Genomic DNA, 72,089 nt, shown 5'->3' on the forward strand with positions numbered 1-72,089 from the left:
AACCCCCAGATTGTTTGCTGGGGTCCATAGTTTCTCATGGTTCATCTCCCTCTCTGATTTCTCCCCCTTCGGATTTCATTTATTTAAGGAATCTCTACTCCCAACATGGGGCTTGAACTCATGACCATGAGATCAAGAGTTGCATGCTTTTCAACTGAGCCAGCCAGTTGTGCCAAATAGAAACATTTATTAAAGAAATATTCTCTGGTCTATTCAGGCCTTGGGTGGCCAGAATTGCACTTGCAAATAGATGCATGCATAGCACATATCAGAGTCATCAACTTCATTCATAATTGGTTTTCCCCTGACATTTGACTTTCAATGTCTTCTAATTCTCAATAGTCAGATAGACATATTTTTGCTTCTTTCTAGTTTATTCTACTATCCTATCCATAGGATAATACTCAGAGTTCTTTGATAAGTTGCTCTAAGCTGGTTAAATCAAATTAGACAGAAAATGGCATAATCTAATTTTATATATAATAATCTACCATTTCAAAACTAAAAATACATTTTTCTTTGAGACATCCTCAAGATGTAGAAAAACACATCGCATCATTTCATTTTGTGTTTAAGCAGTTCCTCAGTAGAACAGTTTAATTGCTCATGTATCTTTTCCCACTGGGATTTGCATATCAGACTGTGTGTTCCTGGGATCCTAAGTGAGATCTGAAAGCTAACCTCAAAAGACTCGAGGCAAAACATAAAAGGTCTTGTGTTCTCCTAAGAAACCACTACCTTCCTAAGGGAGGCACAGATTTCTTCTATGAACACAAAAGGCCTGCCCGGATAGAGTATGGAAAATGCTGCAATGGGTCGATTTTTTAAATAATTAACTATCAGCACTGAGTTTTTCCAGTGAAAAATGAACTAACTTTGACAACAGGGTGGTAAGAAGATAAGTGAAAGATAGTGTTCTGGTAAGTGCTCTTCACATAATCCTGGGATATCAGAGTTGGACAGGATTTTAAGTGCTCGTCTTATACTCACTTATTTTACATGCAGGAAACTGATGTTCTGAGAAGACATATGCCTAGCATAACACAGGTTTTAATTCGCAAGGCATTTCCAACAAACACCACCACCAACAAAAAAGCACATTTAATGGATGATACTCTTATGACAATCTTCAGTATAATTGGACTCTGATTAGAAATCTAACTCTAAATACAGAGCTCATTGCCTATTAATTATTTTTTCAAAGTTGGACAGACTGAGATATAAATTAAAGCTCACACAATTTGTATATCATATTATTTATTCTATCCTGTGGTTATGTGTTGATAAGGAGTGTTGATAAGAACAGTTATCAACACACAGATAACAGGACTGGGGTAGGGTTAGGCGAGTGGCTTTGAGGGAACAGAAAAATGGTTTAGAAAGGTAGAGACCAGGGCTCACTATAGAGAACTGACAGGAATAGGTAATTTTGTTGAATTCTTTTAGAGTTCATTTTCATTCTCACCTGCCAATTGCATAGAAGAACAGATAATTGGCTCCTCTTTGCACTCTTCTTAACCTTTTGTCTTGTATTCCCTTCCCCTTCTATTGTTCCATTGACTTTCATATTTCATTTTTCAATCCTGAAAGTCTTTTTTGGTCTTAAAGCAGATATCATCCTTGAAATATTAATACAAGTAAATATTCTCTGTATAAATGGATGTCTTCAGTACCTCTACTTCTGTGATTAGAAAGAAAGGATTTGGTAGAAAGAAGTGGTTGTTCTCCATGGCTCAGACCCCAAGCTTATTTAAACATTGTCCCTAAAGAGGAGCCTCTTTTTTTCATGCCTACTTTTTGATAGTCGTTTTTCATAACTCCCAAAAAAGTGAATGGCACAGCAAAGAAGGATTTTCATCCACCCTACCTTCTAGCCACTGGCTATAATTTTCTTTTGTCTTCATAACAGTGGCTATTGTTCCACTTTTAGGTCGATTGACAATCTTGCCTCTCATATTCCTAGACAGGCACAGATGGGCTGTCACGTAACGAGAGCTGGTATTTTCTAAGGAGGATGCCATATGTATTTTAGGAAAGGAGAGTTCCAAAGAGTTGACTAGTAGATCTGAGATGCTTCTTTCTCCAATTAACACTTTTTTTTAAAGCAAAGTGTTTGGAGTGAAATGGAGTATAGGAGATAAAAATGGGAATATATGTGAAAACTGAGTGTATTTAAATGCTGAGCTTGTAGGAAATGGAATAATTTGAGGTTTAAGAAGAAGGCAACACAATACAAAATCTATTTTATGTATATAATTCTTACAGTGGTTTATGGATACATTTTGGATCATGTTTGGAAGTAAGATGGGTATTGACTGAAGTGAATGAGGCCAATTAAGAGGTCAAATTGAGGAAAACAAGGGATGACATTAAATAATGGAATGTCAGTGATGACAAGAAGGAGATACCAGATATTTGCCACATTTCACAGATTGAATCAATGGTTCTTGTTCAGTTCTAAGCTAGAAGAGGATTCTCATTTGGACTAGCAGTGGAGGTGGTAGAGATGTATACCAAGATAGGGGTCATAGAATAGGCATAAGTTATAGGAATTGATAGTAATTAAATTTTGCTTTAAGCATGTTGAAATATGCACATGCCTTTTATTAAAGATTTTATTTATTTGACAGGTAGAGAGGGAACAATTTTATTTAATCATATATACAAATGTATATGTCTAACTTAAAATTTTATTCAATCATATCTTGATTATGATTTTATTCAATTATATATACACAAATATATATGTCTAACTATTATACAAATATAAGATGGAACCATGTCAGTGATTTTACTTCATTTATTCATTCATTCAACTGTTCCAACTAGTATAAAAGACAATGCGAAGAATTATAGATCAAGAATTCACAAGTAAATAAACAAATATATACGAAACTGGCTTTTTCCACAGGAGGGAGGGAAATCGATTGTCTCTGCACTGGACAAAATGTGCGTGTCTGTAGACAAGTACCACATATGTTGCTATGGGTTGTCCAACAGTTTTGTAAACTAGAGCAAGGGTGATGAAAGGCAGGAAGGTAGAGAAATAGTAGACGAGGATTTTTCAACATCTTTTACAATTTTTCACTGTGGAAGGCATGGGAACATTCCTGGATATCACCCTCCCATTGCCTGGATTGAATTTAACACATTTGTGGGCATGAGGATTTCTCTGGTTTTATTCCATAGCTTGAATTCCAGAAAGATAAAGCAGATGTCTGGATTGACTCAGAATTGCTATGCTGCCAGCTTCAGAACCACAAAGGAACAAGATGTGAGGAGATTGAATCTGTAGAAGGACATTCATTGAACACGTACAATTTGATGGGAAAGGTACTGTCACTCTCTTAGATGATGGACTGAAACTCGGTGCTTCATTGGCCGGACCAAGGTCTCACAACTTCTGAGCGACAGAGCTGGGATTCAGTGATTTTTATAACTAATGCAGAACCTTTCTTCTTTCTATTTTATCAGTGGATTTCAAACAACTCTTAGGAGTTCTTTTGTTCTTTAGAGGTGAAGCCACATCTCAAGGTGAGAAACATAGAACTTCTGCTCCTCTGCCTATACAGGGCTCCACTTGGAACAGCAATGCTGTCTGTTGTGAAAATAAAAACAACACAAATGGGGACAGAGGCTAGTTATTCAGTTTCCTGTGTAATCATGTACTTAACCACTATTACTTGACATTGGTGGAAGATGAGGAAGGGGAAGAAAGTGGAGTTCAACAACTGAGTTGATGGTGGTGCCCCTAAATATGGAAAACAATAGCTTTAAGCAGTGGAAGTGATACCTCGTCAACTTAATAAAAGTTTGAAAATCTGGGGCGCCTGGGTGGATCAGTCAGTTGAGCATCTGCCTTTGGCTCAGGTCATAATCCCCAGGGTCCTAGAATTGAGCCCCACATTGGGATCCCTGCTCACTGGGGAGTCTGCTTTCCCCTCTCCCTCTGCCTCTTCCTGTTGCTCATGCTTTCTCTCTCTCTCTCTCTTTCTCAAATAATTAAAATCTTTAAAAAAATTGAAAATCTGAAAACTTGAAATGCATCATACTGCACTCGCTGTAGATGTGCTTAGGTGTTACCAGGATGCCGAAGTGGATTTAGAATTACTCTTGTATTTATTTTGACTGTTTCATTTCTTATTTTTTAGTGAATGCTGAGGTTTTTACTAATATTGCCATCATTACTGTGCCACAACCTCGGAAGTCCAGGGTCGCTGAAGAGAATGGAGTTCGAAAACCATACTGTGAAGACGGAGTTCTTTCTCTTGGGATTTAGTGACCATCCAGAGCTTTGGAGGATTCTTTTTGCTGTGTTTCTTTTTATCTACTCTGTTACCCTCATGGGGAACCTTGGGATGATGTTATTAATCACAACCAGTTCCCACTTGCACACCCCGATGTACTTTTTCCTCTGTATGTTGTCATTCGTAGATGTATGCTACTCTTCTGTCATTGCCCCCAAATTACTTGTGGACTTGGTTTCCGATAAAAAGACCATTTCTTACAGGGGCTGTGCTGCACAATTATATTTTTTCTGCTCTTTGGTTGACACAGAATCTTTCCTCTTGGCTGCCATGGCTTATGACCGGTACATAGCAATCTGCAACCCACTGCTTTATACGGTTATTATGTCCAAAAGGGTTTGCTGCCAGCTTGCCATTGGAGCATTTTTGGGAGGTACCATGAGCTCAATTATTCACACTACTAATACCTTTCATCTGTCTTTCTGCTCCAAAGAAATCAACCATTTCTTCTGTGATATCTCCCCGCTCTTCTCTCTGTCCTGCACTGATACTTACATGCATGACATTATTCTGGTAGTCTTTGCTGGTTTGGTAGAAGCTATCTGTCTTCTAGCAGTCCTTCTCTCTTATGTCTGCATCATAGCAGCTATTCTTAAAACAGGTTCTGCTGAAGGAAGAAGAAAAGGGTTTTCCACTTGTGCCTCCCATCTGACTGTAGTCACGATCTACCATGGTACCCTCATTTTTATTTATTTGCGCCCCAGCACTGGTCATTCCCTGGATATTGACAAAGTGACCTCTGTGTTCTACACATTGATTATACCTATGTTGAATCCCCTAATTTACAGTCTAAGGAACAAAGATGTCAAAAATGCCTTTAGGAAAATGATCAGCCAGAAATTGGTTTCTTAAGGAAGAATGAAACTGAGCCTGACAAATTTTCAACAATGGCTGTTCTTTGACCATTGGTTCTAATTGTTGAGAAAGTTAGTTTAATATGGATGTTCCCCAAATCTGTGGGTAATGAGGTCTCAACTACAGAATAGGGCCCAAACATAACATCAGAACCAGGTCCTGTCACATTACTTGTATTATGTCTATCTCTTTATTATTTTAAAGTTGACATTTTTTTTAAAGATTTTATTTATTTATGTGACAGAGAGACAGCCAGCGAGAAAGGGAACACAGCAGGGGAGAGGGAGAGGAAGAAGCAGGCTCCCAGCCGAGGAGCCCGATGTGGGACTTGATCCCAGAACACCAGGATCACGCCTTGAGCAGAAGGCAGACGCTTAACGACTGCGCTACCCAGGCGCCCCTTAAAGTTGACATTTTTAATATATATTCCAGGAGTAGATTTACCCTTTGCATAATGTCCTATATTACATATTTTTACCCCTTTTCTCTTCCATCCTAAATTTATTGCAATTATTCTCAATATTGGATAAGCCATTAAAATATCACAACCTTTTTTTGTGTGGAAGAAAATAAATGCAATTTATTGAGACCATTTTTCAATAATTTTTTTTATTTCCATGTAAATATGTGTGCATTGTAGCTTAGCTGTCTAACTATACTCTCTCTAAAAAAATCTTCCTCAAATTTTAACTCCTACGTGATTTTTTAGATCAGTTCAATTATAGATGGTAGGTCACATCCAAAACCTCACTATAATATTAAAACTCTTAGAATTTTCTATCTAATCTTGTAGTTGTTTGTGTCTGTGTTTTATCCCTCTACTAGGCTTATCGTTAATTATTGTCCCTTATTTGATACATTGCCTCTTTATTACAGTATTTTTTCCAGTGCAGATATTGAGTAAATTTTTATGAAATAAACATGAATATATTTGCTATTTATTGTTTTTAATTGAGATTATATATCTATCATTATTTCTCTTGCAGTTTTTTTGTTTGTTTGTTTCCTTCTCTGGAAGGGTACTGTATACACATGTGACTATTGCAAAATATTGTCAAATATGGTGACTTATTAAAAAACAATTTGAAAGTATCACCAAAATTAAAGTCTGGCTCATAAACTATTTCCTCAAGAATAGGTTCAGTCTGAAGTCTCTTGATTGGTAAGAAAACAGCTGAACTTTCTGAGGGAGGCTATCCTCTGACAGCAAGAGTTGGGATCAGAAACTAACAGACGGTGGGCTCACAGTTAGGTGGGCTGCTGGGACATGACCCTTAGACAAGGTGTGGCAGAAAGTCTAAAGAGAGTGCTGAAGCAAAGGTGAGGTTGAAGAGTGGGAAAGGGTAAATTAGAAAAGCCATCTGACAGTGAAGATGCAGACTGAGTTACAAACCAAAATCACAATTCTATTCACTGCAGTGGAAACTCTTTAAAAGTAGGTTTTTGTCTGTACATCTCAGTGGTGAGGTAGGGCTCTGGTCAATGTGGGCTATCAATATGGAAGAGTGGAATGCAGCTTGATGCCTATGAGAATCAAGTGTTTCATTTTAAATACTGCGCAGAAAATGTTCACCAAAGTGTATGGGTTTATCACAACAGATGAATATTTGTTCTTTTGTTGTTAAGTGTATATTGGTTCATAAACCTCCCCCTCTCATCCCACAGAGGGTAGGGAGAGATGGAAGAAAGAGGAAGACCACTCCAGATTGGTAGGTGGCAGGTGTAATGAACTTACATATGAAGCTTATATTGGGCAGCCATAACATGAGCAGACCTCTACTTCTGCCCTCCAGAATCTTAAAAGTTTATATAGAGGCCTTCACTGGGTTCAGTCATGTGTACCATCCAGGTGGTCTCAACACCACATCGATCTCTCAAGGCTATGTCCTCAGAACAGTTCAAACTGTGGGATCGGTGGGCAGAATGCACATTCCAAGGACAGGGGAAGGGTGAGGATCCTTTTGATTCCTTGGGTCCAGCTCACAGGTCAATCAGTGGTCACATCCTCTCCATGACCTCCTCCAGCCACATCCTATTTCAGCTGTGGCCCTTGGGATAGGGCCACACAGGATAACAGAAAGTGTGGTACTCTGGGATTAATTATCTAAACTCATTTCTTGGCAATGTGGGGTCTGAGACTGAGATCAGAAGTACAGTTTCAGGCGTCTGGCCTAGACATGGGAAGAAATCTTTGCTCAGCTCCAACCAGGAGTAAAGGAAACATCAAGAAAAACTAGTCCCAAGGTGGCTGGGCAGAGAGCTCCAAAGAGCACCTGAGGCTACGAGGTACAACTAGAATCTGAATAACTGGGTGAGGAGGCTCTAAAGTGGATAAAGATGGATCCTGGAGACACAATTTCATGACAGGACGCCATGAATGATGCCATGTTTTCTTGCCACTTGAGTTTAGTTTCTTGAGTTTAGTTCCTGAGAGGGAGTTAGTTGGCTCTGAATGATCTTAGAAACTCCATTATCATCCTCAGATAAATAGATATATACCTGATTATAAAAATATCTATGTCTTTATAATATATATAGTAAAGCCAGGTTAAAGAGATGAGGACACTGTTAACAGGATTAGTAATCTACAGTCACACAGCTAACAAGTAAATGATAGTATGTGGATGTGAACCAGGTCTGTCTCCCTCCAAATTTCTGTTCTTACCCTAAACCCTCAACCCTCTCTCATCTTTACCGTGTTTTCAAATGAAAACAAAGCACAAACAAAAACAAAAACAAAATCCTGGTTTCCTGATTGTATGTAAAGGCTATCAAATTTAAATCTTAAAAAAAAAAAGATAAAGAAGAAAAAATAAATATCTGTTATTCTTACACATATATGAAAGCTGGCCAGTGAATCCAATTTTGTGTAACGTGAATGGGTTTAATCCTTACAGATAGGAATATATTTGATACAATTTCAATAAAGTACATTGTGATGGGAAGGGATTTGGACAGTGATGGAGAGGTCCTGATAAATGATATGTTCTATGAACGACAAATAAATAACTTGAGATTGTAAAGTAAAATACTCAATACATAATAAAATACTTTGATTTGTCTTAAAACTGTTCAATCAGTAATGGAAGACTAATAACTTGCTGAAAATTGCATCTTTTAAATTGCATCTTTTAAATTTAATTCTTATGGTATTTTGAAGTACACTTAGCCTATTTCATACACTAAAGGAATACATAAAAATAGGGAAGAAAATTTAAATGAAAAACCTTGTACCACCATTGCTGCCTCCTCCTGGGACCAGGAAAAAAAAAAACACCTTTCTGTTCCCTTCTTGACAATTAGCTAAAATAAAAAGAGTACTCTTGAGAACCTCTTGTTATGTTTTTCATAAATGGATTAATTCTTAATTGATGCCTGTGTAAACAACACATACAATTACTTAAATTTATGGAAAAGATACAAGATTACTTAACATCCAGGTACTCAGCAAAGACCATTATTAAAATCGTGTTTATTTCACAGATGCACAGAGATCCAATTATTACAATTAGAATTTTTTGTAAATATTATTTTGTTCTTTGTTTTTTTCATTGACCATATTATTAAGTTAATAAATCTTCCTTTCACTTAAACTGTATCAATTAAGCTTTTTTAAAAATTTTATTAGTGAAATGCTATGAACACATCAAGGGAGACTGAGCCATCTTTCCAGTGGCCTTTGGACAAGGTGAGGGTCCTTTAGCCCCAACTTTCCTCTGTGCAGCTTCTATGCAGTTGTCAACAGCATCATATCTGTTCTCCAGAGTGGGGGCAGGAAGGGAAATCCACAGGCCATGTGCACTGTGAGGTGGAGTGTGAATCTAGAGCAATTGATCCTGGGGATGTCTGCTGATGTAACTGGGCCAGAATGATGAGGAATACGTGGTCCCAAAAAAGATTTACTGCAAATGATCCCTGTCCCTGATGGTTACTTCAGCCTAGGCCAAAAGAAAAGATGAACATACTAGAATAATATTTAAAAAGCAAGTTTGTGCATGTGTGTGTTTGTGTGAGTGTATGAGTGTGTGTGTGTGTGAATTTGCAAAGCCTCCTTTGCATCAGTTTTTCAGGGGACACTCATGCATTTATTTAATAAGTGTTTTAAATAACATTTGGACCTGAGCTTTGTAAATAATAAAGTAGAAATATTAGTGAACAATACTGGAAAGGGCATTGCACTCATGGAACTTGGAACAGAGAAGGCAAGTGTAAAAAGATCCTTTTTGCAGACCAGCAATTGAACCTGGTATTACTCTTTCTTAGTTTGAACAGAAGATCAAGATCAATAATGACTCTTCCACACTCCATTTAGGTATCATGATAAATAAGAGGAAACATCTAGAAGGTTGTGTTGGTGAGACTATAGGAATGTATGTCAAAAGACCTCGGCTTCGGTTCACAAAATCTTTAAATAAATACCATTGGGTGAAAAATACAACCTCACCCAGACCATAATTTAGTGCGGATTGCTTTTCTCAGGGCACCTTTCACATCCTTATTCCTCAAGCTGTAGATGAGTGGGTTTAACATAGGAATGACCACCGTGTAGAAGACAGAGGACATTTTGTCCGTGTCCATGGAGTAGCTGGAGCTGGGCCGGAAATACATGAACAGGAGTGTGCCGTGAAATATGGCCACCGCGGTCAGGTGGGAGGCGCATGTGGAGAAGGCTTTGCGTCTCCCCTCGGCTGAGTTCATCCTGAGGATGGTGGTGATGACGTAGCTATAGGAGAGGAGGATGGTGATGATGCTGCAGCCTACCACACAACCGATGAACATGAACATCACTATCTCATTGATGGACGTGTCTGAAGAGGAGAGGGCCAGCAAGGGTGGGATGTCGCAGAAAAAGTGATTGATGATATTGGAATTGCAGAATGACAGTCGAAACGTGCAGCAGGTGTGGATTGCTGAATCCACTAAGCCCACAAAGTAGGCAAGGGACACGAGCTGGAGGCAGATTTTCCCGGACATGGCGACTGTATAGAGAAGTGGATTACAAATGGCTACATACCGGTCGTACGCCATGACAGCCAACATGAGACATTCCACATCTGCAAAGACCCCGAAAAAATACATCTGAATTGCACATAAATTATACGGAATCCTCTTTTGCTCAGATAAGAAGTCAGCCAGCATCTTGGGAGAGACAGTGGAGGAGTAACAGACATCGCAGAAAGACAGATTGCTCAGGAAATAATACATGGGCGTGTGGAGCCTGGAGTCCAGCTTGATCAGCAAGATCATCCCTAGGTTGGCAATGACGGTTATGCCATAAGCCAGCAGGAAGAGCACAAGGAGCCCCTGCTGCACATCCTTTCTGCCAGACAGTCCTAGGAGTGTGAAGTCAGTAATCACAGTGCAGTTCTCAACAGCCATCACTCAGATCTGGGAACGCCTGGTTGTGAGAGAAGGAAATGGACCCGGGATTAACATCACTTTACTGTAGTAGATAAACTGCTGGTCCTTTCTATTTCTCTGTATTTAGGAAGAGAGACAAGCAATGTCAGGACTGTTTAGGTGAAGCAGACTGTCCCGGAAATATATCTAAATCAATAGAAACGATTTGATAATGATATTCCCTGTATTTGTACAACACTGTACAGAATTTGTAGCACACTTTCATCCAAATTAAATGGTATTTGCGTGCCAACATATGTTGTCTTTATGATAAGTTTTGCTAAATGTTATTCTATAAGGAAATTAATGTTCTCATTGTTTGAGGCAATAGTTCTTATAATTATTTGGCCAGATAACCCTGTGTTCAGCAAGGCATTTTTTTTACATCTAATAGAAATATTGTTATAGTCTGTAATAGAGAAACATAGCTGAGAAGCACACATAATGAATGTATTCCTTTGTTTTCCCCCCAAAAGCCAAAATAGTGAGCCATATGAAAAATTCTTTCATACAACATGCTTCCACTTCCCCACTCACCCCATGTCCTATCCAGTCTCCATAAACAAGGGATAGAGCCGGTCTGAGATTCAGGACCCACTGGAGCAGGGAGGGTATGGTTGCAGAAGAACAGGGTGGAGGGTGTCCATGAGCAATCTCCAAAGTGGACAGACAGGAACATGCCAGGGCTAACCATGCTCCCTTCTGACAGCTGCTATTGCTCAGGGGACATTATGAACAACATTGGGCTCAAATCATAGAGATTCTCATAGCAGGTGACAGATCAGCAAATGAAGGAATGTGCTTTACTGTGTGAGTCTCCCTGCCCCAATGTACTAGAACCTTCATTGTCTAGTTATCAACAGTTCAGATCTGTAAGACACGTGAAAAATACTCACGTGCACAGTCCCACACCCCAGAGAGATTCAAGTCTCAACTGTACCCGTTCCAACTTCCCTAGACTTTTTAATATTGTTTTATTTTATCCCTTTTACCTTTAAATGTCTCTGAAATCTGCTTCCCTTTACTTTAAAAAAATGGTGGTTGAGAGGTCAATTGAATTATATGTTCTGCTGTTTTATTTTAACCAAAACTAATGATATCGTATGTAATATCATACAAGTCCTCCTCTGTTTGTGAGAAGTTAGGAAAAGTGAAGATGAAGTTAGATGAAGAAGAGATAAAAAATATCTGAATAACGATCGAGTGATCAATGTGCAAGTCTCCAAACCCTTGGCTTAAACTCATTTAAATATCGGTCCCTGTAGACACGTATTTAAAAAAATGCTTCCTTAAAAAATTTAAAAATATAGTTTTTTAAGAATATATAAAAATACAAGTAAGACATTAAAAACAATAAAACATAGGTGACATCTGTGCAATCCATACTTGTTTTTTTCCCCTGCTTTCTACGTGCATATTTATTTTAAATAAGCAGATCAATAAAAGTAATTGAAATAAAAGTTTGTATAACATATCATACATTTCTTTGGTTTTATATCATGTTTTCAGTTAAAAAAGGACAAAAAAACAAAAATTTAGAGTATAAATCAGAGAAACAGCAAAAAATGTTAGTACCAGCCCCAGAATTTCTGACCTCTCTTCCTCACAGTTCTGTCTGCAGGAGGCTTCAGCGTTGTCTCCTGACTAACCTGGATTATATAATCATCTCTGCGTCTGGTCCCTGGGTGCTCAACACTTGGTCTCTCAGGAATAAGCAAGGTACCTCATACCGTGGTGGTGTATTTTCTGATATTTCATAGGGTTAAGGTGATCAAACAAGAAATACAGACCATTAAAAAAAATTATGTCCCTCTCTACCTTACCACCTAAAATTATACCTATTTTAAGAATAGCAGAATGACCCCATTCAACAAGCATTCCTTATTTCTAATTCCCCAATCCCTCTTCTCTCCTAGAATTGATTTTTGTGATAATTTCATAATTTACAAAACAAATACACACCCATTCATGCCCAGGTACTTACACAGATACACAAACTCTTTCCCAGTAAAGACATTTACAAGGTAAAGATTTTTTTAGAAACAGCAAAAAACCACTGGACAATATCACATTGCCTATTGATAACATTTTGTTGTCAATATTATGGAATTTTAAATTTTCAAATAAGTGATGTCACGATATAAACATTCTTTATATACATAAATAAGTATGATGAATGCAATGTATTCCATTGTATTTATGTACATTAATTTATTCTATCTATCCTCTGCTAAGTGACCACTTGATTTATATACAATTCTACATATCATAAAAACTTTGATGCGAGTAAAATTATATAAATATTTATCATATCCATATATTTTTATTTTTTATTTTTATTTTTTTAAAGATTTTATTTATTTATTTAAGAGAGAGAGCAAGAGAGCACACGAGCAGTGGGGAGGGGCAGAGGGAGAGGGAGAAGGAGGTTCCAGCTGAACAGGGAAGCTGACTTGGGGCTCGATCCCAGGACCCTGGGATCATGACCTGAGCCAAAGGCAGGTGCTTAACCGACTGAGCCACCCGGACACCACCATATCCATACATTTTTAAAAATAAATTCTATAAATGATTTTTAGGAGCATAGAAATTGACCTTAAATAAAGGCAATGTTGGCCTTTTTACCATAGCCAAATACTTTATGTTATCTAATTATAGGCACAAATTATGATGTATTTCATATGTATCACATGTCCTGGCTTGTCTCTAACCACTTCATATCATGGTACAGAAATTGAAACTGAGAGTTTGAATCTACAGAAGTTATTCACAATCGATTGCCAAACATAGTGGAGTAAAACAAATTTTGTCTTAAAAAACTAGCACTCTAAATCCTCTGATAGAATGTGATAGTATGTATGTGTTAAAGTGACATTTGAAAATTCACAAATCCCCCAAAGACTCCCCAGATTTCCAATGGAACTGAGAGGCCATTCAGTCCCAGTTCTCCACCAAAGTTAGGATCCCAATGACTACGGAAGGCAGAAGTGTTGTCACATGGGAGGTAATCCAATTTAATTATATTAGCTGGGTACTTGAATATTATTAATGTTGGTGTGAAGAAAAAGTGATTTGAAAGCACCCTGCATTGCACAATTCCATGAATCAAACAGAAAAGAAAGAAATTTTATTTCCTTAAGCTTGTGAAACCTGGCAGTTCAGAGGAAAGATCTCTATATTGTCAGTTATCTGAGTCATAGTTTATCCTGTGTGTGAACCATTGCTATGCACCTGCAAGCACAGGTTGTTATGTATTCTTTAAATGTGAACTCTTGACTAATGTTACAAAAAATGTAAAAACATCACATATATTAGATTTTGAGGCAGGTCATTTAATCGCCACAAACGTGTAAATGCAAAATTTGTGTAAACAAGCAAAAAAAAGTAGGATGCACGAGGCGTCTACCAGCTTATGCATCCCAGCGCTTCAGGTATTTTCGTATTTCTCCGGAAACCTCACCTGGAGTCAATAGAAACATAGGTTTTGCACTTTTTTTTTCCACTTGTTTGTCTTTGTTATAGAATTTCCCCTTATTATCTATAAAACTAGATTACCCTTCAAGCAAAGTCAATGAAATGAATATATTTTCAATTTTTGGGAAAGTGATTGTCATGACAATTGTTAATGCATTTTCCTAAATGTATTGTTATTCTTTGTGTGATGATCACAGTACCAAATATCAAATGTATTTCCTCTGGGAAATATTGTTGAGACAACTCTCAAAGCTTCTAAACAATTGCCAATACCTTGCCATTAGATGAACTCAAGAAAACGGTGTATTTGCGTTAGCTCAGCGCTTTCCTACTGTTCCCTATGTCTCTTACGTATGTTTGGAGGAGATGGAGTCATCCTCAGTCACCTTCTTCTGATTCTTTTCCATACTCATTTTTCCCATAGGTGTTTCTCTGTCTGCAGGGAGGTCACATCTCCTCGGGCTGCACTCTGGTCATAGGGGAGCCAGACTTGAACTTCATAAACATGGTCGCCCCTCCAGACTAGGTAGTCTAATCCTAGTCGCCATTAGATCTGGAGCGTGTGTGGCAATACATTGCACAAAATTGGGTAATCTAAATTAATTCCCAAAGGAATTTGTTTGTGAATAGAAAATAGCTTTCTTTAATTATGAGGGGAAAGGCTAAAGGTAAAATTTAAGAAGTCAGAGACAGAGAAGTGGGAAAAAATCTTTAAAGAACTCCCTTGGTGCCACTGGTGCCCCTAAACATGGCACCACATAGGAACTGTCTACTGTCAACTCCTTCCTTCAGGGGCATGTGGGTGGCTCAGTCGGTTGCACTTCTGACGCTTAATTTTGGCTCAGGTGCTGATCTTGGGGTCATGAGATCAAGCCCCACTTAGAGCACTGGGCTGGGCATGGAGCCTGCTTAAAATTCTCCTGCCCTCTCTCTCTCTCCCCCACCTCCCTCATGTGCTCTCTCTCAAAAAGAAAACAAAAACAAAACAGAAAACAAACAAACAAACAAAAGCCTTCCTTCAGACAGTAGTTTTCTGGCCCCGAGTCATGGGCTGTTTTGAGTAAGTTCTGTGCATGATACTGGTACCGAGCTCACTCAGTCTTCCTATTACAGGAAACGGGAATCAGGAGTTGTGGATTGCTAACGTCTCTATTCTATAAGCAAGCAACCCATTTTAGTAACATACAGGACAATTATTGAATGAAATACTTTCTCAAAGTTGCATGCTTTTTAACTTTACAGCAATACCTTGAAAACATTGTATAAAATAAACTGCTAGAGACTTTAAAAATTAATACGAAATTCTGCAGTTGTCTAAAATCTGATAGTAAATATCTTTAATTTTAGAATTAATCTTGAAGTTGCATGTGTGTGTGTGTTATTTAAAAAACAGCTAGTGACTTTTCAGAAATAAAAACATCCCGGCACACATAGCCTAAACACGAACCAAAACACGAATGTCACAGCATTTCAGAGACCATGAGCCCTAACGCAAATTGATGTCCAATATGATAATTTAGTATTTTTTTAATCTATTGAAGTGAAATCATTTGGTTTGTAACCTTGTATGTCTTACGCTCTTTTTCATGTATGTGATTCCCTTATGCTGTTGCACGTGGTGACAGTTTATTCTCTCTCTTCGCTGTGTGGTATCCCAATGAACAATCCTACCCTATGTTATTGTCAATTTCTGAATAATGGAACAATCATTTTTGTACAAGCTTTGGGTGTCCATAGTTGCTCATATGTATTGGATATAGAAGTAGGGATAGAATTTGGGGACCAGCTATAGTAGCTCCTGCCACAGTTTTCCAAGGTTGTGCGTCAGTTCTGATCTCTGCTGTCAACCTGTGAGAGCTCTAATTGTCCCACATCCACACAAGTACTTGATGTCAATATCGTGAATCATTTTCATTTTGGCCATTCTTTAGGTGGGTCAAGGTATAGCACTGACGTTTTAATTTTTAGCTACCTGAATACTAATAATGCTGTATCACCATTTCTGTGACGTGTCTGTTAGATCCTGAATGCAGAAAAGAAGCTGTGTTTACAAGGACTCAGCCTTTGCCCGCTCCCACTTTCTAGCGGATATCATTGCCATTCAGGTCAACTCAGCCTCGAGACACAATGCCATTCTTTTGTATGAAGAGGAAGCCACTTGTTGGTTTGTTTACTTACCTTTTTTAATATTTCCAATAGTGGGAATAGGTTTACACAACAATAGAATCACCAGTATAGGGAGATGGACCATGGCAAGTGGAAAGGGCCTTAGAGATAATCTAGTGAGAGATCCTCTTTTACAGAGGGGGGTGAGGTCTAGTGCGGAAAAGTGAGTGGTTGAACACCATAGTGATTTTGAGTTGTATTTGGTACCAGGTTCATAGCATATTTCTGGAAAAGAATGTTCAAAGAGGATTAAAGTTGCTGCCTCTGGTTTCACATAGGAGCAGCCACGCACTGGGTTATTGAGCTTTACCTCTGTTGTATTCTAACACATGGCGCTAGACACCACTAGCATGCATCTGTCTGCTCACTGGGTGGTACAAATGCCCAAATCTACCATCACTATGTCATTTTGATCCTTAGGGATTGCAGTACAAGGCTGAAGGAAAGGAATCCAGGTACAGAAGCATGCCTATTATATCAATAGTCATAAGTAATGTAATACTGGATAATAATTCTCTCATCAGGCCCTGGTGGCTGTGTAAGAACCCTGTGATGTAGTCACACAAAGAGTGGAAGGGAACTGGTGAGGAAGGAAGTAAATGAGCCAGAATAGACCAAAGTCTTTTAATGTTTTTCCTATTTCTGTAAAATCCCATATGGAAGGGTTAGTTCAGGCCATCTGGCCCAAGTTCCTATTTAAGTCATGAGTCTACTAGTCAACATTCCCAGTGAGTGATTTTTTTACTCTCTAATTATATAATTCAGGGAGATGAAGCCTACAATTAATTAAATTGGTTTCTTCCATTTTTAGACATACATTCCTTGAGCTTAAGATATCTCATGTAATTGGTTTATGATTTCCTTCTCGTCAGTTCAGACTCATTAGATGTGATTGAAGAGGCTGATATGCAGATCAAATCAGTCTTTACATGATATTACTGTCATATGTCATGTGGAAGGATGATGGCATATTTCCCATTTCTGAATTAGAAGCTTCTGATCCACTGAAACTCTGCTTGGTTTGGACTTTAATAAATTTAAAAAAAAAAAAGGCTTTTGCTATGTTGCTTCCCATAAGAAAGATTAATAAAAGAGTAATGATAAATTGGGAAAATATGGTACAAGTGGGAGCTCTTAAAACTTTTTTTCCCCAAAGAAACCTTCCCCATAGATTTTTTTTCCACCACCATATTTTCCCCGCAATCTGTCATAGTTTCCCACAAATGCCACCTTTAAAGCAGAGAGCCTTTCGAAGTTTGCTTCTGAAATTCTTTCTGAAATCCTTTCACGAAGGACAATTATAATTACTTAAGGGGTACAATCTAATAGATACTAAAGAGTGTCGTTGAGTCTTTCATGGTCCTGCAAATACACAGCCATATCCATGTTTTCTCAGCAAGCTGCTTCTGGTGGTTGACATCAGAAAACTTGAGCAGAGCCAAATAAAGAAGAGCACATCCAGAAAGTACACAGATGATTTTTTCTTTTTACTTCCCATGTAATTAATATAAGTAACTTTATAAGTTTATCACTTGAGTATCTGCAACCATTTTTATGCATTTTCTTAAAAGCTATTAAATACATATATATAAGGCACACATTATAACCTCAATTGTATTTCGACAAATATCTAATGAACATTCAAAAATGTTATCAAATGTGTGGTTTTATTATTTATTTATTTTTCCATTTTGTGTCCCAGACATGATAAAGGAACTGGATTGATAAGAATGGTACTCAACCTGCAGCCAATGTTCATGGTCTAATGTTGGAGACAATGGTCAAATCAACTGAGCCATAGGTACAGTGATGCCTTGAGGAGAGTATTATTTATAAGCCACAAAGAGGAGCATTTAACCAGGATCGAAAAGGCAGAAGAAGGAAAGAAGAGCCAAGTGGAAGTGACTGAGTTGAATTTCAGCACAAGGATGTACTTTAACAAGACCTTCCACTTTGGACTTTTATCCTTCTCTTGATGGACTTTGAAGGGGAGCAAAATACGCCACACGGAAATATACCACTTTGGCTATTGATTATTTTATTTATTTTTTAAGATTTATTTATTTATTTATTTGTTTATTTATTTATTTATGAGAGAGTGTGTGCATACACAAAAGGAGTGGGGGGTGTATGGGCAGAGGGAGAGGGAAAGAAGCAGACTCCCTGCTGAACATGGAGCTGTCTTGGGGTTTGATCCCACAACCTGAGATTATGACCTGAGTGGAAACCAGGAGTTGGATGCTTAACAAACTGACCCACCCAGGTGCCCCGGCCATTGATTATTTAAAATCAAAGTTATTAAGGAACAGCAGGTGCAAGAAGGACACTCTGAGCTTCCTTTGTCTTTCTGAAAGCAGGAAATAAATTTCCTATGTGAAAGGTACTCTCCCTGCACCAGGAGAAAGAGAGAACTCTTCATCACCAAAGAGGGAATTGAAGGCTGAGAAGCCTGTATAAACAAACTCTGTTACTTCTTTACTTATTTACTACCCCGAGACCAAACTTCTCTGTCAAGTCAATTCTTCACAAATGTATTGTTTCAAAACAAAACACAAAACAAAACAAACAAACAGAAAAAAAAAAAAGAATGTATTGTTTCTTTGTCCAAAAAATATAACAGATACCTTATTTGGCCACTTCTTTGAGTCTCATATTTTTATGAGATCCTATACATATGAAGTTGAATTTGTTTTTCTCCTGTTAATCTATCTTATATCAATTTAATTATTAGATCAGCCAAATAACCAGGAAGGAAAGAAAGGGAAAGTTTTGCTCCCTTACAACTACATCACTTCTAAGAAGACATTGTCCTATCCACCTCAGGATCTGTAATTCCAGCCTCTCCATCTGGATTCTTTTTTTCTCCCCATCCCCATTGTATCCCTCTTCACCATTTAGATCTGAAACAGGATTTCAGGGAATCTCTTCTTCTCTGCACTCTACAGGTGGACATTTTGCTTGAACTTAGAGTTTCTTGCCTTTTCACTTCAGGGAGATTTAGAGTTTATCAAGAATATCTGTAAGATTATTTAACTAATGTTACTTACTTGTATTACATTATTGAATTCATTGGAATATAAACTACTGGACTCACCATGAAACGCAAGACACCTATAGTGCAAAAAGGTGTATGCTAAACACTTGTAGTTCTTAGAATAATTAAATTAATGCGTAAAATAAACAACTAATGCAAAATTAGCACACTAAGATGAAGACTGGGAAGTTTTCCAAATATTAAACGTGACTTATTTAAAATGGAGACATACAATAAAATATAGCATATTTAGGAAACTCCATATATTGGCATAGTAAAACACTGTATTAATTAAGGTATTTAAGACAACTTAATAGTACAGTCTAATATAGTGGTATAACAGAAGATCTGAAAACAGAAGAGTATGTTTGTGTGTATATGCATATAAATATATATTTATTTATACTATATGATGATTTACTTAAAATCAAATTTTATTTTTCAGTTTTTCCATCATCTCCTTCACATTCTTGTTCCATCGGCTATAAATCAGAGAATTTAACATGGGAGTCACATGAGTATAAAACAAAGAGTTCACTTTGTCTTAATCTAGGGAGGAGGAATAATTTGGTCAGGAATATATGAAAAGCATAGTTCTCCAGAAGATTGCAACAGCTCCTAAGTGGGAAGTGCAGGTGGACAAAGCTCTGAACCTCCTCTCAGCAGAGTGTATCTTCAAGATTGACAGGATAGTAAGAGTCAAGAACTCCTAAAATGGTGCTCAGTTCAATGAAGACAAAAACATTAAAAATAATGAAATCATTGACCTGCGTATCTAAGCAAGGCAGCAATAGGAGAGGAGAGATATCACAGAAGAAATGATGAATCACATGACATATAGAAACATAAGTGACATGCTAATGTCAGGGTATCAAAGCATCTGACATTACCACCATGTAAATCCTGGCCATGAGCAGAGAGAACAGGGGTGGCCCATGAATTTGTACCAATCAAAGACCATCACACAACAGTAGACACTCAGAATCTGCAGGTACAGAAGATTAAGAATTGCAGAGCACAGCCAGTGACGGAAATTGACTTAATGTTGGCAAATAGATCCAGCAGCATCTTGGGTCCAATTGGTGTGCAGTAGCAGAGGTCACAGAAGGAGAGGTGGCTGAGGAAAAAGTACTGGGGTGTGAAGCTGGGAATCCATCCTAATTATAAAGAGCATTCCAAGATCTGCCAGGAAATTTATGTGTCTAGAGACATGGTACATGGGTTCCCTTTGGGGTCCAGTTATTTGTAATTCCCAGGAGAAATATTTCCCTGTCCATCTTCTTTATTCTTGTTGTAAGCTCTTACAAAAATAATCAAGAAGATGATAGTTCAGAATTAGACTCTTCTGGATATATCCAAAAAGTATTATCTCTAAGATAGAACATGATTTGTTTCTGTGAACTGTCTTTTTTAACCTCAGAAAATTGCCCGTGTTGCTTTTATTTATTTTTTTAATTTACTCTAAATTTCTGTTATTTAAAAGATTTTTTCAAAAATGCTATTTTTTACTACTTATTAATTTTATAATAATGTGGATCAAGGCCTTGGATAAAGTTTTTTTCTTTAAAAAACGTATTTCCTTATATGTAGTAGAAATTAACACTTTAAAATTAAAGAGGAGAAGTATCATTTACTTATGAGAACCCTTTTCAATAACTCTCCATATTTGGAAGATGCTCTATAAATCATTTATTTATTTATTTTTATTATATTCAATTAGCCAACATATAGTTTTACCTTAGCTGGATACTTCTTTATTATTGTTGTTCAATGGGTTGGTATATTACACAAATCCAGGGAGCACATAGAAAATAAGTAATGTAACAATCTGTTTGTTCTCTGTATTTATAGGTCTGATTCTGCTTTTTGTTTGTTTGCTTTTTTAGATTCCACATTTAACTGATGGCTGCCAGAGGAGAGGAGGGCAAACTCTATGAAGAGGAGTGAGAAATGCAGACTTCCAATTATGTAATAAGTCATGGGGAAGTACAGCATAGGGAACAGAGTCCATGGTACTGCAATAGCATCCTATGGTGGCAGATGGTAGCTACACTTATGGTGAGCATAGCATTAAAGTATGGACCTGTCGAATCACCATGTTGTACACTTGAAACTAATGTAATAGTGTGTGTCAACTATATTCAAAAAATATAAGAAATGTAGTGGCCCTAAAGTTGTGCAATGTGGCAATGTTGGGGGGGACTCACTGTAGTAGCCGTATTCTGTGTGATACTTTACAATATGTGAATCATTGCAGGACGCTAATGCGGGGGCCGTGTCAGGCCACCCAAAATGTGCCACTTTGGCATATTGATTAGTTATTTAAGAGACAGCCTGTGCAAGGAGGACACTCTGACTCTCCTCTGTCCCCCTGAAAACAGGAAGGAAATCTCCCATGCGAATGGTATCCTCCCTGTACCAGGAGGTGGAGACACATCCTTATCATCAGATACAGGAAATTCAGAGCCTAGAAGGCTGTATAAACAACCTTTTTACATCTTACTAATTTACTACCACAGACCAAGTTCTGTTTAGCATATCTTACTTAATTGAAGCTTGCAAAGTTCAGTTTTCTTTGTCCTGCCAATTTCTTGCAGATTTATTGTCCCCTTGTAAAAATAATACAAAAACTGCCTGCCTTGGTCATTTCTTTAGATCTCAATTTCATTATCAGGCCACCATGAGCCTATAATAAAAATTCGTGGGTTTTTTTGTTTTTGTTTTTGTATTTGTTTTTGTTTTTTACTCCTATAAATCTGTCTCATGTCAATTTCATTCCTAATTCATCTGGAAGACCTTAAAGAGTAGAAAGAAATTCCTTTCCTTCACTAATAACCACAAGTGTATATGTGTCACTAAAGTCCGTTGACTGCAGTGTACAGTAATGTATTCCTGCTCTATGTGTTGCCCCACTGCAGGTAATTGATTTCCTTCAAATGAATCAAGTAAATGTCAGATCTGTATATTCAAAAAATAATTTATGAAGTTACAAGCATAACCAGTGTATGGGCACAAATTTTCCAGGTGATTTTCTCACGTGAGTCCTCACTGGGGACTAGACAGGGGTATAGTCTTTTTTTCATGGTTCCTGTAAATCTAGACCACATCATAGGTTAAAATCATTAAAATATTCTTGATGTGGGAAAAATGGCTTTTAGTGATACGTTTCAACAGCCTTTTCATTTATGACTATACAAACATGCTGAATCTGCTACCTTAGGAGATATTATTGAGGCCAAGCTCGAACTAATTGTAATGATGTGCCACCCATTCAACTGCAGACACCAATGCATTTGTGGTACCCTAGAACTTTACTACCATTATTTACTTCTCCGGTTCATATTAAAGGAATGGGATTTATCCTTAGTCACTTAATATGATTCTTTTCCAAACTCATTTTCACATCAAGTGTTTCTCTGTCTCTAGGGGTGACAATTCTCTTCAGGTTATGCTCTGTTTAGATAGAACCTAAATTTACCTCCCTAAACTTGACGGCCCCATACACCATTTAGTCTAACTTCCCTTTAAGCTTTTCCATTCAAATCTGAGCCTTAGTGACTATATTATTATTAAAAATTGCATAATTAACATCTCAAAGGATTTGTATTTAATTGAAGATGACTTTCTTAAATAATGAAAGAAAATGACTTAGTTGCAAGGTAAGATACCAGAGACAAAAAAGTGAGAAAAGGAAGTGTATCTATGATTCATTATTTGTGTATAATGAGTCATGGAACACTACATCAAAAACTACGGATGTACTGTATGGTGACTAGGATAACATAATAAAAAAATATTATTAAAAATAATAATAAATAAATAAATAAATACAATAAAAAATAAATAAAATATAAAAACAGTGTATCTTTTTTTTTAAAGATTTTATATATTCATTTGACAGAGAGAGAGACAGCCAGCAAGAGAGGGAACACAAGCAGGAGGAGTGGGAGAGGAAGAAGCAGGCTCCCAGCTGAAGAGCCTGACGTGGGGCTCGATCCCAGAACTCCAGGATCACTCCCTGAGCCAAAGGCAGATGCTTAACAACTGAGCCACACAGGCACCCCTAAAAAAAGTGTATCTAAATGTCTTCCCTGGTGCTACTGTAATCAATATAGGCAACTATCTACTTATAAAATCCCTCCCTCAGAAAGTAGTTGTGCAGCTGAGTCATGAGACTTTGAGAATATGCTCAGTGCATGACAATGACACCAAGGAAAACGCAGTTTCCTAAGTCTCCTTGTTGTTGAAAACAATATTAGAAAGGCTTACAGGTTAAATAAGACATATCTGCCTTAGTAAAAAGACAGCAATTTTCAATAAGAAAAGTCATAGTTGTTCATTGAAATAGTCTATTCTATTCATTGTTGTTCATTGAAAAGTCATAGTTGTTCATTGAAAAAGAAAGAGCTACATAGTTGTTCATTGAAATAGCCATATATTTTACAAAATATATATTGAACTTTATTGTCTATGTGGCCTTGCTGGAGATAAAAGTTTATAATAATAAAATTCTAAAGTTTCCTACAATCTAAGGGTGAATGGACTCTGCTTTTGGAAAACTGCTTGATATTTAAAACATGTATAGAAAATAGTTAAATGATAAGTATACTCCTGGATAAATGAAAACAAAAGAAAAAACCTGTAGCCAGGACACTGACCAAGAAACAAAACATGACCAGAATGATCAAAGCCTTCCCCTTGCTACTGCCTAAGTTACTAGTCTCTTATGCCCAAGCAGTATTTACTTGCTTACCTTTTCTTTCCTTTTTTTTTTTCTTAAAGATTTTATTTATTTATTTATTTGACAGAGAGACCGCCAGCGAGAGAGGGAACACAGGCAGGGGGAGTGGGAGAGGAAGAAGCAGGCTCCCAGCGGAGGAGCCTGATGTGGGGCTCGATCCCAGGATTCTGGGATTACACCCTGAGCCAAAGGCAGAGGCTTAAGGACTGAGCCACCCAGGCGCCCCGCTTTCTTACCTTTTATCATAAACAGATTAGTTTCATATTTTTTGAGCCACACATAAGTAGATGCCCGCTTCATATACTGTTATTCAACAACATGCTTGTATAACCCAATACATTCATTCTCACTGTTGTGCAGTATTCCTTTATACAGATATAGCATCCACTGATTTTTCTACTTTCATGTGGATAGGCAGTTGAGTTATTTTCCCTTTTTCTATTCCCAATAACATCGATGTGACCGTTCTTGCATATGTCTTCTAGCAGAGATATACATTTGTTTATATTGGGTATAAAACCAGGAATAGGAAATGTGTGTGTGTATTTGTGTGTGTGTAAAATTTAGATTTACTTACTTTTAGAATACGATTTTCCAAAGCAGTATGCCAATCTCTACTTCCATTATCCCATTATCAATGAGTGAATCCTGTGTGTGTTTCAAGTAATATTGTCTGCCATTTTAATTTTAGCTATTCTGTAAAGTACATGATTTCCCTGATGATGAATAAAGTTGGATATTCACTTTTAAGAGATGTCTCTTAAAGTCAAAATGAAGAATAGAAAGTCAGTTGAATGGACCCATCTTCACAGTATGGGGGCTTTTGCAATCAGTGCTCTCTGTCTGTCATCATTGCCAATTCCATTTCAGGTCATATTGGCCTGGGATTATAATGTAGCCCCACCCATCTGTTATATCTCAAATCTCCCCAAAGGTAGAAGTGGCGTTATGCCTTATCCATTTATAGAGTCATATCAGTATGGGTACTGAATGTGCCATCTGGAATGCACAATAAGGATTATTCAGTTTAAAACCCTTTATCGATAGAATGGGAACTGGGGCCCAAAGAAGAAAATGATTTATTGAAGGTCACAATTACTGTGACTTATAGTAGAGATTCAGACCCAATTTTGCTGTCATTGCTTTTCCAGTACACAGCATGTTTGCAGAGTTTAAGCAAAAGTTGCTTCCTCTTAAGAAAGAGCTACACAATTACCAATTTGTGAGAATTATTGCTGTTTTGATTTAACAAATTTTCCTAACCAGCTTTTCTCCATATGGAGCTGATTGTACCATGGTACATATTTCCTAATCTTTTATCATCGTAACATTAGTGTTTAGGGATGCAATTCCTGGCCAGAATAAGAAACTCTTAAGAAGAAACAGACCTATAATATTGACTCATTACATACAGACATTGATAATGTCTTACTTGAACTATAATTGCCACCATTGAAAGTGGGTATACTATGAGAAGCATATGAGTTATGGATAAAGAGAGTCTAGGAAAGGGTTAAGATTGAATAGGTAATATGAATTAAAGTATTTTGATACTAGCATTTCCTGACTTTCAATGGAAAATAAAGATATAAATCTCTTGCAGGTCATTATCCCAAGTCCCTACTTCAATCATTAATTCCCTGAAGTTCATGCTAAGTGGTTACTTTTCCTCTTCTATTACAAATTCAGGCATAGGGGTTCATACATTTTACAAATCAGTCAAATCCCTTTTTACACACTCTTCTATTGAACTTAAAATATGTTATTTAATAGATTTAAACTTTCTTTCTCTAATTCACACGGTAGACTTAGATTTGCTTATAGGAACAAGAATGCAGATCAAATCCATTACAGTTATCTATGGGAAGAGCAGTGTGCTAGTAGATGGTGTCTTTATGGTCCTGAGATCGACACCTGTCTGTGCTTGGCTTTAGTTTGATTCAAATGAAATTCTGCCATGCTCCCCTTCAAGACAATTCTTAATCCATGGATAATATTTCAGGGAAAAAAAAACAAAAACTAAAACTAAAACTAAAACAAAAAACCCAACACATGGGATAACTGAGAAGAGATTGTAACTAAAAGAAGCATCCCCTGTTCCTTTTGTTTGTTGGTTTGTTTTACCTTTTTACCTCCCCTTACCATGTCCCAGAATCCCAGAAAAAAAAAAATTATCCTGGACAACCGAAGAAGTCTCTTTGTCCTATGTGGGCTTTATTGGCAATCTGAAAGGTTTTCACCAAAGCCTTTTACAATGGCACCTAGGTAGCCTTAGGCATTGAATGACTTTTAGCTTGTGTAATTGTAGCAAACATTTAAGAGTTCCACTGAGTCTTGTATGGCCCTTCAAATGTCTGTCTTTGTCCCTGCTTATTAAACAAGTCACTGCTGTGATTTGGTCATCTGCAAACTAGAGCAGAGCCAAGGTCAGTTGCAAATTTCTTGTAAACACCTGGATAAGAGCTCTTTGGTTTAGGGGCGCCTGGGTGGCTCAGTCATTAAGCATCTGCCTTCGGCTCAGGGCGTGATCCCAGGGTTCTGGGATCGAGCCCCACATCAGGCTCCTCTGCTAAGAGCCTGCTTCTTCCTTTCCCACTCCCCCTGCTTGTGTTCCCTCTCTCGTTGGCTCGCTCTCTCTCTCTCTCTCTGTCAAATAAATAAATAAAATCTTAAAAAAAAAAGAGCTCTTTGGTTTAATTATTTCCCAAATAATTTGTGTCTTTAACTTGCCCTTATGTTAGCGTCCACACCATTTTATGTACACATACAATCCAAAAAAAGTATTTAAGACACATGCTTGACCTCAGTGAGTTTTTTTCTTTTGCCTCCCATGAATAAACATTCAATAAAAATTAACTCTTTTGGTATCTTTCTTCCTTTCTTTACCCAGATGCTATGTGAAGAGACAAAAAAATGTGCAGTCCTTAAACTCTTGAGTATCCATTTCCCCACATTGAAGGGAATGATTTGGGAAACAGTCACGGATTCAACAGTGTTCTCAGGCACAGGGTGGTGTGTGAACCCAGCTTAACAGGTGCTGGAGGGGAGGAAAACCAGTGGAGGAAGTGACTGAGTTGTGAATTGCAGCACTCCAATCCAGCACACGGGTTGTCTTTAAATTCCACAGAAGTGATATGGTCTAGTCCCCTGAGGCCCCTCTAGTTGCTGAACCATCAGCATAGAAAGATTTCTCTACCTACATGTATCTTTCAGGGGATTCCTGCTTGTCTGTTAGATCCCAGATTATCTCCGTTACCAGATGCACTTTTCACGATCTTCACTCAATGTGAGCATTGTGCGTAGTTCCATACTGCTCAGTCTTTTTACTTTATGGCAATTTCAGTTTATCACCAATAATGTGAATGATTAATTAATATTAGTCACTTCCATTAGATGACGAGATTCATTAGTTAAAACTACTGGATTCACTATATAATACAAAGTGGAATAGGTACTGAGAAAACTCTCAATCACATTTAGAAAATTCAATCCACGCACAAATGAAAGATTGAGGAAACAATTATGAGGCAAGCTAGGAGTCCAGAAATTTTCAAATAAAGAGTACCAATGCAAAGTCAAGACATAAGATGAACCACGGCGTGCTTACGGAATGACACATTCGGGTACATATTATAAATATGTACCGAATGACACATTCGGCGGGAACATATTATAAATATTTCCTGGATGACACCACATTAGTTAAAACAATTTCAATTTTTATAAATTATAGTGTAAGATTGGGAGAAAAATACACAATATAAGTTTTCAATGAAACCACTTTTTATTTTTAAGTTTTTTCAGGGCCTCTTTCACATCTTTGTTCCGTAGGCTATAAATCAGAGGGTTTAGCATGGGAATCACAAGGGTGTAAAACAATGAAATAATTTTGTCTTGATCAAGAGAGTAGGAAGAACTCGGCCGGAAATACATAAAGAGCAGAGTTCCCTGGAAAATCGCAACAGCGGTTAAGTGGGAGGTGCAGGTGGAGAAAGCTTTGAACCTCCCCTCAGCAGAGTGGATCTTTATCACTGCTAGGATGATATAGCAGTAAGACACAAAAAGAACTAAAAGAGCAATCAGTTCAATGAAGCCAAAAATGGTGAATATCACTAACTCATTAACCTGTGTATCTGAGCAAGACAACAAGAGGAGAGGTAGGACATCACAGAAGAAATGGTTAATCTCATTTGATCCACAGAAACATAACCGGAATGTTAGTATCGTGTTTACTGAAGCATCCGCAATTCCCACCAGGTAAACCCCAGCCATGAGCAAGGAGCACACTCTGGTGGACATGTTGGCTGTGTAGAGCAAGGGGTTGCTGATGGCCTTGTACCGATCAAAGGCCATCACTGCCAGAAGTAGACACTCAGAATCCACAAAGGAACAGCACACCAACCATTGCAGAGCACAGCCATGGAAGGGAATTGACTTGTTTTTGGCAATGAAGTCTGCCAGCATCCTGGGTCCAATTGCTGTAGAATAGCAGAGGTCACTGAAGGAGAGGTGGCTGAGGAAGAAATACATGGGTGTGTGAAGGTGGGAATCCGTTCTAATTAAAATGATCATCCCGAGGTTTGCAACAAGAATGATGAGATAGACAATTAGAAATGTGATAAATAGAGTCACTTTAACTCCAGGGTCATTGCTAATTCCCAAGAGAAGGAATTCATTCACAGAAGAGCAATTTTTTCCTTCCATTCTTCTTGATTCTTCTAAAATGCTACAGAAATGATCAAGAAATGGTATATCAAGATTTTAACTCTTCTTGACATTCACAAGAATATAATCTATATGTCAGAAAGGATCTATTTCAGAAAATAGCCTGGACAAGTTTCACTGTTCTATTGTTGACAAAGTGTTTGGGATAGAATTTAGAGAAAGTTTGATTCTAAATTTGGAGACAGCCCACAAGATACATGACTTGTGCGCACCTTCCCTGAATTATCTCAGTGGTCAATCATGAATGAAGGCTCAGCGCAGGTCAAATATAATATGAAAGTCACAGCTAAATTAAAGACAAACCTGAATATATGTCCTTTCATCTGAAAAATAAATATATCCAATTGAGTACGAATTACTCTTACTGAGTTCTTCAAGAATCAAGATTTGTTTAAGACTGTTTTAAATTTGGAAATAGTAAACATATCTCTGTTTCAAAAATATTGAACACTTCGATGTTTTTTACTGCTTTGCCACATTATTACTTACACTCAGGAGTGGTCTGGTGCCAAAGGTCATGTCCCTTGACCAGCAGAGGAAAAATGCTAAAAATAAATGAAAGCCACTTAACATATACAATTCCATTTCTTTCGATGTTAAACCTGACCTTTTCATCAAAAATAAGAGATGGGAGGGGTACCTGGGTAGTGCAGTTGGTTAAGCATCTGACTCTTTCTTTCAGCTCAGGTCATGATCTCAGGATGGTGGGATCAAGTCGCTCTGCACTCAGCAGGCAGTCTGCTAAGATTCTCTCCCCCTCTCCCTTTACCATTCCCCCTGCTCTCTCTCCCACTCTCTCTCAAATAAATAAATAAATCTTTAAAAATAATAAAGATGGGAACAAGAAATATATATTTTTTATATATAGGCTTCTGTTTGTGTATATATGTACATATATGCATGCACCTGTCTTTCTGTTGATATATGAGAATTGGAATATAAGTGATGGCCTGAGTTTGTTTTGGATTTCCATAAACGTGGTATGTGGTTCATCTGGGGCTGAATTCATACAAATTGGTATTTGTGTTGTGAAATATGTATCAATTTTTATTGGTTTAAAAACCACAAAAAAATCTAAAATTTGCATGTACCCTTTCACATGATTAAATAATGTTTTTCTTCTTTGCTTTGTTTTAGGTATAAGTAAAACTATATATTTGCTAATGAAAATTACTCCAAAACACCCTATTTTAAAAGAAATATATATTTTTGCCACTAGATTGCAGATTATTACCCAAAGGAAGTAAAAAATATTCACTTACAATTTTCTAAATATTTGATTCCTCACTTTTGCAAATGGAAGGTTTTTTGTTATTCATTCTTTGAATTTGGTGACTTGGATACCTACTTGCGATGAGCAAGTCTTTCGGCGCTTGCCGCTGGTAGCTGAACATCACCGACAGATTGCATTTTGTTTTTATTTCGTGTCCTTTGGGACTGAAGTCTCTCAAGCCTCTGCCCTCACACTTCTATACGAAACAAACGTGATTAATTCGATTTCTAGTTCTGTATTTTCCCCCGTGAATGTTGCAACAATTTTAGCAAAGGCTGAATTTAAAGTCTTTGAATTTGCATCACATAGATCATCTTTAGGAAGGTAAAGGATATGGTAGTGTGACTCATATATGAGTCTATATACCATCTTCCTCCAGACTTCTAATGAAATGTAAATAGACCCATTATTTAATTATTTTTATCTCAATTATTATTCATTTTGTTTAATTTATTAAATTTATAAATTTATTACATACAATGATTATTTGTTAATCATTATTTATTATTAATTATTTTTCTACTGGTTCTTTCACTTCAGAGACAATCTCTTTCCCCTTCACACTGAGAAGTATAACCATTCTTCAACCGTTGTATTTAATACTTTGTTTTCATGAATCACATTTGATGCCATTCTTTCAACCACATGTTCTCCAATAGAATTTCAATTAATTTGGGGCGCCTGGGTGGTGTAGTCGTCAAGCGTCTGCCTTCGGCTCAGGGCGGGATCCCAGCTTTCTGGGATCGAGCCCCACATCAGTTTCCTCTGCTGGAAGCCTGCTTCTTCCTCTCCCACTCCCCTGCTTGTGTTCCCTCTCTCGCTGGCTCTCTGTCAAATAAATAAATAAAATCTTAAAAAAAAAAAAAAGAATTTCCATTAATTTATGACTATAACATCCATATACTTAGCACATTTTTTCCTGAGTTATTTTTATTTCATTCAGATATGTGTCTTTTACTGCACCATAAGCTCCTTAGAAATAATAGCTGGCCTTTGCTAATTTCTGAATCCTAGCACCAGGACTGGCACAAGTTATGTCTATTTTAATATTAGTTGGTAAATATTTTAAGTGATTGGATGAATTGGTGACAGAGAGAAGAGGAAATAAAGAAGTTCTGCTAACTATTTCAGCTCATACAGATCATACATGCATTTGTACATGGAGAAGGCTTTAGGGGTTACCATGGTTCTATTTGTTTTTTAAAAAAAAATAGTTTGCTTTTATTCGTTGCAGTTTTTACAAAGTTAAGAAGTATTAAAGTGCAATTTTGTGTCCTCTCCAAATATTACTAAAATAACCATCCTACCTAAAGCAATCTACATATTCATCAAATCCCTATCAAAATTCCAATGATGATTATCACAAGAAATAGGAAAAACTATCTTAAAATTTGTATGAAACTTACAATTAAAAGGTGTTAGAAAGCAAAGCAATCTTGAAGCAGAACAAAACTGGAGAACAAAACACTTCCTGATTTCCAAATAACAACATTAATTCTTCCAATGTATGAGCATGGGATATCTTTCCATTCATTGTGTCTTCTTCAACTTTTTTTTAATCAATCAATATCTTATAGTTTTTAGTGTACAGTTCTTTCACCTCCTCGACTAAATTTATACCCAAGTATTTCATTTTTTATGTTATTGTAACTAGCATTTTTTAAAAAATTTATCTTTCTAACAGATCATTGATAGTGCATAAAAAAAAACTGATTTTTTTGTATATGGATTTTATATCCAGCAACTTTCCTGACTTCTTTTATTGGTTCTAATTGCCTTTTGGTGGAGTCTTTAGGGTCTTGTATATATAATATCTTGTCATCTCAAAAGAGAGACAATTGGATTTCTTCTTTTCCAGTTTGTATGCTTCTCTTTCTTTTCTTTCTTAATTGTTGTGGTTAGGATTTTCAGTATTGTTTTGAATAAAAGTGGCAAGGGTGGGTGTCCTTATCTTGTTCTTCATATGCGAGTGAAGGTTTCCCCTTTGCACTGTTGAGTATTATGTTAGCTGTGGGCTTGTTATATGTGATCTTTATTTATGTTGAGGTAATTTCCCTCTCTACCCAGTCTGCTTAGAGTTCCACCATAAAATAAGGTTGAATTTTGTCAATTGTATTTGCAGCATCTGTTGAGATGATTATATGATTTTTATCTCTTGTTTTGTTAACGTAGTATAATACATTGATAGATTTAGGAAGGTTGGACCATCCTTGCATCCCTGGACTAAATCAGACTTGATTATGGATTATGATTCTTTTTATTCACTGTTGAATTTGGCTTGTGGTTATATTGTGATGCTTTTTGCATCTACGTCCATCAGGGATATTGGCATTTAATTTTTTTGTGATGTCCATGTTTGGTGCTGGTATCAGGGTAGTGCAGGTCTCATAAAATGAGTTTGGAAATATTGCTTCTTCTTCTAATTTTTGGAAGAGTTTGAGAAGAACTATTTATTACATCTTAAAGTGTTTGGTAGAAATCACCAATGAAGACATCTGGTCCTGAATTTTCTTTTTGAAGAGGATTTGGATTTCTGATTTAATCTCCTTAACAGCAATTGTTCATTCAGATTTTCTATTTTTGCATGACTCAGTCTTGGTCAGTTGTGTGTCCTAGAAACTTATTTGTTTCTTTGAGGCTTATTTGTTTCTTTGGCATATAATTATCCAAGGTAGCCTCTTATGATTCTTTATATTTGTGTGCTATTGATTGAAATGTATCTTCTTTCAGTTATAATATTATTTATTTGAGTCATCTCTCTTTTTAACTTGGTAGGTCTAGCAAAGATTTGTCTGTTTTATTTATCTTTCCAGAAAACCAACTCTTACTTTGACTGATCTTATTTATATTCTTTGTAGTGTCTCTTTCACTTAGTTTAGCTCTGATCTTTGTTAGTTCCTTCCTTCTACTAACTTTGGACTCAATTTGTTTTTCTTTGACAATTCCTTGAGGTGTAAAGATAGGCTGTTTATTTAAGATCTTTTTTTTTCTTCTTCATGGTAGCGTTTATCACTACAATTTCCCACTTAGAATTGTTTTTGCTGCATTCCCTAACTTTTGATATGTTGTGTTTCCATTTTTGTCTCAAGATATTTTTTTGAGGTCTTTATTGGTTTCCTCTTTAACCTGTTTGTTCAAGAACATGTTGTTTAATCTCTACAGAGCCCAACAGGGCTGGATCTCACAACCCATGATATCCTGACCTGAGCTGAAACCAACAATCGGTCGCCCAGCCAACTGAGCCACCCAGATGCCCCTACATTCAATGGCTTTTAATCTATAATTGTAATTGATAATTAAGAGTGTCGTTGAGCCTTATATGATCCTTAAAATATATGCCATTCCCATGATGTCTCAGCAAGTTAATTCAGTAGTTTAACCACCAGAAAGTAGAGCACAGACAGATGAAATTGACAGATGTCAAACATGTACATGGAAAAATACTCTTCACTTCTAGTGTAATTAATATGTAACTCTTTATAGATCCATTTCTTTAATATCCACAACCATTTTATGTACTTTCTGAAGAGTTATAAAATATATATATTCAAGCCACATACCACACCCTTAGTTAATTATGTTATTGATATCTAATAAGCTCTTAAAAATGTTACCTAGTATTTCTTTTGGTATATGTTTGTTTTGCCGTTTCTTGTCTTTGGCACCATGCAGGTACTTTGGATAACAGGGATGAGATGCTCAATCCTGGAACAAAGAAGGCTCACTGTCCTATTTTGGAGGCTGTGATTTAATAAACTAAGGAATATAAAAACAATACTTAAAGGAGATGGTTGTCTGTGAATATAAAAAGGGACGTTTAACCAGAGCCGAGAAGGGGGAAAGATGGGAAGGAAACCTTCCTTGAGGAAGTGATGCAGGAATTCTTCATAATTTTGGCACAATGATGTAATTGACCAAGGCACTTTACATTGCTCTTTATGACCTATACATGTTGGACTTTCTTAATTCCTAAGGTATAGAATGTTCATCTCAAGACCTCTGCAACTGTCAGACCCTCTGCCTAGAATCTTTTACTTTCCCCAACTTGCATTTTTTTTTTTTTAGATCTGAGACTGAATATCATCATCCAGATAAGCCTTTCTTTGCACACTAGTTTTTGACATTTTTTTCTAGATTTTTTATTTCTTCTTGATTTTTTTTCACTTTTTTAGATTGTTAACCCTGAGTTTTTATTTCATGAACGTTTTAAGACTTATTATGAACTATTTGAGTGCTTAGCTAATTAATGTTTGTTTATTCCTCTACATTATAGGACTCATTAGTTTGGAAACCACTGAATTTATATGAAATGCAATGCACCTAAATGTAAAAAAAGTACTTAGTGAGTACTCAATAATAAATCCAAGGATACTTGTAATAATGCTTAAATGAAAAATAAACAAGTCAATATATAGCAAAATTAGAAGGGTCAGGATGTTTTGCACAAAGAAGTAGTTTCATAAATAAATTGAAGACCATAGTGAAGCATAACAGGGTTGAGGAACTGCAGCATTTACTTATGGTTGAATTTTAGTACAGATAGTTATTTAAGTATTTGAGGAAATTATGTTTTTCACAGATCATACTATGTAATTCTATGAAAACAACAATCTCTATATGTGTGTGAGTGTCTGTATACATGCAGAATATAAATACTTAAAGCCATATTTTATTTTTCAATTTTTCTAGGGCCCCTTTCACATCCTTGTTCCGTAGGCTATAAATCAGTGGGTTTAACATGGGAATCACAAGGGTGTAAAACAATGAAGTAATTTTGTCTTGATCTAGGGAGTAGGAAGAACTCGGCCGGAAATACATGAAGAGCATGGTTCCCTGGAAAATTGCAACAGCAGTTAAGTGGGAGGTGCAGGTGGAGAAAGCTCTGAACCTCCCCTCAGCAGAGTGGATTTTCAAGACTGATAGGATTATATAACAATAAGAGATAAGGACTCCTGAAATGGTACTCAGTTCAATGAATCCAAAAATGGTGAATATCGCTAACTCATTGACCTGTGTATCTGAGCAAGAGAGCAATAGGAGAGGAGGCACATCACAGAAGAAATGATTAATCTCATTCGAGCCACAGAAACATAACCGGAATGTTAAAGTTGTGTGTATCAAAGCATCTGCCATTCCCACCAAGTAAACTCCAGCCACGAGCAGGGAGCACACTCTGGTGGACATGTTGGCTGTGTAGAGCAAGGGGTTACTAATGGCCTTGTACCGATCAAAGGCCATCACTGCCAGCAGCAGACACTCAGAATCTGCAAAAGTACAGAAGATTAAGAATTGAAGAGCACAGCCCACAATGGGAATTGATTTGTTTTTGGCAAATAGGTCCACCAGCATCTTGGGCCCAATTGCTGTGGAATAACAGAGGTCACAGAAGGAGAGATGGCTGAGGAAGAAGTACATTGGTGTGTGAAGTTGGGAATCCATTCTAATTAGAATAATCATTCCAAGATTTGCCAGGAGATTAATGAGGTAAATAACCAGAATGGTGGTAAATAGAGTCACTTTCATCCCAGAGTTATTGGTAATTCCCAAGAAAATGAATCCCGTCAAGGTGGAACAATTTCCTTTGTCCATTCTTCTTTGTGCTTGTTCTAAACTGTTTCAAAAATGATCAAGCAAGTGATAGATCAGGATTTGAATTTACTGGATACCCAAAACCCTATCTGTAAGACAAAGCATGATTTCGTATTATCTTCCTTACTCTCAGGAAAGAGCCCAATGAGTGTCACTTTTAAAGAAACATTGTTGTGTCATGAAAGTAACTAAAAAATGTTTTGTATAGAAAGTTGATAACTGTGGATTTTAACTCCATATGTCATTCCTGAGATATATTACTTGTCTTGGCTTCTGTTGTCCAGTGTCAAGCACTAAACTGAATAAACTGAATGTTCACTCTATATCCAAAATAATATAAAGGAAACTACAAAGTTGTTGAGAAAACGCCAGAAGATAACTGGACAGTATGTGTTAGAGAAAACAAAAAAGAAAGAAACGAAAGAAAGAAAGAAAGAAAGAAAGAAAGAAAGAAAGAAAGAAAGAAAGGAAGGAAGAAAGAAAGAAAGAAAGAAAGAAAGAAAGAAAGAAAGAAAGAAAGAGAGGGAGGATGGAAGAAAGAAAGAAAAAAAAAAGAAGAGAAAAGAAAAAAAAGAAAAGAAAAAAACCATGAAAATTATTATGGTATAGTGTTTGGTGTATGCTGACTTCAATGTTTACTGAAATATAAACATGTTTTATATGACTATTCTATCACTCATTTTCACGTATTTGCCACAGCATTTAGAATCCATTTGTATGACTGACCTTTGCTATAGGACAAATCACTTGAAAGACAAAGAGAGGCGATAAAATTATAGAAGAGGAAACAACAGACTATCCTGTATAAATTTGCATATCTTTGAGTTTTAAGTTGTCTTTTCCACTAAAATAAAAAGAAGGAAGAAGAAAAGTAAATGTTTTTCAGATATATAGTCTCCTGTCTTGTGTTTACCTACACATTCTGTACATATGTGTCTGTTGATATTAGAAAATTGTAACTTGGGTGGTGGTCTCATTTTTATTTTTTTAGACTTAAATACTATGATATGTGGTCTATACGGACTTGGATTTATTTGTAACAAGTTATCTTTTATCTTTTATTTTTTTATAAAACTAGAGCAAATCTTAAGTTTGCATATACAATATCACCTGCACAGTGATAAAAAGTGCTGGTGTACCCATTGACCTTGGTTAAAATATAAATAAGTAAAGTCTTTACTATTCTTATACAAATGACAAATGAAGTCAAATTCACACAGGTCTAATAAAGAAATATGATTATTTGGATGATAGGTTGCAGAATTTATTTAACTTAGTTAAGCAGGTATAAAATGATTCATTTATAAATTCCTTAATACTTGATTCCTCATTTTTCAAAAAAAAAAAAAGTAAGGTGTTTTCTATCCTATATTTTTTTTAGATTTAGTTGTTTAGAAACTTACCTGAAATTAGCATCTTTCCATTCTTATTTCTGGCTCAGGAACAGTAAGCAGATGGCATTTTATTTCTACCTTGTGACTGTTGGGACTTTAATCTCTAAAGACTCTGCCTTCACTCTTCTGGGTTATGGGAATGTGATTAATGAGATTTCTGCTTCTATATTTTCCCCCATGAATGTTGCATCAAAGGCAGATCTTTCAATTCCTCACTCCATACCAAATTGCTCAATGTCAGCAATTTACTAGAATTTATTCTAAGGCTATGCTCATGGCCATGAATCTATACCTTCCTCCAATGAAACCAGATGTCTAATTAAATTCAAATAGATTTTCTACTTAATAATTTGCATTGCCTTTTAATTGTTCACCCTATTTCTTCCACTTCCAAAACAACCCCTTTACCCCCCTTTTAGAAGTATGATAATCTGACATACTGCTTTTTTCATTAGTCATTATTTGTTTCCTTTCTCTCAAGTACAGTCAACCACCCACATTTCAATGTTTTTTCACTGTGTAGAGGTGCAAAACTGTTCCCTTCCTCTAGGTCCTTTCAGTAGCCTAATAATTAAATTGACATAAGACGGATTAACAGGAGAAAACAAATTTAATTTCATACATATGGGAGCCCCGTAAAAAATATGAGACTCAAAGAAGTGACCAAATCAGGCAGCTTTTATGCCTTTTAGACAAAGAAATGATAAATTTGTGAAGAATTGACAAGACAAAGAGGTTTGTCCTTGGGGTAGTAAATTAGGGAGGAATTAACAAGGCTTTTATTTATACAGCACTCTTGGCCCTAAATGCCCTCTCTCTTGCTCATAAGGATGCCACTTTACCACCTGGTGCAGGGAGTGTACTTTTCACCTGGGAGATTAATTTCCTGCTTTCAGAGGCTTATTCCACTCTCCTTCCACTGTAAAACACCTACTACACCTAGTACATTCTTTACCGAATTATTCGTTTTACCTATTTATATTTGTGTCTTTCTACACTCCTACAATCCTTAGTATAGGATATGCATGAATAATGACTCAGTAAATGTGTGGTATTAAATATTTTCCTGTTGTTAGTCTGGTAGATGTTCAACAAAGAAGAGAAATAAACCACCATTCTACTTATATAGTTCACATGTATAAGGATGAACTTTTATTTATTTATTTATTTATTTATTTTTTTATTTATTTATTAAAAGATTTTATTTATCTGAAAGAGGCGTGCATGTGGGGGAGGGGCAGAATGAGAAGGACAAGCAGACTCCCCATTGAGCAGGGACCCCCCCACATGGGGCTCTATATCAGGACCCCAAGATCATGACCTGAACCAAAGTCAGATGTTTGACTGAGGCACCCAGGCACTCCATGGGATGAACTTTTATTAAAAAATGTATTGTAATAATGCTCTTTAAGCAAAGCCAACTTCTGTTTATTTAAAAATAAGTTTTGTGTGCTATTATTTATGGCTGTACTTTGAGAACTGAGAGATATTGAAGTGTGAATTTTGTGTCTACCCAAATCTCTACCATACAGATACAAATGTAATGCTCCACCTTCTTGTATCCTGGTTACCCTTGTTGGTCCCTGACTCATTTGGAATTCTTCATTGGGACTGAGAGCTAAATCATATGTTGACATTATTCTGCCCTATAAAACGTCTCTCTGTCTTCTATAAACGTGCCTTTAAGCACCTCTTTCTTCAGCACTAGATTGGTGTTGCAAAAAGCACGGAGATCTTACCAAACTCTTCAAGGTTTTCATATATTATTCAACTTATCCATATATATGATCATATATTTCTAATATTATCTTGTGTTTCCTGAGCTGTCTTTACCAACGTCATTATACAGATACTAAAAGTGAGATCCAGATGTAAACAGTAAAATTCTGGAGTTTCATAGCATTATGTTTCTAAGACTCAAAGAGCTTGCCCATAATAGTTTCCTGACTATAGTGTAATGAACTGCAGGGCGTTATGCTAAGTGAGCTAAGCCAGACGGAAAAAGGTAGACACACGTATGATATGACTTAAACGTCTAATCTAAAAAAGCCCAACTCACAGAAACTTGTAGAGTGTAGAATGGTGGTTACCAGGGGCAAGAATTGGGTGGGGGAATTTGGAGATGTTGGCTGAAGGGTACGGACTTGCAGTTATAAGATGACTAAATTCTGAAGATCTCATGCACAACACTGTGATTACAGTTACAATACTGTACGAGATACTTCGAAGTTGCTAAGAGACTAGATCTTAAATGTTCTCACTACAAAAATAATAATAATTACATGATGGGATGCAGGTGTTTGCTAATGCTATGGTGCTAACCCTATTCCAATATGTAAATGTACCAGATCAACAAAACACTGTATTTCTAAATCCAGGGAGCCAAGAAAATAAGTAAAATGATGCCCTTGAGGTTGTGCAACCTGACAGTCTTCGGGGACACGCTCTGTGTGACCGCGTTCTGAGTGGCATTTGGAATATGTGAATCATTGCAGGATGCTGACAAGCACACATGTCTGTGTGTTGTTAAAGTCTACTTTCCATTATAATGTAAATAATATATTCTTGCTCTATATTTTGCCTTATTGCAGCTAATTTATTTCCTTAAAAAAGTCAAGTGAATACCGAAGATGTGTGTTCAAAAAATTAACTTGTGTTACCCAGGAACTTTCTTTTCCAAACTCGTTTTCTCATCAGATGCTACTCTGTCTCCAGGGATGACAAATCTCTTCAGGTTGCACTCTGTTTAGATGGAAGCTACATTTACCTTCTTAAACTCAACTGCCCCTGCAAAGCATCTAATCTAACTTTCCTTCCAATCTTTCTATTCAAATCTGAGCCTCAGTGACTACGTTATTATTAAAAGTTGGATAATTACCATCCTAAATGGATTTGTGGGTTTTTTTTTTTTAGATTTTATTTATTTATTTGACAGAGATAGAGACAGCCAGCGAGAGAGGGAACACAAGCAGGGGGAGTGGGAGAGGAAGAAGCAGGCTCATAGCGGAACAGCCTGATGTGGGGCTCGATCCCATAACACCGGGATCACGCCCTGAGCCGAAGGCAGACGCTTAACCACTGTGCCACCCAGGTGCCCCAATATTTTTAATTAAAGTTGGCTTTCTTACATTATGAAAAATTGTCAGTTGGAACTTCAGGCATGAGAGACAAGCAAGTGAGAAAAAAAAAAAAAAAGTCTGTGCCTACATGACTTCCCTGATAACCACTGTGCTTCTATATGTAATCCTATATAGTCAACTGTCTACTTATAAACCCATCTCTTTAGAAAATAGTTGTATGGCCCTGAGTCATGGGCCAATGTGAAAAAGTTTAGTGCATGAAAATGGTGCCAAGGAAAACCAGGTCCACTAAATCTTGTTGCTTTAAAGAGGATGAGGAGTGCTTATGGTTTGAATAAGACATCTGCTTTTTTTAATAACAAAAGATATAATTATCCACAGAAATGTCTTATGAAAGTTGCAGCATTTATTTTACAAAAATATGTGGATTTATTGTGTATAAAACATGTTGTTCTTCATGGCAGTACCTAATTTATAGGTAAAATGTCCAAATAGGGGGCACCTGTTTGGCTCAGTTGGTTAAGTATCTGCCTTCGGCTCCGGTCATGATCATAGGGTCCTGGGATTGAGCACTGCATTGGGGTCTGTGCTCAGCAGGTGTCTGCTTCTTCCTCTCCCATTCCCTCTGCCCCGCACCCCCCTCCCCCGTGGCTTGTGCTCTCTCTATCAAATAAAAATAAATTTTTAAAAATGTCCAAATAGCATTAACTGAGAAATATTGTGACTGAAGAAAGCATCCCCCATTTATTTGTTTGTTTGTTTTCTACCTCTATACCTCCCTATCATGTCTCAGAATCTCGGAAAGAATTTCACCCTGGACAACAGAGGAGTCTCATTGTCCCACTTGGGCTTTCCTGGCAATCTGAAAGATTTTCACCAAAGCGTTCTACAATGGCACCTAGGTAGCCTTAGACTTTGAAAGACTTTTACCTTGTGTAATTGTAGCAAACATTGAAGATTGCCTCTTATTCCTTTTTTTAAAGATTTATTTATCCATTTGAGGCAGAGAGGGAGAGAGTGAGTGGGGGTGGGGTGGGGGAGGTCTGAGAGAGAGAGAGAATCCCAAGCAGACTCTGTGCTGATCATGGAGCCAGATGTGGGGCTCCGTCCCATGACCCATGAGATCTTGACCTGAGCTGAAACCAAGAGTCAGGCACTTAACTGACTGAGCCACCCAGGCATCCCAAGAGTGCCCCGTAGTCTTGTATGGTCCTTCAAGTGCATATCCTTATCCCTATTTACTAAACAAGACACCTCAGTGATTATGATCCAGGCAGATTGCATCCAAGGACCCAGAAGGGGGTTTCTGCAGAATCAGCCAAGGGAGTCCTTGGTTTCACACAGTATGGAAATCAAACCTGAGCCAGCAGGAGATAAAAGCAGACTTTATTGAAGATATATTTAGAGAGATACAGATGGAGCATCCAGAAGACTTGGAAAAGGAATGAGGGAGTCTTGTCTTTGTTTGGGGTCTGGGATTTTTCTTGGCGATTGTGATCTGGTACACGTATCTTCTCAGGCAACAGGAACTGGTCAGGAGGATTGGGTCTGGGTGTTTTTCGTAAGTCACTCATTCCCTGAAGCCAGGGGTCTTGGTCTTGAGATAGTGACAGTGGTCTGGAATAGGCACATGATGATTCTGCTTGGTCCTTCCTTATATATTATCTACCGTGTTGGAAGACTCCAATAATATCATCACATCTTTGTCCCTTCATAGGAGGACATATGCTATTTGCATTACAAGGCATGTGTAGATTGGGGTGGGTTGTAGGTGCTAGAAGAATAGAAGCCAGAAAAAGAAGCAAAGGAAAAAAACCCAGCTTTTTCTCTTATGGGGTCCCTTTGGTTTTCCTGTCTCAATTTGCTCATCAGTAGAGCCAAATTAAGTTGTCAAATGTCTTGTAAACACCCAGATAAAAGCTCTTTGATAAAATTATTTTCCAAATGATTTGTATGTCTTTCATCTTCCCTTACACTCAGCATTCACAAGTATTTTATGGGCTAACATATATGATGCAAAAAATGTATTTAAGGCACATACTCGACCTCAGTGATTTCTTCTTCTTCTTTTTTTTGCCTCCCATGAATAAATATTCAATAAAGTTAACTTTCTTTCTTTCTTTCTCTTTCTTTCTTTCTTTCTTTCTTTCTTTCTTTCTTTCTTTCTTTCTTTCTTTCTTTTTCTTTCTTTCTTTCTTCTTTTCCTTTTTTTTTTTTGATATTTCTTTCTTTTTTACCCAGATACTGTGGTAGTGCTTGAGTAAAGAGATAAAAATGCACAGTCCTTAAACTCTGAGTATCCATTTCCCCACATTGAAGGGAATGATTTGGGAACCGTCGTGCTCTCAGGCACAGGGTGGTGTGTGAACCCACATTCACAGGTGCTGGAGGGAAGGAAAACCAGTGGAGGAAGTGACTGAGTTGTGAACTGCAGCTCTATAATCCAGCCACACTGGTTGCCTTTGAATTCCACAGATGACTTGGTCCTGTCTCCCTGAGGACCATCTAGTTTCTGATCCATCAGCATACAATGATTTCTCTACCTACCTGCATCTATCCGCTAATCCCTATTTATCTTTTAGATCCCAGATTAATTGCTGCATTTGCAAGAAGTACTTTTTAACTTCTGTTTTCTTTTGGGAGGCAAATTAATGCTCAGAGTCTGAGCTTATCTTGGCTTGCCATTTATTTAACACAAGTCCACTGCGGGAATTTCACTAGCCTACAGCGTCTACAATGGTGTCTTTTAATAAGACAATAAAGGAATTACATACTCCAATCAATGATAGATTAATCACACTATTGCTCCAGGCAGGGGGAGATGAAAGGAATGAAGTTCAGATTTAGTCGAAGTGGACTTTTTTAGGAGTTGGTACTCAGGAGAGATAGCTTAGCCAACCCAGAGCTGATGTGCAGTTGCCAGTGCAAAAATAAAAGTCCCCTGTTGCTGGAGGCCGTTGCTAGGGAATGACAGAGTCAGCGTTGATGAGCCCGGTGATCTCCCTAGGCTGCTACCTGGCTATCCACTATCAGCAGGGCCATAGAAGAGTCACCTTTACCAGGCAGGAGCTAATTGTTCCAAGGTTATTGGAGAGCTAACTTTTTAAATTAAATTAAATTAAAATTTTAAAATGTTTTATTATTGAGTATAGTTGATGTGTAATTTACATTAGGCTCAGGTGTGCAGCATGGTGATTCTACGTTTTACTCGTGCTCACCATAAGTGTATTCCTCAGCTGTTGACAACAACGTTATTGCAATATTATTGACTGTATTATCTATACTGTAGTTTTTAATCTCTGTGACTTATTTCATTAGTGGAAGTTTGTGCCTCTTAATCCCCCTCACCAATATTGTCCACCTCCCCAGCCCACATCCCCTTTGGGAAGCGCTAGTTTGTTTTCTGTATTTCTGCTTTTTGTTTGCTTGTTTATTCATTTGTTTTTGTTTTTAGATTCCATATATATATATATATATATATATATATATATATATCACTTAATTAAAATTGAAATTTGCATTAGGCAATAAGACTTATTAGTAAATAAACTGCTAGATTCACCATGAAATTCAAAGCACGTAAAGGTACTTAGAAAATACTCAAGAACACTTAGAAAATTCAATTCATGCACAAATGAAAGATTGAGGAAACAAAAATTTTGCCAACTAGGAGTCTAGAAATTTCCCACAAATAGGGAGTACCAAATATAAATTCAAGACATAAAATGAACCATGGAGTATTTAGAGAATGACGCGGTATAAATACTCATTGAATTACATCATAGTGGCAAAACAATTTTGATTTCCATGCATTGTAGTGTAAGATTGGGAAAAAATACATGCATGTACATTTTCAATGAAACCACTTTTTACTTTTAAGGTTTTTCAGGGCCTCTTTCACATCCTTGTTCCGTAGGCTATAAATCAGAGGGTTTAGCATGGGAATCACAAGGGAGTAAAACAATGAAATAATTTTGTCTTGATCAAGAGAGTAGGAAGAACTCGGCCGGAAATACATAAAGAGCAGAGTTCCCTGGAAAATCGCAACAGCGGTTAAGTGGGAGGTGCAGGTGGAGAAAGCTTTGAACCTCCCCTCAGCAGAGTGGATCTTTATCACTGCTAGGATGATATAGCAGTAAGACACACAAAGCCCCGAAAGAGTAATCAATTCAATGAAGCCAAAAATGGTAAATATCACTAACTCATTAACCTGTGTATCTGAGCAAGACAACAAGAGGAGAGGTAGGACATCACAGAAGAAATGGTTAATCTCATTTGATCCACAGAAACATAACCGGAATGTTAGTATCGTGTTTACTGAAGCATCCGCAATTCCCACCAGGTAAACCCCAGCCATGAGCAAGGAGCACACTCTGGTGGACATGTTGGCTGTGTAGAGCAAGGGGTTGCTGATGGCCTTGTACCGATCAAAGGCCATCACTGCCAGAAGTAGACACTCAGAATCCACAAAGGAACAGCACACCAACCATTGCAGAGCACAGCCATGGAAGGGAATTGACTTGTTTTTGGCAATGAAGTCTGCCAGCATCCTGGGTCCAATTGCTGTAGAATAGCAGAGGTCACTGAAGGAGAGGTGGCTGAGGAAGAAATACATGGGTGTGTGAAGGTGGGAATCCGTTCTAATTAAAATGATCATCCCGAGGTTTGCAACAAGAATGATGAGATAGACAATTAGAAATGTGATAAATAGAGTCACTTTAACTCCAGGGTCATTGCTAATTCCCAAGAGAAGGAATTCATTCACAGAAGAGCAATTTTTTCCTTCCATTCTTCTTGATTCTTCTAAAATGCTACAGAAATGATCAAGAAATGGTAGACCCAAGTTTTAAGTCTTCTCGACTCTCAGAAAAATATCATCTGTAAATCAGAAAGGATTTATTTCAGTACATCATATTCTTTATGGCCTTAGTTTTCAGACAGTCCGGACAAATTTCATTGTTATGTTGTTGACAAAAGTTAAACTGTTTGGGATAGGACTTAGAGAAAGTTTAATTCCAAATTTGGAGATTATCCATAAGGAATATGATCCGTGTACACCTGCTTTGCTTTATCCCAGCAGGCAATCACGAATGAAAGCTCATTACAAGTCAAATATAATATGAAAGCAATAACTAAATTTAAAACAAGTTTGGAATATGTATTTTTATATTTTAAAAATAAATATCTAATTGAACATCAAATGATTACATTATCTGAGCTGTGTATCATGATTTTTTAATCCTCTGTTTTAAATTCAGAAACAGGGGCACCTGGGTGGCTCAGTCGTTAAGCGTCTGACTTTGGCTCAGGGTGTGATCCCAGGGTCCTGGGATCGAGCCCCACATCAGACTCCCTGCTTGGTGGGAAGCCTGCTTCTTCCTCTCCCACTCCCCCTGTTTGTGTTCCCTCTCTCGCTGGCTGTCTCTCTCTCTCTCTGTCAAATAAATAAAATATTTTAAAAATAAATAAATAAATAAATAAATAAATAAATAAATAAGTAAATTCAAAAACAATGAACATATCTCTGATTTAAGAATAATAAGCAATATGTGAGTAACTGCTCCCATCCACATTGTTTTTAGTATTTATTGAGACTTTAGATATATTTTAATAAACTTTTCTCTAGTAATATATTACTACATTGCTACGTTTTTATTACTTACATTCAGAAGTGATCTGGTGCTGAAGGACGCTTCTCTTGGTCAGAAAAGAAAAAAAAAGCTAAAAACTAGTGGAAACTAAAGTATTTAACACATACACTTCCAACTCTTTGGATTTTAAACTGGATTTATTTATTAAAAATAGAGATGGGAACAAGAGTAATAAGTGCATTTTTTTATTGGCTTCTGTGTGTGTGTGTGTGTGTGTGTGTGTGCACCTGTCTTTCTGTTGATATGTGAAAACTAGAATACGCGTGATCTGATTTTGTTTTACGTTTGAATAAATACAATATGTGGTTGATATGGGGTTGAATTTACACAAATTAGCATTTGTGTTGTAATACCTCAACTATTACCTGTAAACAAAAATAGAAAAAAAAATCTTAACTTTGTGTATACCATTTTCCAGTGTTTAAAAAAACCCATCGTTTCTCTTTTTAATTTTGATTAGGATATAAACAAGTAAAACTATTTATTTGCTAGTCAAAATGAATCTGATTCACCCTGCTTAAATGAGAAATACCTCTTTTTTTTGCTATTAGATTGCAGACTATTAACCAAAGGAAATAAGTAAAAAAATGATTTATAATTTTTTAAATATTCAATTCCTCATTTTCCCAAATATAAGCATTTTTTTAATTCTTGAAATTTAGTGACTCAGAAACCTACCTGTGATGGGCAAATCCTTCTGTGCTTGCCCCAGCAGCTGAACAATACAGACAGATTGCATTTTATTTTCACTCAGTGTCATTTGGGACTGAAGTCTCTCAAGCCTCTGTCCTCACACTTCTATACCATACAAATGTGATTAATTAGATTTATAGTTCTATGTTTTCCCTCGTGAATGTTACAATAATTTCAGCAAAGGCTGACTTTAAATTCTTTGCAGTTGCACCAAATGGATCATCTTTAGGAAGATAAAATGGTTTTTATAGTATAAGTCATTGCTTCCCTGAGTCTATACCATCTTCCCCCGGTCAGATCAGACTTCTAATAAAACTCAAAGAGACCTTCTACTTAATTACTTTATCTGTTAATTATTATCTATTCCTTAAATTTATTACATTAATAAGTTTACTAAAAAACATGATTACTTTCCTGTTAATTATTGCTTATCCGTATTTTTATCCTGTTTCTTTTATTTTTGAAACAAACTCCTTCACCTTCCACTTAGAACAATCCTTCAATGGTTATATTAAATACATTTTTTTCATTAAGTATGTGTGATTCCATTCCTCCAACCACATCATCTAACCGGATTTCGATTATTTTATGACAATTACATCCACTGTGCACAGCACTTTCTCTTGCATTATCTTTATTTTATTTGGAGATGTGTCTACATTATAAGCTCTTTAGTAATAATAGCTGCACTGAGCTAATTTCTGTATATCTTGCAGCCCTAGCACCAGCACTGGTACAATTAATGTCTAATCGAATCTTTGTTCTGAAATATTTTAGGTGGATAAGCTCATGGGTGATGGACAAATAGTTGTAATAAAGAGGTTTTTCACGAGACTTGTTTCAACTACTATGGGAATTAAGGAGGGAACATATTGCATGGAGCGCTTGGTGTTTTATGCAAACAATGAATCATGGAACACTACATCAAAAACTAATGATGTACTGTATGGTGACTAACATATCATAATAAAAAATAAATAAATAAAATAGATCATCTATGTGTGCATGGAAGAGGGTTTAAGAAAAAAACAAAGTTCTATTCATTTCTTAAAAATTTTGTTTGCTTTTATTTATTTCAAATTTTACAAAGTTGAGAAGTATTGGAGTGTAATTTTGCATCCTCTCCAAATCCTTTCCAACAGTTATGATGTAACGCTCAATGATCCTTGAACCTTTTCCTGTCCTCTTGGTCCCTAGTACCATTGATGACCATCAGCATTAACCAGAGCTAACCAGTCCTTCACACTGACCTGACTGGTATAAACTTTCATCTATCCTTCCTCGCTGTGATGTGAAATTCAAGTATCTTTTCAATCTGTGCATTTTGTTCTGTGTGTGCCTGCAAGGAACAAGAAAAATTCATTCATACATACTTATGTATTTAATTTGAATATATGAAAGGCTAAGAACAAAAGAATGGGAAAATGATAATTTTCAAGGCTCTACTACTGACTGATTGTAGCCGTGTCTAATCAAAGATGGTTTCAAATTCTCTGACACTTCTCCCATGGACACAGGATGCCCCCCTCCCCCCCCATTAAATTAGGCTGGCCTTTGACTGCTTTGATGAATACGGTATGGAAAAAATAATTCTTTCTGGGACAAAGTTTCAAGAGGCATATACTTTTTTACAAATATATTATTTTAACAAAGTTAATAGTAATCAAAACTAGAAACAAAGAGATGCTCACGAATAGGGGAATAAATAGATTAAGATAGTTCCATGATATGGCACATTATATAATCATTAAAAGGAATACATTGGAGTCCTTTATATTGGTGCAGAAGGATTTGCAAAAGACGGAAGTTAATTGGGAAATTTAACATGCAATGAATTACATATACACTATTTTCTGGAAAGCAAGTAATGATCACATATTTGCTAATGAATGAGCATGGTGAGAAAATAAGAAAAGGTAAAGAACAAGCTGTTATCATAGGTCATGGGATTTTTGAAGTGTACATTAGGAAAAAAAAGATGTAGGATACTGGAGATCAATGTGTGAAATAAAGTAATGAGGGGATAGATTATCCACGAAGAAAATAAAATTCAAAAGTCTATAAGATGATCTCATTTTTAGTAATTATATATGTGTGCGTATGCATGTGTGTATATGTTGTATGTGTGGGTGTCTTTTCATTTTTGTATTTCCATGAAGGTATTATTTCCCAGTTTTACTAAAATACAGTTGACATGTAACACTGTACAGGTTTTTCCTGGCTTTTGAAAGTTTGTGTTATATGACTTCGTTTTTACAAAAGACCTACATTTGTACCTGTTTTTGCTAACTTGCTTGGTGTGTGGGAGTCACTCAGCTAGTTTCTTGATCTCTTTCAGAAGGAAATATACCATGTGTAACTATTCATTTGGCGTGTCCATGGAAAGAGAGGTGTTGGAGCCCCCTATGTTACCCTATTTAAAGACTTCCCTTGGCCCTGATAATATTACCTTTGGAAGCAGCTATTTGCCATCAGTCCTTGGGGATGGGTGAGAAGGATGTGATGTAGTGACTAAGAAGGGAAGGGAATGATGAGGATTGAAGCAGACAGGAGAGAATACAGAAAGCCTTTTGATGTGGTGTCCCCTATTTATGTAAAATACCGAGATAGTCATAGGCCATCTGCCCCAGCTTCTATTTGAGTCATGATTCCCTAAAAAATATTTTCCATGATATGTTATTCAATTTCACAAATTCAGAGAGAGGAGGCCCACGATTAATTGAATCAATCAATTCTACTGTTGTAATTCCATTTACAGGGCTTAAAATGTCCTATTCTTTGGTTTAAAAACCACTAGATCTGATAAAACAGCCAATATGTAGATCAATCAGTTTTTAGATGCTGTAATACACAGTTGTCATAAAACAGAGAGATGAGTTAATCATATCACAGGTTTACACACTCTTAATTAGTAGTAATCCACTGACACCCCATACTTCTTGGACAACGCATTTCAAAGAGTGTTTTCTACCAGGCAGCTATGGATAAGTAATAGCTCCAAAAGGTTATGTGTTAATTGGAAAAAGATCATACAGGTGGAAACCCTTACAGCTTTTTATAAATAATAAGAATAAGAGTAAGAATAAAATTCTCCATAGGTTTTTCCCAGCATGATATTTGTGAAAAGTCAGAGCATCCCACAAATGCTCCTTTGAAAACCAAAGAATCTTCTTGGGCTTTACTTCCATCCTGAAACGTTTTTACACAAAGGCATTTTGCAATAGCAGCTAGAAAATCTAAGACATTCATCGGCTTTTAACTTCTACAATGGTAATGGTTAATTAAGAGTGTCTTTGAGCCTTACGTGGTTGTTCAAATGTATGCCATATATACATTGGCTGAACAGGCTGATGCAGTGCTTTGATTATCAGAAACTAGAGCAGAGACAGATGAAATCAATAAACAGCAAGAATGCACTTGGTATGTGGTTTATAGACATAACTGTTAGAATATTCTTTCTATTGTGCTTAATAATTGCCAGGGATAGTGTTTATAGCCGTTTCTCTTTCTCTCAGACACACAGAGGCAGGTACATCTCTATGTCTATCTATCTATATCAATCTACACCTCTCTCGATATATAGATATCTATCTATACAACTGAATTCAAATCAAATATCTTTTTTTGGCCATATTTAACAGACGATGATTGCTTTTAAAATTTTTAAACATGCATTAAATACAGCATCACCATAAAAATCCTTGTTTTGAGTCCCTGTCTTTATTATAAAAATAATATGGATCTGTGTTTAACTGGAGAAAAGTCAACCTGCATAAAAATGACTGGTAATGTGTTATTTCTCTTTGAAACTGAATAAGAAGAGAGTATACCATTTTTGTTCAATGACACTTAGGACTTAACATCGCTAAAGTCCATCCTAGTGCGCTACATGGTAAAAATACGTAGTTAATTGAGACTTTCTCCACAATAAATGAGAAAACTTAGTTTGTTTGCCTGAAGTGAACATTTTTATTCTTATGAAAAAGGAAAATAACTAAGAGAAAATTGAATAAGAAAACCACACACACAAAAACATATATTAATATCTACAACTGACTAGTGATGCTTTTCTTAGATGCAAGAAGGACACACTGACCCTCTTTTTTCTTCCTGAAAGCAGGGACAAGATTTCCCATGTGAAACGTACCCTTCCTGTACCAGAAAGGAGAGAGACATCTTTATCACCAGAGAAATTCAGGTTCAAAAGGCTATATAAACAACGCTTTTTACTTCTTTACTAATTTCCTACCCAAAGCCCAAACTTCTTTGCTTTGTTTCTTTGTATAGAATGTATAAATCTGCCTGTTTTTGTCACTGAGTCTTGTATTTCTACGAGCAACCGTGCATATGAAATTAAATTTCTTTTTCTCCTGTTAATCTGTTTTATGCTAATTTAATTACTAGACCGGCCAGAGAACCTGGAAGGGAAGAAAGGAAAAGTTTCCCTTCCCTATAATATACAACTCTTTATATCATAAATAATTAGAAATGAGTGAAAGTGTGCATATATAATTCCTCATATGCTGTGTTCCTTTATGAAAATCTTTAGAAATAGACTTAAGGGAGAGAAGAGACCATTTTGGGAACTGGCTTTCAAATGCTCGGAGTTTTCATAAATTATTTCTTTCATTACCATAAAATATCACGTATTTACTGTGTTATCTCATACGTTCCAACTGATTATTACAATGTCCTCGTACACGTGCAGACATTGGCTTCTGGAGTCTCACAGATACTGGGTTTTTCTGGCTGCAAAGCCCTTGCTCTTAACAAATTCCTGATGACAGCATCATGAACTAAATCCCTCTTGGGAAACAATTCTCTTGGCTAATCTCATGGAAGGCCAACGTGTGTTTACCTTGAAGTCTCATTTGAAAATTAACAAAACCCGTGAAGACAGATTTTCAGGGTTCTAAGCAACTGGGAGCCCCTCTAAGTGTGCTCTCTAAGGCAGCAGGATTCCAGCCCGTGTGATTGATGGCTGAGGGCAGCACAGAGGAGGGTCACCAGAGGGAGACATGGTCTGTGCTATATATTACAACTGAACTCTTGAACCTCACCGACCTCGGTGTGAAGAGAATGCAGTGTGCAAGGTGGCTGCATTGCACAATTCCAGAGAGTAAGTAGAAAATAAGAAAATTGGTGGCCCTGAGGCTATGCATCATGGCAGCCCCAAGGGATACTCTCTGGACTGGCCATATTCTGAGTGACATTTTACAATATGCTAATTAGGACAACTGACATCACAGATTGCTACCGTTGATAGATATTTCCAGATAATGTATAATAATCATGCATACAAGCTGTATGTTCTGAGTCTGAATGTAGTTACTTCTACCAGTAAATGCAAAACCCGTGGAGGGAAGAAAGTAAGCTGTGTTAGGCACATACGAGTTTCTGTTCTTGAGTCCTCCGGGACTCTCCTGTTTATTCAGAAACTTCACCTGGGAGTTAGCAGGAGCGCAGCATTGCTTCTTGTTTGTTTTCTTTTTTTTATTTTTTTTTCTCTCTCTCTTTTATTAGTGTGTTGTTTTGGTTCCTTGCTTTCCATAAAGCTAAAATAACCCTCAGTGAAATTAGTATACTTTTAAATTTGGGAAGTGTGATGGTCCCAATACTGAGAGAGCAGAAGTATCGCCGTGGGAGATAGTGTGGAGGCAAGGCGAAACCATGCAACCGAGTGCTGCGAATTGCCCAGCAGTTAAACTCAAGAACCTGATGCATTTGTATTCCCCAAGACATTTTCTACCGTTGTTTGCTTCTTTGGTACATATTTGGGATGTGGAATTGTCCTTGGTCCTATCTTCTGATTCCTTTCAAATTAATTGTTCCCTCAGGTGCTCCCCTGTGCAGAGGAGACTGAAAATCCCTCAGGTTCCATTTTGTTCAACTAGGACCTAGCTTTAGCCTCTCAAACAGGACTTCTCCTCAAGACCATGTAAACTAACTTCCCTTCAGAATATTCCTTCCCATGATTTACACCTGAGCTGTGTGACTACACTATTGTTATATGTTAGATAACCGCATTTAATTCCCGATGGATCTCAGTTTTTATTAGGAAGAGAGTTATAAATAATTGAAAAAAGAATGTTTTTAGGAGAAATTCTATACATCAGTTACAAGCAACTGAGAAAAAATTATCTCTAACTACAGGTTTCTGGATAACCCTGGCGATACTAAAGCAATCCTATGTAGGAGAACATCCACCCAGAAGATCACACTCTTCAGAATATAGTTATCTGTCCCCAAAACATTGAGTATCATGATAAAGGGTTCCTGGCATGATGCTGGTACTAAAGTATGCTAAGTTTCCCTGCTGCTGGAGGAAAGCCTAGAAGTGCCCGTAGGTGAATAAAGGCATTGTTCTGTAAGCAAGTCAGAAATTTTAATAACATGAAGAATGTTCACTGATGCATTCTATGACATATGTTCATTACATCAATTTTATGGATATATTATGAACACTTGCTGTGTGCAGGGAACATAACATTTAAGAAAACCCTGTGGTTGCTTACAATATTTCTTACAAAGAAAATACACTTTTTCTTTGGAAAATATATTTAGGGCATAATATAAATATAGAGAATTTTTATTTGAGAAAGTATACTGCAAATATTTTCAGAAACAAAGATTCCCTTCACTCAGAACCAGTCCAAAAAAAGAACATTACTAGCACCTTCAGAATTCATCCCTAGAACCACTGCAAAGTGATGCTTAGTGTGATAGGGTAATTTATAAATTTTTTTTCTTTTTAATTTCATAAGTTAGAGGTTACTTTATTTCTTAACATTTCAAGTTTTTATTTAAATTTTAGTTAGTTAACATACAGTGTAATATTAGTCTCAGGAGTGGAATTAAATGATTCATCACTTATATATAACACCCAGTGCTCATCACAAATGCTCTCCTAAATTCCCATCACCCATTCAGCCCATCCCCCGCCCACCTCCCCTCCCGCAGCCCTCAGTTTGTTCTCTGTAGTTATGAGTCTTTTTTATAGTTTGTCTCACTCTCTTTTTTTCCCCCCTATGTTCATCTGTTTTGTTTCTTAAATTCCACACGTAAGTGAAATCATATGGTGTTTGCCTTTTTTGACTGACTTGTTACACTTAGCAAAACACTATCTAAATCCATCCATGTAGTTGCAAATGGCAAGGTTTCATTCTTTTTGATGACTGAATAATATTTCATTGTACACATGTAAAATGTTCCATCGTGTGGGTGTATAAATATATATACATTATATATAATATATACATTATATATATATACAAAATGTGTATATATATAATATCTCACTATAGGTGGAATTTAAGAAACAAAACAAATGAGCAAAGGAAAAAAAAGAGAGAGAAAGACAAACCAAGAAACAGACTTTTAACTATATATGGATATAACTTAGTTGTTTTCAGTCTAATATTATGATAAATAGTACACACAAATCCTCTTCACTTCTAGTGTATTTAATATGTAGGTCTTTATTAATCTGTTATTTTAGTAATGGAGATATATATATATATAATATATATTATGTATTATTATATATATATATATATTCTGGCCACATACCTTACAGTCATATAATTGTGTTACTAACTTCAAATAGTACACACAAATCCTCTTCACTTCTAGTGTATTTAATATGTAGGTCTTTATTAATCTGTTATTTTAGTAATGGAGATATATATATATAATATATATTATATATTATTTTATATATATATATATTCTGGCCACATACCTTACAGTCATATAATTGTGTTACTAACTTCTAAAAAACACTCAAAAATATTATCCGTTTTTAATTTATTATTTGTTTGTTTTTCCATTTTGTGTCCTAGCATGCATGCAGGTGCTTTGGGTAATAGGATGAAATGATCAATACTTGACAAAGAATGCTCCCAGTCTCATACTAGAAGCAGTGATTTAATAAACAGAATGATATTAAAACAGTGTTTAAAGGAGATGTTTTACTGTGCATTACAAAATGGACATTCATCCAGGAGAGAAGGGACAAGGAAGGAAGGAAATTTCCCTGGAGCGTTGATAGAGGAGTTGATGTTTTGTAACTATAAGGCAATGAAGTACTTTGCCAAGGCCCCTTCCACTATTCTTTATAATCTAACCAATTTGACTTCTTTTCTTCTTTTTTCCCCCAGTTTTCTTGGGATAAAATTGAATATAGCATTGGGCCTTTTTAAGGTAATGGTGTGTTTTGATATGTGTATAATTTGTGAAATCATCATTGTTGGTAAGGTTAATAAACAAATTCATTACCTCACTTAGTTACCAATTTTTTGTTGGGATGAGCACATTTAAGAGCAAATTCTTAGCAAACTTCAGTTATATGATGCAGTCTTGTTAACTATAGTCACCATGTTGTACATTACATTCCCTAAAATGTATTCATCTTATAACACAATGTTTGTATTATTTGACCAACATCTTCCCATTTCCCCCACTCCCCAAGCCCCTGGTAATCACCATTCCACTCTTTGCTTTTATGAGTTCAATATGTTTAGATTCCACATAAAAGTGAGATCATACAGCATTTGTCTTTCTCTGTCTGACTTATTTCACTTATAATGTCCTCAAGGTCCATTCATGTTTTGGCAACCACACTTCTTTACTTCTAAAATGTCACAACTTGTCCACCTCAAGATGTCTCCAATTGTCACATAGTCTGCCTACCATCTTTACTTCTCCCAACTTGCGTCTTTTGAGATCTGAGACTCAGTATCTCTAGCCAACGAAGCCTTTCTCTTACACTAGATTTACACATTTTCTTTGGATAAAAGCCCCCTGTTTTTACTTCATGAGGAGTTTGAGACTTGTGAATTATTTGGTGCCTCATTAAGTAATGTTGGTTACTTTGAATAGATGATACGTTTCATTAGTATGAACACTACTAGATGTACCACGGAATATAAACCAGTTACGTACTCAAGTTCACTTAGTAAGCACAAAATACACCTAAGTATAATAAATTGATGTTTGAGTGAAAGAATGAACAAATAAAAATGTGGCAGAGTTAGAAAAGTCAGAAAAATTTTCCACAAAATGAGAGTACCATATACAAAATGTAGACATATAATAAAGCATGATATATTAAGGGAAATACAAAATTATTGTGAAAGGGTTTTAAAACAAACTCATTTTGTTAAGTTAAGGTTTTTGAGACAATTTTGTTTCTCCTGTGTCATGCAATATAATTTTACAAAAGCAACAACCACAATGCATGTATGTTGTGTGTGTGTGTGTGTAATATAAATATTTAAAACCACTTTTTAATTTTCAGTTTTTTCAGGGTCTCTTTCACATCCTTGTTCCGTAGGCTATAAATCAGTGGGTTTAGCATGGGAATCACAAGGGTATAAAACAATGAGGTCATTTTATCTTGATCAAGAGAGTAGGAAGAACTCGGCCGGAAATACATAAAGAGCATGGTTCCCTGGAAAATTGCAACAGCAGTTAAGTGAGAGGTGCAGGTGGAGAACGCTTTGAACCTCCCCTCAGCAGAGTGGATCTTCAAGACTGATAGGGTTATATAACAATAAGAGATGAGAACTCCACAAATGGTACTCAGTTCAATGAAGCCAAAAAAGGTGAATAATGCCAACTCATTGATCTCTGTATCTGAGCAGGAAAGGAGGTAGAGTGGAGGTAAATCACAGAAGAAATGATTAATCTCATTCGAGCCACAGAAACATAAGCGGAACGTTAAAGTTGTGTGTATCAAAGCATCTGCCATTCCCAGCACGTAAACTCCCGCCATGAGCAGGGAGCACACTCTGGTGGACATGTTGGCTGTGTAGAGCAAGGGGTCGCCAATGGCTTTATACCGATCAAAGGCCATCACTGCCAGAAGTAGACACTCAGAATCAGCAAACATACAGAAGATCAAGAATTGAAGAACACAGCCAAAGAAGGGGATTGATTTGTTTTTGGCTAAAAGGTCTACCAACATTTTGGGGCCAACTGCCGTGGAATAACAGAGGTCACAGAAAGAGAGGTGGCTGAGGAAGAAGTACATAGGCGTGTGGAGCTGGGAATCCATTCTAATCACAATGATCATTCCAAGATTTGCAAAAAGATTAATGAGATAAACAGCAAGAAATGTTGTAAATAGGGTCACTTTCATTCCAGGGTTATTGGTAATTCCCAAGAAAATGAATTCTGTTAAGGAGGAGCAGTTTCCATCCATTCTTCTATGTTCTTGTCTAAACTTTTGAGAAAATGATCAAGAAAATGATAGATACATACAACTCTTCTGACAACCACACAATATCTGTAAAGCAGAACACAATTTCTTTTTTCTTTTCTCTTTCTCTCTCTCTCTCTCTCTCTCTCTTTTTTTTTTTTAGGAAAGTGATAGAAGTATATTTAGTGAAGATACAGAAAAAGCTCTCAAGTGAGAGGGGTCCTGAGAGGGTTGCCAACCATGGCCTTTAGGGTTTTTTTTTTTTTTTTAGATTATGTTACTCACCATAAGGTACATCATTCGTTTTTGGTATAGTGTTCCATGACTCATTGTTTGCGTATAACACCCAGTGCTCCATGCAATACATGCCCTCCTTAATACCCTTCACGGGGCTAGCCCATCCCACCACCTCCCTCCTCTCTAAAACCCTCAGTTTGTTTCCCAGAGTCCATAGTCTCTCATGCTTCAACCCCCCCCACTTCTTTCCCCCCTTCATTGTAGGATTGGTCTTTTATAGAAAGCTAACCGGGGGAACTTAAACCCTTTTAACATCTCTATTGATCACGCCTTCAGTGATTTACTTCCTTTCCAGGGGCTGGTTATTCTTCGTTGGTCACAGGAGATTATCATAAAGATACCCACCCCACACACCTAGGGCACGGTGGCCCTCCACACAATTTCTTTCTGCAATTGTCTTTCATACTAATAAAGGTACTTGGTCAATAGTCACTCTTTAAAGTGACACATTACTATCTAATGAGACAATAAAAAATATCTATGGTAGGTGGTTGAGGAACTTTGATCTAAATCTAGATGCCATTTATGAGGTATGCGACTTTCTACAAGCTCTTTAATTTTTCTGAGCATACCTCCCTTGTATCAAGGAAGATATTTGGATGAATTGATATCTCATTACATCTTCAAAATTGTATGGAAGAAACACCAATGTTAGAGAGACCAGGCTATAAGATGTAGGACGAAGCATTTTGTACACTTGAAAATATTCCATGAACCCACAAAAAAGAGTATATTTATTATATCCTTCAAAAAACATGATTAGATTAAAAGATTTTTTTTGTATTAGTTTTAGAAATAATGTTCATGTCACAAATAATAGTGAAAATAATTATGTTACTGATCCTGGTCTGAGTTGTCCTTATTGTTTGCTGAGACATGAAGTAAGCATTACTGACCTTTCTCTAGAAATGTATTATTGCTTTGCCACAGTACTTATGACCCATTTGTGGAGTGGTTTGGTGCTGAAGGAGGAGTCTTTTAACCAAAGAAAAATGCTAAAATAATAATAATAATAATAAGTGAAAACAACAGAATTTAATACATACATTTGCATCTCTTTGGATTTTGAATGGACTTTAAAAAAAAATATGATGATGATGATCAATTAGCCAGCATATAGTACATCATTTGTTTTTGATATAGTGTTCAACGATTCATTAGTTGTGTAAAACACCCAGTGCTCGGCCAGGGTAAAGGAGGCAGAAGAACGAATTAGTGAGCTAGAAGATAAGTTGATAGAAAGGAAGGAAGCCGAGGAAGATAGAAATAAAGAGCCAGATGCCCTTGATGGACTTTTATATTAAAAAATGGAAATAAGATGGGGTGGTTGGGTGGCTCAGTCAGGTAAGCACCTGACTCTTGATTTCAGCTCAGGTCAAGATCTCAGGGTCGTGAGATGGAGTCCTGCATAGGGCTCCACACTCAGCATGGAGTTGCTTGAGATTCTCTCTCTCCCTCTCCCTCTGCTCCTCCCCAACCCTGCTCTCACTCTCTAAAAAAAAAAAAAAAAAAAAAAACAAACAAACCTAAAATGAGGGACAATAAGTGCTTCTGAGAAATACAAGCTTCTCTTCCTTGTGTGTGTGTGTATATGTGTAGGTCATGTGTTTGCATGTGTATACGTCTCTGTTGTACATGAGAATGGAAAGTGGACAATGGACTTGTTATTTAGACCAAAGTAAATATAAATATGGCATGTGGTTCACACATGGATGCATTTGCACATGTCATTACTTGTAAAGTGGTGCCTATATTATTTTTTAAATAAAACAAAGCAGAAAACACTTAAATCCATGTATATACTTACCAGTGATGAAAGGAATAGAAGCTTTCCTGTAAACCAGCATCAAAATAAAACAATTAAAAATTTATACTGTGAATACTAAGTTCAGATAGATGCTTTCATTTTTGAAAATAAAATAGTTTTGACCATTAAATTGCAGTTTATTTAATTGAGTAAGCAAGCAAAAGACGTTTTATTCAAAAAAAAAAAAACCACAACAGATCCCCTTTTTTTCCCCTAAAAGTTAAGTTCCCCCCCATATTCTTTAAATTAGAATCTTGAAGCCTACCTGAGATGAGCAGATCTTTGATGGCCAAACAATAGGCAGCTAGAATTTTATTTTAGCAGGTGCTTTTGGGACTTAAATCTCTGAAGGGACTGCCCTTAGGCTTTGATGCTATGCAACCATCATTAATTATATTTCTGGTTCTGTATAGCCCCCTGGGAATTTAGAAACAACTTTAGCAAAGGCTGAGCTTTAATGCTTCACTACTGTCACCAAGTTGATCTATGCCAGGAAGAAAACCGAAATTATTCTTATAGCATGCTTTAGCTTCTCTGAATTTATATCATTCTCCTCTAGTCAAAGAGGAAATCTAATGAAACCCAAGTTGACACCTCCTTAATCATTTCTAGCTCCTGATTGTTCATTTTATTTCTTGAAATTTGGAACATTCTCATTCATACCACATTTGGGTATGTTACTACAATTTGATGGTATTTTCTTTTTATTGAAGTCTCATTGATTGCTGTAAAATTCACCCTTTCAGAGTATACAGTTTTTTGGTTTTTTAACATATTTCCAGGTTGTGGAGCCATCACCACCATCTAACCCCAGAACTGTGAGAAACCCATACCTGTTAGGTGCCACACCCCTCACCCCCTCTCCCAGCTCCCGAAAACCACTAACCCACTTTCTAGTCTGCACGCTGCCCACTCTGGCATCTCATATAAACAACGTTCTACACATGTGTTAAGTTGTGTGGGGCTTCTTTCCTCCAGCCTAATTCTTTCAAGGTTCATCCATGTTTCTGCTTGTGTCAGAATTTTGTTTCACTTTATGGCTGAATAACATTTCATTTTATGGAATTAACATTCGGTTAATTCATACATCAATTGCATGAACATCTGGGTTGTTTCTGCCTTTTGATTATTGTGAACAATGATGCTAAAAGCATTCTTGTCAACTGCACCTTGCTTGCCAGGCTGCTCTTCTCAGGGAGCATGTCTTCTTCCCATCCGCCGACTACATATAATTCACCATTTCATTGACTTTAGGACTCCATCACCTTCTCTATACTTAGTACATCCTTTATTGAATTATGTTGCTTTTGTTCATATAAAAATTATATATACAATATATAAAATCGACTACATTTGAGACTTCAGGAATAAGACCAATATTTAGGTTTTGTGTTCTCTAAACTCCATATGACAGGCATGTGCAAAAGAGTTGTTTCCTAAATATTCATTGCTGAGTCTTTCTGGCTACTTGAAATGGAAGGTGATGTGCAAAGAATAGTAATTTATTAGATTTGGGGATTTTTTCCATTAATATAGTTCATATATACAAGGATAATGCATTTAAAGGATTTCACCTAGATCCTGATAATTCTGAAAAAGCAGAGAAAAAGAGGTAGCCCCTCTCTTATCATTCCTAATGGCCTGCTAAAGAAAAGTTTGCTTCCAGTCCTTTCAATTTTAGGGGCTATTGGTCTTTGTTAAAATAAATAAGTAAGTATGTAATCCTTAAATAGGGAACACAAAATGATTCCATTGAACTAATGCCAAGACTGCTATCTGGTCACTTTGAGACACTTACGCTACCTAGTCGATAGGCAAAAAGGGGGTTCTCTACTAGTTGGGGTGATTGATTTTGAATATAAAAGGGACAGGTGATCTTTACTATAGAGTTAGGGTAGTGGGGTATGTTCCTGGAATGCAAGAGAGCCTCTGGGAGCACCTTTTAGAATTCTATATCTAGGATTACAAAGTTGATAGAAAACTGTAACAGTCCCCGATAGAAAGAACTAGTAATAATACCTATACTTGGGGAATAAAGGTTTGGGTCACTTCACAAGACAAGAAAACAAGGCACCTGGGATGTTCACTGAAATTAAAGGGAATATAGAAGAGATTGTGGAGAAAAGGAAATTCTGTATACCAGCTATGATCCTGTGGCCAGTAGTGCAAGCAAGACCATAGGGGTTATGGCTATGTTTTTCCTTTGTTTTGATATAAATATATTAACCAATATTTCCACCTCTCCAATTCCCCTGCTTCTTTTTTTTTTTTTTTTAAGATTTTTTTATTTATTTAACAGAGAGAGACAGCCAGCCAGAGAGGGAACACAAGCAGGGGGAGTGGGAGAGGAAGAAGCAGGCTCCCAGCGGAAGAGCCTGACGTGGGGCTTGATGCCAGAACGCTGGGATCACGCCCTGAGCCGAAGGCAGACGCTTAACGACTGCGCCACCCAGGTGCCCCCCAATTCCCCTGCTTCTTAACATAAGATATGGTGAGAAGGTTTGAACTTCTGTCTCAAATTTTTTGCAAGTTATAGGAAATCAAAGGAGTGTGACTTAACTAGAAGGGCCTTAGACCACCCCCTGAGGATAAAATGGCATATACAACTTTGGGTAGCCTCTTTTTCTTTCAGTTGTATGCATGCATTTGTTAGAAATAAGCATGCTTTCACTGTTGCCTTATTTGAAAGTTGATTGTGATTACAAGACATGTCTCGAAATAGCATGTTGAGAGGGATCGGTTATTTGGGATCCTTCTGCCAATGTGGTTATGGCTTGGAACTGCATTTCCCAAATCTTTCTAGTGTGGTTTCAGGTTAGAATTAGTAAAAAAAGAAATTTGCATGAGGTTCAGGCATAAAGCTCCTCTTCCCATAATGTTTATTGTGGTTCTGCTTCTATTACCTAAATGATGATTAAGCAGCTTCGGGAATATGGGGACCACACGGGCTTCAGCAAAAAACCACAGAGGAAGGCCTAGCTAAGTGGGTGGTCTCAGAAAGGTCTGACTGTGCTGGGCCTCAAGTATAAATTCAGACCTTGCTGGCTACACACAGTCTTGGGAATTTAGCAGGTGCCCGGAAACCCCCATGGATGAAATATAGGATGTTCCCAGTGGGAAAAGCAAAGTGGGCCATTTAGAAAGCTCAGCAAATAACAGCAGGTCTTTGGACCTTGAAAAATTACTGATACCTTGTATCTTTAATTATTCATTCACTTGGAAACAGCTGTACTTTCTCATAAGTGGTGTAATATTTAGTGATGTAATTACTGAGCATGAAAAGGCCATGGTGTTGCAAAACTAAGATTTTCATAGGTAGCTGGATATGTAGTATTGCACCGTAAACACTCTCTAATAGATGCTTGCATATGTTAAGAGCTTAGCGAACGTGAAAAGCTGTTGATAGATAGCATCTGATATGGCTCTGTGGGATTCTCTATAATCTTGGCCAAGTAAATCTTGGCTTAGCAAATATAAATGTAATATTAGAGTGTGCTGGAGGGTGTGTGACTGTGCTCCCTTCTTAGCGAATGAAACAACAGAAATGCTTAGGAGAAGCATTGTTGGTCAGAAGTCCAAAGACAAGACTCCTAAGGGAATTAAAAACTGGCGATGATTTGGGCTGTATCTTGTGCAACAAAGAGGACATGGATTTAAGCATACTTTTTTAAACCTCGATATTTCCGGGTCAAAGCTTGTAAATATTTATTATCATAGAGAAAAAAATAATATAACAAAAAATAATGTACAGCATAAAATATCAGTTACTGAAAAACATTTTGCAGATGCGTGCCTCTAATTTCAGTCTTCAGATGTCCCCCTGGGGCATGTGGGTTGATCTCTGCATGACGATGCAGGTGATATATTGGAAAGCTGATTCTGTTTCTGAGAGGACAGAGAAAGATGTTCCATCCCTCTAATAATACTTTGGTGTATAAAAGATAAAAGATAGACAGGAAGACAAATCAAATAGTTTTCCTTGCAATTAACCTATATTCTTCAAGGTGCTATTTAGAAAAAGTTTCCAAATTACTTGGGAGTAGATTGGGTATAGAAGGTAAGATCAGATTGTTGAACTGAACTTAAGACAATGGATTTGATTTTGTATTACTGCTTCCATGACATCCCTGCCTCTCACCATCTCCTTGTACAATATACATTTTAATTAATGTGAACTATTATACAAATATATATATAATTAACATCTATCAAGGGCTTAAAGTGGTACAGGTACTATTCACAGCATGTGCTCCGTTCATCCTTCAACAATCGACGATATGTGTACTATATTCTCCCCATTTTACAGATAAGTTAACTGAAGCCTAGAAAAATGAAGTAACTTGTTCAAAATGCCACTCACTAGCGGGGTACAGAGCTGGCATATGAACCAAGAGAATCTGGCCTCCTCCCTCATCTAGTAATTTACTATGTAACTGAGATCTGTTACACATGGAAAGACACATGCTCACACACACGTGCTTTTCTGGGGTATTTACCATCCCTAAGACGACCTGATAAGACACCTTTAGCATTAAGTCCAAGTGAGTAATCATTGAATGGTACTCTATTATTTAGCAGCAATTTTGAAACTTTAAAATGTTTTCTTCCATCACGGGGTTATGACTTGAATTTGGCTGTATGAAAACCAAGTGTTGGATAAAATCCTTGCGTGTCTGCTGGTAGGCATGCTGCACGTTCCCAATTAGAGCTCGTCCCTGGGGATTTAGATGAATCTCAGAACACTGTAGTTCATGAAGAATCCACCTTTAACCTTATAGCTCTCTTAGCAGCATCTTTTACATCTTTATTTCTCAAACTATAAATCAATGGATTCAGCACTGGGATGATAATGGTGTAGAACACAGAGATAACTTTATCGGTGTTGGGAGAATACAGATAGCTGGGCCGTGAGTAAATGAAGAGAAGAGTCCCCTGGTAGATGGCCACAGAAGTCAGGTGAGAGGCACATGTGGAGAAGGTTTTCTTCCTCCCACTGGAAGAGCGGATCTTCAGGACTGAGCGAAGGATGAAAAAGTAGGAGATGATGATGACGATGAAACAGATAATTTCCACTGAGCTGCCATATGTGGAGAGAAGCCACTCATTAACGGATGTGTCTGTGCAGGATAGCTTAAGCAGGGGAGGGAGGTCACAGAAAAAGTGATTAATGACATTTTTATCACAGTACTTCAGAATAAAGGCGAAGGATGTGTGAACCAGGGAACTCATGTTGCCTCCAATGTAGGACAAGACGATCAACCATAGACAGATGCCCCGAGACATCACAACTGTATACAGCAAAGGGTTACAGATGGCGACATAGCGATCGTATGCCATGGCAGCCAAGATAAAGGATTCTGTATCGGCAAAAGCACAGAAAAAATAAAACTGTAGGGCACAGCCATAATAGGAGATAGATTTGTTTTCTGAGAGGAAATTGAACAGCATTTTGGGAACAATGACGGAGGAGTAACAGAGGTCTGTAAAGGAGAGGTTGCTAAGGAAAAAGTACATAGGGGTTTGAAGGTGGGCATCAATCCTGATTAACATCATCAATCCAATGTTCCCTGTTAAAATCATACCGTACAATGTCAGGAACAGGAGGAATAGGACTATCTGCAGTTCAGGACGGGTCGGAAACCCTAAAAGAATAAACTCGGTCACCAAAGTGTAGTTTCCATCCATCAATTCCATATTCCGTGCTGTTTTCTTTCTATGAGAATTCTAACATCCTAAAATGGTACATTGAGGGAAAGAGAAAAACAGATATAATTACGTGGTTGTTTTATTGTTGCAGGGAACAAACAAGCAAGCAAAGACTCCAAGACCAAACTCCCTTTCAAATAAAAACCCCGAGAGATGCATTTCAGAATTTAGTAACTATCAGATCCCATGGTCGCTAGTTTTATCTTATTCGTTTGATGAATGACTCTGTCTTCTGTCGGATAGTTGGTTTCTGCATGTAGGAATCTGATTTTGCTTACTTTTTTTTAACCAGATATAGCATAATAGCTGGTTCAGGGGATTAAAGAAGTAATGGATTAATGGATGGACTAATGATGATATGAAGAGAGGAAAAATACACTTATTACTAAACATAAATTAACTTCAGAGTCTGCCTTAGGATAACAGTAGAGCAATTTGCTCTTTCTTTCCAGGATTTAACAGATAGTAGTATGCTGTACTCCTGGCAGAGCAGTGCTGGTTATATTATTTTTTTTAATATGAAGTAAATGTGATACTAATGAAATGAAAAAAATGCCAGTAAACATCAGCTGTGAGTATATTCTTGACAGGAAAGAGTTTAGGTGACTCCACAAATCCTATCAAGATAATAAGCCCAAAGAGGGTGCCTGGGTGGCTCAGATAGTCAAGTGTCTGCCTTCAGCTCAGGTCACGATCTCCATGTCCTGGGATCGAACCCCATGTCGGGCTCCCAGCTCAGAAGGGAGTCTGCTTCTCCCTCTCCTACTGCCTCTTCCCCTGCTGTGCTCTCTCTGTCTCTCTCTTTCTCTCAAATGAATAAGTAAATCTTAATTTAAAAAAAAGATACTAAACCAAATGATTAAATTAATCATTTTTCTATTTTTGGCATTTATTAGAATTCTTGGCTTCTAGTGAATGCCTGATGAATATTAGCTGACTGACTGAATAAAGTGGGCAAAAAGTTAGTAATAAGTTGGCTTCTAATTCAAAACTCTTACTGTATATGGCCTCCTCACTGACTATATGTTCTGTGCAAACAAAAATAGTTAGCTCCCATTTATTTTTATGCTAGTATAATTCAGGGTGTTGAGTCTAAAAATTCTGTCAATGCGTGTTTCAGGGACCTCAGAATTTTTTCAGTAGGGAAAAAAATGGAACTTGAGCTTGAAGTACAAAAACTTTTCTCTTAACCTTAAAAGATGGACTTGGAAATACATAAAACAAACAAGCAAAGTATTCCGTGAGCTATGGTAATATTGCCAGGAAGGGAACCAAATTGTTTTATGTAAAACGTATTCTGTCAGCGACAGTGGTGTGAACTTCATTCGTTTAAGTCATCTAATCATTCAAACACCCTCGGACATGGGCACAGAGAAGCCTAAGGGAACTAGAGGATTAATATCCTGTCATGTTATTTTCTCAGAGGGTGAATGAGATGCAGGACGACAGTGGGACAGTGATTCATTTATTCTTTTGTCTGTTTCCAAAGTCATCAAGATATTTGGAAAAGATAAGATTTTACACTAGAGTTAGTAAGAATTTGTTTAGAATCTCATCTTTCTCACGTGCGAGCTGTGTGACCCAGTGCAATTTAATGGATATATCTTCATCGGTAGTGTAAAAACGACAGGCATCTCAGACGGTTGCTGCATAGGTTACAAAAATTTATCTGTCTGTCTGTATCTCTATCTATCATCTATCTATCATCTATCTATCTATCTATCTATCTATCTATCTATCTATCTATCATCTATGTATGCATATATGTATCTATCTATCTATCATCTATGTATGTATGTATGTATGTATGTATGTATCTATCTATCTATCTATCATCTATCTATCTATCTATCTATCTATCTATCATCTATGTATGTATGTATGTATCTATCTATCTATCTATCTATCCTTCTATGTGGTCACACTTTAGAGAGACTGACACATGGTATGTAAACAGTAAAGATTAGTTTTAATTACCCCCCTGTTCTCTTCCACTCTTAGCTTATGAGCAGCGCTAGGTGGCAAGACTTTATTAATAATATCTATCACTTACATAATGATTACTACACATAATGCAATATTCTAAACACATTATATATAATTTGTCTGTCACTCACACACACACACACACACACACACACACACACACAATTACAATGCAGTTGTCCTCACAGTCCTCTTTCTTTTACAGATGAAGAAACTGAGGCACAGAGAGTTTGAGAGGTAAGATGCGATAGAAACATGACTGAAACCCAAGCTTCTGACTCCAAAGCCTCGTGATACATTGGCTCTCGTGATACACAAAGCTGCATTCTTATTACTAATTTTGTATTTTGGATGCAAACATTGAAAGTAATACGCCATGTCATTAAGCTACTCATTGATAGGCATAATTCAAGTCCAGGTGTGTCCCAAGCCAATGCTCATGAGAGCGACCATGAAGGTGGTTGGAATATTAAGGGGGGGGGTGCCACCCTGAGACTGGCTGTTGCTTAAAGCAGGAAGAAATGCTTCCATGTTTACGGAAAAAGCAGGGCATGTGTTCTTGAGAATTTCTGATTGGTCATCTTGTCCATTTAGAGAAATGAGAGAGGTGTGAGTGACAAGGTAGGAGAAGATAGTGAATCTTAGATTCTTGCTTCAAAAAGTAATGAATGAAAAGACTGAATCAAAATACAATGTTTCAGTTGTGGGTGGGAATGCAAACTGGAAAAGAGTATGGAATTTCCTCAAAAAGTTAAAAATAGAACTACCCTACAATCCAGCAATTGCATTGCTAGGTATTTCCTCAAAGGATACAAAAATACAGATTTGAAGGGGCACACACACCCTGATGTTGATAGCAACATTATCAACAATAGCCAAACTACGGCGAGAGCCCAAATGTCCATCAACTGATGCATGGATAAAGAGGACATATATCCTCTTATATGTATGTTACTCGGCCATCAAAAAGAATAAAATCCTGCCATTTGCAAAGACATGGGTAGAGCTACAGAGTATTATGCTAAGGAAAATAAGTCAGTCAGAGAAAGACAAACACCGTATGATTTCACTTATATGTGGAGTTTAAGAAACAAAACAGATGAACATATGGGAAGGGGGAAAAAGGAAAAAGAAAAAAAAAAAAAGAGAGAGGGAAGCAAACCATAAGAGACTCTTAAGGAAAGAGAACAGAGTTGCTGGGGGAGGGGAAAGGAGGGCGGAGCCATGGGTTAAATAGGGATGACTATTAAGGAGGGCACTTGTGATGAGCACTGGGTGTTGTCTGTAAGTGATGAATCACTAAATTCTACCCCCGAAATCAATACTGCACTGTGTGTTAACTAACTAAAATTTAAAGAAAAATAAAAAAGCTATAATTCACCAAATTCTTCCCAAATCTATAACAAAACAATCTTAGTATAGAAAATAAATTAATTCAAATTGTCAGGTAGCCCGCCATGCTTCAGTTTTCTTATCTGTAACCAAAAAAAAAAAAAAAAAAAAAAAAGAGCTTATATAAATCAAAAGTATTTTAGACCCCTGTAGAAGTTATGTAAGAAACAATGACCCAAGAGAGATTATGTTGTGAATTCAATACTAACTGATGAATGTGATTTCTGAACCATTTAGACACAATTCCGTGGTTCTTGCTCTCAGATCCACAGAATCCTGTTTTTGTACAATTAAAGCCAATCTAGTAACCACAGAAGCCACTTACCAAGGAAGGAGCTGTTTTCCAATTACCTGCTTGAATCATTTCATCAGCAGAACCAAAGACTTATACATGCTACCTCGTGTCATTGGGGACCTAATAAATGAAGATTTCCAAACATGCTCATCTCCAAGGGGCACCTAGAGAATAATTAACAGGTTATTGTTATTGTGAAATATCTTTCTAAAAAAATTGGTAATTATAATAGAAATTCAGGTAGTATTAATTTGAATAGGCAATTTTTGTTCTTAGTCATATTGGGGTTCTTTGTAATGACACCTGGAATCCCAAAGGACCCTCTTTATTGTGGAGATTCTTTGGAAATAGTTCAAATATTTGAAAACCTATCACCATTTAATTTTTTTCCCAAAAACTCCATGGAAGCTCAAAAAATTGTTACTTATTATTATCAGTACTGAAAATTGATAATTTTTTCTCACGTCCTTAAAAGCTGAGCACAGTAAAGGTTTCGGTACAACCTGATTCCAGCAGGTGCTTTCTGAGAAGCTGGAAGGACATATGGATGAGTATCTTTTGCCAGAAAGCATCAAAGTATGGCAGAACCATCCCAGTTATTAAGTACAAGCTCTCATCAACTAATTAGTCTTACATACACAGTATCTGACACAGTATCTAAGAGTGTCACTAATTATATCATAAGCTCTAATTTTTTTCACAGCATAAAACGGGTTTATTAATGACTCATATTTGCCGAGTCTTAGGGAAATCCTGTTAAAACTAACATCCGATGTAAAAATCTAATTCAGGACCGAAAAATGGCCAGGTAACCTCAGTTTAATTGTTTTTAAGGAGAGGAGTTTCACAACTTCAATTCACTGTGGATGTTCTAACTGTTGAAAAATTCCCCATTATGGTGAACTCAGATCTGAATTTAGTTTTCTTCTTTATTTGCGGGGTGATCCTCCCATCTATATGCAAATTTTATTGAAATTATTTTGTTCAGTGGCAGGGTTGATGAACTCTAAGTTAACAATTTAAGCAAAAACGATAGTCATTTTAGCATAACATGGCTATACTGAGAATTTAACAATTAAAATTAAAAAAAAAAGATACTGTAGGGGTGCCTAGATAGCTCAGTCGGTTTAGCGTCTGCCTTCAGCTCAGGTCATAATCTCAGGGTCCTGGGATCGTCCCCCCCACAGAAGCCCTGCTTCTCCGTTTACCTGCTGCTCCCCTTGCTTGTACTCTCTCTCTCTGTCAAATAAATAAATAAAATCTTGAAAAAAAAATTTGCTGTAAAAAATTTTAAAAATTTACTGTGACAATAACGATGGTAATGAAAAAATTGTAAAAATGTTTTAAACTTTAATAATTTTAATGAAACCAATTTTCTATACAAATTTACATTTTATGGTGCAATTATTTAGAATTTCATCCATTAAAAGATAAAAAATACCCACTCCCTTTCCCTATTCCTACTCTTTAAAGAGGAGAGTGATAACCCAACACCACCTGAGTGATCTATTTGAACCCATAGGCAGAGGTCCAAGCCTTTAAGACTGTGGTAAGATGCAGCAGTAGCAGTCCTCTGTAGCAAAATGTTTGGTATCGCTGCCTACTTCCTAGGATTTTGCACCATTCATTATGAGGATTCTAAATTTCCCTGTCATAGTAATCAGGAGAGCTAGAAGACAAGGTGGGTTGAAAGGAAGCTTTCTTATAGTGATAAGCTGGTGGTACTCATTATTCAAGGGTTCTAGAAAAACACAGTTGTTAGGCAAGTAGATACAGTTGAGATATAACTTTCTAACATCAGATCAGCTGCAGCAAGTATGATACTGGCTCTTAGTTTCAGATTTTAGTTTATAAAGAAGGCACTGCAGGTGATATTATTTGCTACATCTGATTTTATATTATCTGATATCAGAAAATAACACAAGACTTTGGTACGTCCCATGTAGGAATTATTGAGAGAAGAAAGAGATATAGTATTTACACAACTCAATAATCTCTCTTATTTCCATAAAAAATTTAAAAAACAGCTTTCCATTTGAGGTAGGATGTGATCACTCATAGTAAATTTTGCTCCCATTAATAACTTTTTGGGGGAAAAAAGGTAAATTAAAAGTAACTTATAGCATAGATAATGCCTATCATCACACTTAACCTGGAAATGAAGAACTAAAACCAGACCTTAACATCTACGCTAAGATTAAGATTTCTCTGTTTTTATTAGCATGACTAAATTGATCTAAGAGTTTTTGCCCAGGCAAATATTTTGGTTGTTCATTACAAAAATTTCCACAACAACCCATAGACTCTTCAGTGGAAAACATCAATGGTTTACTCCTCAAATTCTTTGGATCTCTTGCCACAAAATCCTTCTTTGTTTCCACCGACCTGAACTACTGTCTCTTGATCTCTAGCCAATCCTATCAAATTCTTGCTTTGAAAGATCTACCTTAAACCAAATTTCCAATTCTTAATAAATTCTTTCCTTGCTTCCTTCTCCACTGAAACTGTGAAAGCTCTGTGTGGTGTGTTCTCCCTAATTACGGAGACCAGTAAACTCAGCTTTGTCTTATCAACTGTTTACTTTTGTGGTACAGGAGGAAATCATCTTTTGCATCATATATATAAACTCATATGTTCTGGTCCCGAGGGATGAGAGAACCTTCGAGAAAAGTTATACTTATTTTGAGGTGAGCTGAAACTTACAGATGTCCCTCTAAGAATTTATCAAGTATGAGTACAGGCAAGAGACTGAGAATATGGGCTTTTCTAGAACTTTTGGCAGTTACACAGTGCTGGCATATCAAAAATGAAGATGTGAGGAACCTCAAACGAATGGTAGATTTTCTACTTAAGATATTTCCTAAATTCACAGCTTTAGCATTAATAGACAAAAAGCACTAAAACTTTTGGAAAAACAAAGTGGAATTTATCCCGATTTCTTAGTGCTTAAGATACAAAGACATGCTATGAATTTGGGTTCTGAGAATAAAAAAGTGCAAAAACTTAAAGGGATTTATCATTTGACCTCACAATCAGAAACCACATTTCCCTGAGAATCTAGTCTGAGAATACAAGTGTGGTCCCTGGAACAGGGCTTCAGATGGACAAACAAAACAAAACAAAACAACTTGCCAAACTTTCGGCAATTGCACACACGGGAATAGTGCAAAACTGGAAATTTGAATGGCCTCACACACAGAGTGATCTTCCTTTCATGGCATTTACCAAATTCTAAAGTTAGTCGGGGTGGCAGATTAAAGATACAAACCAGAAACCTCTGAAACACAGGAAATTCTTTCTCTTCTTGCTGAAGAGACAAAGAGAGCCCAAGCTTTTTTTTTTTTTTTTTTTTTTTTTTTTTTTTTTTTTTTTTTAATGATACAAGTCAAGCAGAGAGAGCCCAAGTTCTGAAGTGAAAGCCTGGAATGCCATGCCTTAGAAATAGGAGTGAACTGGAGGTTCACTCCATCTCGCCAAAACTGTAAGGAAGATTCAACTCAGATCACTTTCTGATTGAATTGAGATTAGCAACCTTAACTTCATCAGAGGAATGATTGAACCGTCTATGGTAGGTGAAATCATCTGGAACATTTTTCTTTGTAGTCACTATAAGGCATGAAATAAGCAAACATATTAACACACAGAGGGTGGGCAAGACTTATGAGCAATAACGAAGGGAAAAAGAATAGAAGCAAATGAAGATTGAACCACATTTTGGAGTTGGCATGTAAGAACTTTAAAATAATTGTAAAGGTAGGTTTTAAAAAATTTAATTGGAAAAATGACAAAAGAGCAGAGAAATTCACCGAGGAATTGGAATCTATAGAAAATAATTAAATTAATTGAAAAATAGATCTATAATGAGCAACTTATTGAACTAATGTAACTTAATGAATGGTGAATTGAATATTAGGAAACAGGGGAATGAATGAAAATTGATGAGTCAGAGGGCTTTTATTAAGATTTTTTTGCTTAGAACCTGAAACCAATGTGGTATTGAAAGTCACCCAGAAAAATATATGC

At 36.7% G+C, this 72,089-nt stretch overlaps 7 protein-coding genes and 1 pseudogene across 7 annotated transcripts; 1 reads left to right on the plus strand and 7 right to left on the minus strand.

Moving 5' to 3' along the window:
- Positions 1-4,154: 4,154 nt before the first annotated feature.
- Positions 4,155-5,159, plus strand: LOC113246557 (olfactory receptor 5I1-like). The gene has a single exon (XM_026487167.2). The coding sequence runs from the start codon at positions 4,155-4,157 to the stop codon at positions 5,157-5,159; it is 1,005 nt and encodes a 334-aa protein (XP_026342952.2).
- A 4,443-nt stretch (positions 5,160-9,602) lies between these two features.
- On the minus strand, positions 9,603-10,541 carry LOC113246486 (olfactory receptor 5W2-like). The gene has a single exon (XM_026487083.1). The coding sequence runs from the start codon at positions 10,539-10,541 to the stop codon at positions 9,603-9,605; it is 939 nt and encodes a 312-aa protein (XP_026342868.1).
- Positions 10,542-19,663: 9,122 nt separating this feature from the next.
- Positions 19,664-20,455, minus strand: LOC113246487 (olfactory receptor 5W2-like; annotated as a pseudogene).
- A 7,290-nt stretch (positions 20,456-27,745) lies between these two features.
- On the minus strand, positions 27,746-28,681 carry LOC113246535 (olfactory receptor-like protein OLF2). Its single transcript, XM_026487133.1, has one exon. It carries the CDS (start codon positions 28,679-28,681, stop codon positions 27,746-27,748), a length of 936 nt encoding a protein of 311 aa, XP_026342918.1.
- Positions 28,682-34,631: 5,950 nt separating this feature from the next.
- LOC113246456 (olfactory receptor 5W2-like) lies at positions 34,632-35,567 on the minus strand. Its single transcript, XM_026487064.4, has one exon. The coding sequence runs from the start codon at positions 35,562-35,564 to the stop codon at positions 34,632-34,634; it is 933 nt and encodes a 310-aa protein (XP_026342849.3). The 5' UTR covers positions 35,565-35,567.
- Positions 35,568-43,891: 8,324 nt separating this feature from the next.
- On the minus strand, positions 43,892-44,827 carry LOC113246432 (olfactory receptor-like protein OLF2). Its single transcript, XM_026487040.1, has one exon. The coding sequence runs from the start codon at positions 44,825-44,827 to the stop codon at positions 43,892-43,894; it is 936 nt and encodes a 311-aa protein (XP_026342825.1).
- A 10,829-nt stretch (positions 44,828-55,656) lies between these two features.
- LOC113246379 (olfactory receptor 5W2-like) lies at positions 55,657-56,586 on the minus strand. Its single transcript, XM_026486978.4, has one exon. It carries the CDS (start codon positions 56,584-56,586, stop codon positions 55,657-55,659), a length of 930 nt encoding a protein of 309 aa, XP_026342763.3.
- Positions 56,587-63,436: 6,850 nt separating this feature from the next.
- On the minus strand, positions 63,437-64,381 carry LOC113246378 (olfactory receptor-like protein OLF1). Its single transcript, XM_026486977.4, has one exon. The coding sequence runs from the start codon at positions 64,379-64,381 to the stop codon at positions 63,437-63,439; it is 945 nt and encodes a 314-aa protein (XP_026342762.3).
- Positions 64,382-72,089: the final 7,708 nt, after the last annotated feature.

Source organism: Ursus arctos, unplaced genomic scaffold (genome assembly GCF_023065955.2).
Source record: "Ursus arctos isolate Adak ecotype North America unplaced genomic scaffold, UrsArc2.0 scaffold_23, whole genome shotgun sequence".
Classification (NCBI taxonomy): domain Eukaryota; kingdom Metazoa; phylum Chordata; class Mammalia; order Carnivora; family Ursidae; genus Ursus; species Ursus arctos.

Bases quoted from the DNA above. Each gene is read 5' to 3' on its own strand.
- LOC113246379 (XM_026486978.4), bottom strand. From the start codon at position 56,586: ATGGATGGAAACTGCTCCTCCTTAACAGAATTCATTTTCTTGGGAATT.
- LOC113246486 (XM_026487083.1), bottom strand. From the start codon at position 10,541: ATGGCTGTTGAGAACTGCACTGTGATTACTGACTTCACACTCCTAGGA.
- LOC113246557 (XM_026487167.2), top strand. From the start codon at position 4,155: ATGCTGAGGTTTTTACTAATATTGCCATCATTACTGTGCCACAACCTC.
- LOC113246378 (XM_026486977.4), bottom strand. From the start codon at position 64,381: ATGGAATTGATGGATGGAAACTACACTTTGGTGACCGAGTTTATTCTT.
- LOC113246456 (XM_026487064.4), bottom strand. From the start codon at position 35,564: ATGGACAAAGGAAATTGTTCCACCTTGACGGGATTCATTTTCTTGGGA.
- LOC113246535 (XM_026487133.1), bottom strand. From the start codon at position 28,681: ATGGAAGGAAAAAATTGCTCTTCTGTGAATGAATTCCTTCTCTTGGGA.
- LOC113246432 (XM_026487040.1), bottom strand. From the start codon at position 44,827: ATGGAAGGAAAAAATTGCTCTTCTGTGAATGAATTCCTTCTCTTGGGA.